Genomic DNA, 72,089 nt, shown 5'->3' with positions numbered 1-72,089 from the left:
GAAAGGAAAGAAAGGCCCTAAGAAGTTCAACAAGCAAGGCAAGAAGAAATGGTTTAAGCCAAGTTTTTTCTCCAAAGAAGATAGCTCCCCATCCAATTAAGATAGTGATAATTAAGAAGAAATAAATATAAGTGTTTTGTTTATGGCCAAACACAATAAGCAAGAGGCATCTCACGAAGAAGGAGATGAAGAAGAAGTGATGATTGAGGTTTAATTTCAAAATGAAGTGATCAGGGTTATCAAAGAGATCAAGTCCGAGAAGAATCACGTCAATACTCTTGAAGACGAATTAAAGACAGAAAGGGAACAGGTCCTAAATCTTAAAGTCAATGTTGAAGAATAAAAACGAATTGAAGAATTGCTCAGGAAATAATTAAAGGAAAGCAGCAAGGAAAGAGAGGCATTGGAAGTTGAAATAGTCCCTCTACGAAAGGAAGTAAAAGATGCAAAAAACTCTTCAAACCTACGCCAACGGCTCAAAGGCATTAGAATAACTCATTAGAAATCAGTGATCATGTAGTGACAAGAGTGGTATTGGTTACAAAGAAAAATCTGAAAAGGAGTCAAGTCCTTCTATGAAAACAAAAGAAGATGGATATGAAAAATCTACCAAGCAGGTAGATCTCTCAACTAAATCAAGAGATCAAGACTCATAGGAAGAACCATGGAAAACAATTCCTTGAAGAAGATTTCCTCCGAGGTATCAAACTATCTTTTATGGTCATTGTTATTCATGTGGAAGGTTTGGACATAGAGCTGTAGAATGTCGCATGTATGTTTGGAATGAATATAGTTCCAGGAGATCTTTTAGAAATAGATATTCCAGAACTCAGCAGAATATCAACAAATTTGATCATTTGAGAGATGATGTTGAATGTTACAAATGTAACAATTTTGGACATCTGGCTAAGGATTGCAAACTTGGAAGCTCTTCAAAGGAAATCTCGCAAAATCATAATGAACAAGTATGGAAAAAGAAGACTGAAAAATGTGCTATCACTCTCAAGGCTCAAAGCAACAAAAACATTTGGTATGTTTACAGTGGTTTTTCAATGCATATGAATGGAGATAAAAATAAGTTCATATCCTTGAAGGAAAAGAAGGATGGAACAATGTCTTTTGGAAATGACGGGTCTTCAAACGTCATAGAAGCAAGTACAATCATACTTGGAAGAAAGGATACATTAGTGAAGGATGTGTTATTAGTTGAAAATATGAATCACAATCTACTCATTGTTGGACAGATGTGCGATCAAGGACATGCGATGCTATTCAACTCTAAGAAATGTGAAATTAGGAAAGGAAATTTTGGAAAAATTGTGGCTATAGCAAGCAGAGCTCCAAATGACATATACATTTTGGATGAGACACTTAAAGGGTGCTTTTTGGAAAAATAATATGAAAGTTGGTTATGGCTCAAATGAATGGGACATATAAATTTCGACAATTTTGAGTATCATCTCTGACATATGTTTTTTCAAGATAGCATAAGTATATTGTTTTTTATTTGTTTTGGTCTTGATTGTTAATGCATGTGCAAGAAGGATGGAACTTTAGAACAACTCAGACACATACTAGAAGGACATCCAGTGCCAAGTACCATTACCTAAAGCGAGCACAATAGTACCTCAGCAGCTGCAAGTGATCCAAGAAGAAATGTCGTGTCAAGTGTCAGGACTTGTCAAAAATTCAGTGTTTTAAACGAGTCATCATTGTAAATTTGTAAAAGAGTCATCATTGTAAATTTACAATGATGGCTCTTGTGATTTTGAAGGTTTTTCTTTGTGTATTTTGATTTTCCTAGCTATGTGAACATTGCTCGCACTCACACACAAAGTTGTAAGCACTATCGTGCAAGTGTCGTCATAATCGTCCAAAGGTCTATTCCAAGTGTCGCACTTGTCACTTAAGCTCTAGACAGCCCCACTGAGGATCATGCTTTATTATGTTTTCTAGGTTGTCAATGTTGTCATGTTGTAGAAGTATGCTTAGTGTGTAATGACAATGTCAAGTCATCATAAGTTCACTTGTCTCTCACACTTAGCCATTTTCCTGAAAATCTCTCGATGAAACAACTCCACTTCACTGGACCCTGACTGAGATGCTCTGTGTAGTCTCAGCCCTCAATGGTGCTACTCTACTTCCTGGAACTACACAGTGCTTGAGGCTATCCTTTGGGTCAGTTGCACTACTCAATCCTAGAGGTGAGCAGCCTCTCTTCCTTCCCATAACTGCGCAAAAACCACCTCAAATCCCCACCTAAACTATGTACTTTGCAAGATCAGTTATCAAGCCTCCTTATTGCTTGCTAGAAACCTGCATTGTGCAGATACATGAGCCTACACTGCTCATCTAAAATTCATAGAGGTGTCCTCCCAGTGACCTCCCTCAGCCGAGACTAACTACTCTCAAAAACTGTGCAGAATTATCTTTAGGTCCCTCTGTTATCCTGCCTTGTCTTCCCTCAGGAAACTATGGAAAGGTGCCCCTTAGAGTCACACCTTGCAGTTGCCACTGGTGTCCTCAACTACGCAATCCTACCTCCTAGTGGCCTCTATGCAATTTTACCCGACAGTGGAGTCTATGCCCCGGAGTTCCTCATCCAAGACTGATCTGTGCTTTGCGCAGTCTTAGTGACCAATCTCCCTCCCTATCACCAGGAACTATGTAGTTACTTGGCCCTCTTCCCAACCTATCATTTGTCCTTGGCCAAGACCATGGAAAACAATGCAACATGATAGAGTATGAGGTTTTGGATTTGATGTCGTCCCTTCATGAGTGAATTGGAGGAACATTTACTTTGATAAATAATGGCGAAGAAGACGAACATGATGAAGAAGGAGCACACATGCTAGAATAAAAAATTGCAATTGGAAGGTCGAAAGAAGGCCATCAAATAGCAAGTGAAAGGAACATGTTCATGTAACCATCTTGCAAGACCAAGACCATTGAAGACCCCGTAGCATCAAGCCATGAAGAGGAGAAGAAAAAGCACACCCGAGAGTACATCCATCACTTAGCGGCACAACAAATTGACATCGCCACCACAGCCAGCCAGTCCATGTTAGTAGTGTCATATCAAGTTGTGTCATGAGTTATCAAGGCCACATCACCACTATGGGCCATATCTGTTCTAACTGAATGTAATTTAAGGTGAAAGTCAAATGGACACACACATGAAGTTGATGAGTCATGTCAGTTGAAAAGTCATAGGAATTTGAATGGTCATGAGGGTAATCCAACAGTCACAAGGGTCAAGCATTACCTTTGGCTATATATATCCCTCCCATTGTATGATAAAGAAATTTTCACCTTGGCTCCTCCCACATAGCCTTGAGAGTTTTCAGTCTATTCTTTGAGGAGTGTGGAGTGGCTCCAATATCCCACTACTAGGACTAGTGATGTATGGTGTACATATGTAACTTGGAAATTTTTCTTAATTTAAAACCTTGTTAAGGCCAACACGTTTTCACACATGTTTTGTAGATGTTTGTAAGACTACTCTTTAAACATTTTTAATGCATGTTTTCTTAACCTATACTAAGATAGTTGAACTACTTTGGTTGTTTTAGTACTTACATTGTTGAGAATGTGTTGTATTTCTTATCATTGTTGTCTCATCCTTGTGGACTACTCTATAGGACATTAGAAAAACCTATCTTCTTTACTAGTTATAACGACTGTCACATCTGTGTGGACTACTCCACTGGATGGTGCACGTGTTTTCCCTTGCATTTCATTTTTAACAACTGACGTATCCACTGTGGACTAATATGTTGGATGCCAGATAGACCCTTTCTGGTTCATGTGTGTCTCTTCTTGGGTGGTACTACTATCTCTCACCTAGAGGATCACTTTACTCTCCCCCTTTGTAGTAAGAGAACCTAGACACAAGTTACATTACGCACTCAACAAGCATACTCACCTCTCTTTTTGAAGATACAAGAATAATACTCTCATGTACTAAACAATAAGAGCTAAGGAAAATCTCTAAGAGAATGGAAACCGGGCCATTGTACCGGATGGGACTCCTACACCAAATGGTGCGAGGTCTAGGTGGGACTTGATACCCAAGAGATCCCCTAAATGTTGGCGGGTTGAGCACCGTCAACAATTTTAAAACCTCTTTGAGGCATCCCAAGAGAAAAAAATAAATAAATAAAAAAAAAGATCCCTAGGTGAAAACCTCCTCTAAGGCACCTAGGGCAGGAATATAGGCTGAAAAATTCTGCAAATGTTGTCTGCATGTCTCAAAAAAAAATGAAAAAACACAAGGAAGGAGTTCTTACACCAATTTTGCTAACATATCTTTTTTGTAGGACTCTAGAGAGTCAAAAAAACCATGCCTACAAAACAGATTCTACAAATTCATTCCTCCATTTTTTTAGCCACCCATTGCATTTTCACCCTCTTCACTCTCCTCCCTACCTCTCTCAATCATCTAGCGAGAAATAGAATCATCTTTTTCTTCCTCTCTAAAGTGTTATAGAATTGTCCTCGAATGCTATAGGAGCAGCCTGAAATGCTATAGGAGGCAGATCCGGTTAGAGAAAGGGGCCAAGATTTCATGTCTTCTCTAAGAAATGTTGAGGGTGGTCCACCTATATCACCTTCATCACTCATCCACTCCATCTAGCCAAGAGTCATTTTCAAATTCTACTCTACCCTACATAAAAAAATAGAAAAGACTTTGTCATCAACTTTTCCATGCCTACACCACCTCTTGATGATTTTAACCCTTCCCTTATACCTCCTATGACTTGCCATCAATTCTACATGCAATAATGAGGTTTTGAAGAGGAATTAAATAACTTCTACAGGAAGAGGATTCCTCTTGTAGCAGCCTGTACAGTTACAATATAACTCAACATCAAATTCTTTCCACCCTCAGAGCAGAAGATCCAGCCACCTTGAGCATCATGAAGCCATTTTTGAAGTTGAGAAGGGACACATCCTCCTTAAGAAGCATTTCATCCACTTCACCAGTAGCAGATGGGACACTAAGAAGTAACCTGCACACATAACAATTTTATCGGTCAAAGGATCATCAAGATAAGAGGAATTGTGTGGAAGCAAGCAAAGGAAACCAACACCTTAAATATCATCGTGTTATGAAATCCAACTCCAACATGCAAGTATATCCAACAAATTGACTTCACAAGTAGGCTCAAATATGACAACCCTCACCTCTTCCATATGCATATAATGATAAAATGTGTAATGATTGAGAAATGAATTTTTTTTATGGGCTGGAGGTGGCTAGTAAACTTGGCCACCTTTGATTAGTATACTAAAATTCATTCAGTCACACATGAATGTGGAAAATTCAACTCAAGTGAAGGGCTGATTACGAGGAGTTAGGTGATGATTGTGAGGAGCAGGGTGATGATTGCAAAGAGTGGGCACAATGGTTGAAAAAGGGAAGTTTGTTCTAGAACCATGTCACCAAAGCAATCTAAGCCTTTACTGCAAAAAGGAATATTAAGTAAAAGTCTCAACTTTATTTTTATACTTGCTCATTTCTAGAAAACAGTTAGAGAAGGATGAGCTAGTGCTATCATAGACTACCTAGGTTCCACTGAGCTACTTCGAAGAGTATTTAAAAGTGCTACAGAAGAAGCTATAGTAGGCCTGAAAGGAAGCTACAGGAGAGAATTGAAGGGAGAAAGGAAGCCAAAACTACCCAAAGTTGTTCTCAAAACCCTCATGAACATGATAGAGTTATCTTGAAAGGATTAAGTATCTTTCTCCCTCTTTTTTTTCAATACCTCTGCATGGGGAATTCTTCTTGAATTAAGTGTCATGTGGTAAAAAATTGTGCAATAGCTCCCTTTGGAAATTGTTATATGTGAAGGCAGATAGGGTTAGAGGAAATTTTATTTTGATAAAAGATTTATTAGCATCCATCTCCCCCTCTAATAAAAAGGAAAACTTGACATTGTCTCTACAACCAAGACTTCTCGAAGGCTAAAATTTGAAATACACTTAAATAACCTAGAGAAGGAGAAGTAGGAGGAATGGGTGCAGGTTTCAACAGAAGAGAACCCACGAACACAAAAAGAATTCATCAACATATTCCTATGGAAAAAATTTGTGTAAGACATCAATGGATGGGCTTCTTTGAACAGTTTAAGGGGTCTAATGATGGCATAACTCAAGAATTTTCCATGGCACTAAACCCTAAGGGGGGAGATAATGCCAATACTATTGTTAGGGGACTTTCCATCTCTTTAAATGTTCAACTAATAAGAAAAGTGACTACATTACCCTTAGGAATACGATGGAGCAAGGAGGATAAGGTATGGATTGTTACACGAGGAAGAACTTCTTCATTTAGAAAGAAAAGTTTGTAGAAGACAAAAATGGAGTGAGAAGAGAAAACTTACCTTACCCCTTGCATGAAGTGGACTGTCATATCTTAAAATACATATCCTTTGATGCGAGGTTGAGCATTGTGTATGCCTATCATTTTAGGCTTCTCCATGAGCTATGATTCAAAGTATTATTACCTATTCCACAGAGACTCAGTGTTCCCCATTTCCTCCTACAATCTATCATTGAAATGAGCAAAAAAGTGAGGGAAGGGAAGCACCAACATATTTCCCACCATGGTCTCATTAAGTTGATTATTATGGATGCTCTGAGTCACCCAAGGAACATTGTGCTATGGACTAATTGTGTAGACATGGACAGGGAAATTTTTATTGAAACCCAAGACACCACACATGAATAAACACAACCTCTAGCATTGGAGGTAGGGAAGGAAAGAAGGAAGAAGAGGAGGTAGCAGGAACATAAGAAGAAGAAACAAAAACTAAGGAAGGAGAAGGAGAAAAATGTGAACAAAGAAAGAAAACCCTGAGGGGGCATCCAATCCTCAAGATATAGGATAACAAGGACAAAAAGCAAGTCTCTTTCTAGGGAACACCGAGTAAGAAGTGGTTGCAACACTGTCCACATTGGACACACTTGTCAAGCCCAAAAGAAGGCAATCAAGGCAAGGTCCCTTATACTTCAAAATAAGGAAGTGCACCAAGATAAGGCAATTTAAGCCTTATCCTCCTTCTAAAATACCTATCGCTATTGACAAGTCAGTAAAAAAGAAGGAATAAGTGGGACCTAGTGAGGGAAAAATTGAAGAAGTCACCTATGCTAAGGCCAAAACCAAGCAACCTATGCTACCTATGGGAAGGCCCACCACTAGGGAAGTCACCTTTAAGAGACTCAAGACACAATTTGTCATGTTACAAGAAGAAACATAAGAGATACAATAGTAAACATAGCAGCTACAAGAGACACAGGGGTTGCTACAGGAGAAACAGGGGTTGTTGCGAGAGTAGCAGGAGGTGTTACAGGAAGGGGAAGCCACCCAAAAAGAATATGAGAAATGCCTCCAAGGGCTCCAATATCTTGATCCACAACCCGATTTGGAATCCTATTATAAATTTGTTGAGTGAGGTAGGATTAAACATGAGAAATTCGCCATCCCACTCCTCTTTGAGTTAGAGAAGGAAAGAGGCAGAACACATAGATGGATGCAAAATGAAAAATCCAAAAGTGTAGAAGATGTGGGCCTCATCGAGGATAAATTCAATGAGATGGGGAAATAATTGAATGATCTAAAACTAAGGTAGTCAATCATAAGAGGCAACTACAGGTAGAGAACACAAAGGCTGAGAGAGCAACTGCAAGAAAAAGAGACACAACTTGCTACTATGGCATTTAGTAATTTGCATGTGGTTTTGGGGTTACATAATTATTTGTTTGTACATGGCATCATATGATGTTTCAAATGAGAAGGCTTATTGGATCATGGAACTATGGGAGAATGTGTGTCTATGATTTTCTCATATGAAAAAGCCAAATACACCCTATGCCAAATGATGTTATCAATTTAGAAATCTCTATAGGGTCTTCACACTTGTATATCATGTATTCATCATTGTCTTCTTAGAATGAAGGACAATATAAGTTTTGTTTTATGTTGTACTAGGCTTGGTTAGAATCAAGTAGTCACTGGATTTTCCAAAATCCATGATTTTTCAAATATTTTGTAGATCAAATTCAAGCTCGATGGAGATGAGGTGAAGTACTCAATATGTTTATGGAAAAAGAACACTAATAATTGATTTTCCTCGTTTTATTTGCATTCAATCTTGGTAACCAATAATTGCCATTCATTAACCTTCTCAGTGGCATAGTGGCTTGGATATTGGCTCTAAATCCTTGAGCACATTGTTCAATAAACTAGGTGGAATCATTTGTCTAGGAAAGGTTAGAAGATCAAACATATCTTCTATCCATACACATTTTTCTTTAAGTTATATCTCTTGAAAATTCTACACGTGTCTTATATGGTGCCCTCTTGTTATGGGTGAACTTTTTGGATGCCTTGGAAATTAGTGATACTTGTAATGGAATGCATTAAGAAATAGAAAAGTGACAGTCACTAGCTAAGAGAAGGTTGGTGGTTGGAATTAAACAACAACTTCTAGAACTTATGATAAGATTTCAATCAGCTTTTAAAAAGAAAAATCTCCATGAAAATTGACAATAATCATTGGAAATAAGTGATTGATGTAGTTATCAATGACATTTTTTTCTCTCTCTCCCAAGGCTTGGCTATGCCTAAGCTCAATCCAACCCCAATGTTAGAGGAATAATGATCTACCAAATAGTGGGATAATTTCACTCATATTGTACAAAAATTAGTTGATCCAAGATGCTTGTTAAGAAAGTGTAACCCCCATAGTTGAATGTCACCCTTAAGTCCTCCTGATAATATTTTGTACAAGAGGTGCATACAAGATAACTTCCATCAGTGCCAAACCTCTTAAATAATGTTAAAATCCACACACTACACTCAACACCTTTGAAGCCTGAGTTGCTATCATGATATTATACAAGGAATGCATACATTGAAGATAAAGAATGTCCATTAATGGGAAACCCCTAAAAATATACTCTTTTCCATACACTTAGCTCAACTCCCTAGAAGCTTGAGTGACATGCAGCTCATTTAAGTATATTATGCATGCACATCTTACTCTTGATTTCCTTGTGGATCATGATTAAAGATATTAATTTCCACACACTTAGCTCAACTCATTAGAAGCTTGAGTGACATATAATTTATTGAGATATATTATGCATGCACCTGTTACTCCTTATTTCCTTATGGATCAAGATTATTAGTATCTACTAATGCACATGCAATAAATCCTTGATGGGCTTAAAGTTATAAAGAAAATATGCAAAGAAGCCTTAATGATAAAATCATATTTATTAAAATGCTATAGTGGGATGATTTCACTAATATTATACGAAACTCAATCAAGCCTAAATTCCTTTTAAGACAACATAAGCCCTATAGTTGAATCTCACCCTTAACACGTCCACATAGGATTTTATACAAGAGATGCATACAAGATAACTTCAATCAATGAGAACCTCTAAAAAAATATTAGAATCCACACACTACACTCCTCCTTTGAAGCCTGAGTTACTAATATGATTTTATACAAGAAATACATACACTGAAGATAAAGAATTTCCATTAATGTGAAACCCCTAAAAAGATATTATTTTTGACACATCTGGCTCAACTCCCTGGAAGCTTGAGTGGCATACAAATCATTTAAGTATCTTATGCATACACCTATATTTCCTTATTTCCTTGTGGATATTAATTGTTAGTACTTATTAATACACATGCAACAAATCCTTAATGATGGGCTTAAAGTTACCAGCGTAGATCCATCTTAACCATGGATCTATTAAGCACCGAGAGGGATCAAATATCTCAAGGTGTAAACCTCTTTTTTTAGTGCAAAACTTGTGGAAAGTTTGCACCTCGAGATATTTGATCCCTCTCAATGCTTGATAGATTCGAGGTTAATATGGATCTATGTTGGATATATAATACTATATAATATCTATATTTGTCTCTTTAGTATTCCCCCTCTCTCCCCCCTTCACCTATGTGTCTATCTCCTTCCCTCTCTCCTTCTCTCTTCCCATAATTTCTCTCTCCCCCACTCTCTCTCTCCTGCAACTCTCTCTCTCTCTCTCTCTCTCTCTCTCTCTCTCTCTCTCTCTATATATATATATATATATATATAGATATATTCCCTCCCTCTTTCCTTCTCTCTCTCTCCCCTCCATTTATGTGTCTCCCTCCCTCTCTTTCCCTTCTCTCCCTACTTCTCTCCTCTCTTTTTTCTCTCTTCCTTCCTCTGCTCTCTCCCCCACTATCTCTCCATCTCTCCCTTGTCACTCCCTCTCTCACTCTACCTATATCTCTCTATCTCTTCGTTCTTTCCTCCCTATCCCTCTGCCTCCAACTCCATCTCTCTCTCCCCCTCCCTCTCTCCCCTCCTCTCTCTCTCTTCCTTCCTCTCTCCCACCTCCCTCACTATCTCTCCCCAATCACTCTCTCTTTCTCTCTCTCTCTACCCTCAATCTCTATCACTATTTGTCCCTCCACTCTCTCTCCCTTCCCCTCCCACCCCACCACTCTCTCTCTTAAATTTGATCTCATTGAATTATATTTACGAAAGTATCTAAATTGAAAAAACGCAATTAGTTGTAAAATATTAAACCTATATTTTGTGTCAATCATGTAAGGAAAATACAATAATGAAAAACTTAAAAGAATTATGTACCATCTTTTCTCTAGCATTAGGAGTCACTTTGTTTGCTCATATACCTTGGATTCTTAGTTAAAATGGATATATGCTAGCTCTTAATAATATTATTTATATTTTAGATAAATGTCTTTTGGAATAATCACATCAATAAGATTTGGTTGACGTTTCAAACCAACCTTGTCCTGAGGATGAAATTATTCCGAAAGACATTTATCTACATTATGGATCACAAAAGTCTTAGATCTAACATTATTTATATTATATAAATTTTGCATATCTATATATAAAAGCAGACTTATTTTTAATTTTATTAAAACTTTGATTTAATTTCTACGGGAATATTTTTAGTAGTTGTGAGGATAGAGGGTTTATATATATCTTAAAAGTAATTATAAACTTTTTTCTTTTAGAATTATTTTAAAAAAATGTTATAAAATTAAATTAAATTAAATTAAAATATTTTGATTGCAAAATAAGATAGGGTTTTTGGGCATGTGGTATTGATAATCCATGAAATTGGCCCAAGGTATTGTAACAAACCAGTTAATAATATCCATATTAAAGTGCAGGAAAATATCCTTAGTTAAGAATATTCTCATATTGTTAATTTTGGTTGTGAAATAATTTATGGTTTTTTGGGAATCTGGTATTGATAAGCCATGGTATTGGCCAATGATATCGTAACAAATCATATTTACAAGTTAATAATATCAATGGTAAAGTGGGGGTGAATATCCATTGTAAGTATTAAGTTTTTATGTGAGTATTAATTAAATTTCAAATGGGATCGTTATTTTAATTTATAAGGTGAAATGATTTTAATTTATAGTTACTGTTTATGTGTTATATTTTTTAACGTGATATATATATATATATATATATATATATATATATCTATATATATATATATATATATATATATATATATATATTATATTATCTAAATAATAATAAAATTCAATTTGTTATATTTTGATTTTGTTTATTTCTACTTCAATCTATAAATAACAACAAATTAATAGGAAATAAACCTTATGAAGCAAGTGACTGGCTCTGTTACAGCCTTCCATAAGTGGGCCATTCATGTGAAAACTTTATCTGCATGCCAAAATGAGTTCTGGGTTCATAAAATGGTTGAAGAGCGGCATATAGTTATTCTCTAGATAGGTGGATTGGGAACATAAATCAAAGGCAAACTTCTAAACTAAAGGTGGAGTATCGAATTTTATTATTTTTTAATTTTTTAATTTTTATTTATTACTTTTAATTTTTTTATTATCAATTAAGGAAACATTTAAATGTTTACTTTCATCTTAATTCCTTATTATTTTTATTATTTTTTAATTGAGCCCACATTTTAAAATATTGACAAACTTTTTTACATTACACCTCAACAAGAATCTCTGGTCTATTATTGATTCCAGGTCTGCTCTAAAAGCTGATAATGAGGGACAGATTGCTCAGACAAGGCAAAACAAGAAATTATCCAATCTGTTAAAAAGATCTCATGATAAAGTCAAAACCCTGATTTCTAGCAGCGTGAGTATCAATTCAGGGTTGGACAGGGCGCAGAACCTCGTTCTAAAGTGATGCAGGAGCATCCAGACACGTCAATGAAAGAAAATTAGAGGAAGAAGACAAGTGGACGATCACGTGGACAGCCAGGCCAACCACAACTGAATTCTGTTATAGGAACTAATTTTAGTTAAAAAAATCAGTTATGACTGAACGTATGTATAAAGAACTTAAAGATTCCTGAGGGAATCAAGAAGAAAAAAAGACGAGATTAGGAAAACCCTGTGTGTGTAAGAGAGAAGGCGAAATGTAGTTGATGGGGAAATCTGGATTAAGGCTGAAATGCCTTAAAACTGTAAAATGAGTTTGTAAAATAATGAAAATTCATCTCTATGAATTTGTGTCTTCGTGTGTTTTTTTCCGGTTTTCTTTTCTGCTGAAAAAGGAAGTATGAATGCCACAGAGTAGGCATGTTAGTATGCAGCATTATAGTAGATTTTTGTGATTGAAATCGAGTATGCGGGCATGGAGACAGCCGAACGGCTGTATTGAGCGACTCTGATTCAAAAGAAAGGAGATTGTATGAACGTGTGAGAAAGCGGACATCGAAGGATGATGAGATATCTCCCAAAACCCCAATACAAATTTCCCGCGAGTTGAACTTTGACGCAGATGATGAACAATGTTAACCCTCTGTTCGAAGATGATGACGTGACGAAGATTGGTTGTCCAAGGATAATGGGCAACCCAGGGTCGGGGGCAGATGGCAATACGCTGCCGACGAAGGAGACGAGCGTTCTCATGGGACAGAAAGGTGCGATTATATGATGCAAGGGCGAATTCGTTAAAGGGTCAATTCATACAGGGAGGTTCGGTTTTAGATTGCTATTTTCACAACGACGCATCGGGTTTCAGTGGAAGTGCTGACAACACTGTGAGAAGGATGATTTTAGCGCCAGAAAGGAGGATATATTGGGAAGGCACGAAGCCCCTGTTCGCTGTGTTGAGTATTCATATGCATCAGAGCAAGAGTGCGCAGAGGAAGCGTGGTGGCCACAAGACGAATTTATTAATGAAATGGGATTTTGGTTCACCCCATAATCTCGTTTTCATCAAGTGGTATCAGAGCGGGAAAGATTTCCTGTGGAAAGATGCGAAGAAAAGAGGTACAGTTTGTTTGTGAAGGTGAGAAGATTGCAGCAAACCTAGAGCAGGAGTGCTCAATTGGTTCGAGACGAGAGAACCACGGAGATGCCGAGAGGACTAAGCTCATCGGAGAAGCTTGGTAGGGCATCTGGTAGCAAGGAGGACTTGCTATGGCAGAGGTTTGGTTGCAGCTCACAGAAGGCAGTTCCACTGAAGAAGAGAAACAGTAGGTAGAATTGCTCAGGAAAAGCATATGACCAGGGGGTCATAATTTTGTACCTCGGGAGCATATGACCAGGAGGTCATAATTTTTGTACCTCGGGAGTATGATGCAGGAGCATCCAGACACGTCAATGAAAGAAAATTAGAGGAAGAAGACAAGTGGACGATCACGTGGACAGCCAGGCCAACCACAACTGAATTCTGTTATAGGAACTAATTTTAGTTAAAAAAATCAGTTATGACTGAACGTATGTATAAAGAACTTAAAGATTCCTGAGGGAATCAAGAAGAAAAAAAGACGAGATTAGGAAAACCCTGTGTGTGTAAGAGAGAAGGCGAAATGTAGTTGATGGGGAAATCTGGATTAAGGCTGAAATGCCTTAAAACTGTAAAATGAGTTTGTAAAATAATGAAAATTCATCTCTATGAATTTGTGTCTTCGTGTGTTTTTTTCCGGTTTTCTTTTCTGCTGAAAAAGGAAGTATGAATGCCACAGAGTAGGCATGTTAGTATGCAGCGTTATAGTAGATTTTTGTGATTGAAATCAAGTATGCGGGCATGGAGACAGCCGAACGGCTGTATTGAGCGACTCTGATTCAGAAGAAAGGAGATTGTATGAACGTGTGAGAAAGCGGTCATCGAAGGATGATGAGATATCTCCCAAAACCCCGATACAAATTTCCCGCGAGTTGAACTTTGACGCAGATGATGAACAATGTTAACCGTCTGTTCGAAGATGATGACGTGACGAAGATTGGTTGTCTAAGGATAATGGGCAACCCAGGGTCAGGGGCAGATGGCAATACGCTGCCGACGAAGGAGACGAGCGTTCTCATGGGACAGAAAGGTGCGATTATATGATGCAAGGGCGAATTCGTTAAAGGGTCAATTCATACAGGGAGGTTCGGTTTTAGATTGCTATTTTCACAACGACGCATCGGGTTTCAGTGGAAGTGCTGACAACACTGTGAGAAGGATGATTTCAGCGCCAGAAAGGAGGATATATTGGGAAGGCACGAAGCCCCTGTTCGCTGTGTTGAGTATTCATATGCATCAGAGCAAGAGTGCGCAGAGGAAGCGTGGTGGCCACAAGACGAATTTATTAATGAAACGGGATTTTGGTTCACCCCATAATCTCGTTTTCATCATAAAGAATGGCAGCATGAATAATATAAACGTCAATGAAAACTGTTTAAACAATAAAACGCTCAGCATGGATAATAAGCTCAGCACAGTCAACATAATAGGCAGCGTTTATAATAACAATAATTCGCACAGCGCTAATAACTGTTCTCAAAACAGCGCAAGCAATTCTTCACAAAACGGAGTTCTGAGTGATGATTCCAGATGGTATGCGTTTAACATGCTCGGCGATGGTGATTCTCTTAGCGCTGGTGACATCGACCAGTGGTTAGATAATTCAAGAGTAGACTATTATACACACAGCGCAGACTCCTATGGGAACAATCAAGTCAGCAATTTCAAGAATGTTACGCAGAATAACGCGGGTTTCAATTCAGGGCTGGACAGGGCGCAGAACCTCCTCCTAAAGAAGAGCAGCGTGAATGATATGAATGTCATTGAAAACTGTTTAAACATTAAAACGCATAGCATGGATAATAAACTCAGCACTGTCAACATAATAGGCAGCGTTTACAATAGTAATCCGCTCAGCGCAAATAATTCTTCTCAAAACAGCGCAAATAATTCTTCACAAAATAGGGTTCTGAGTGATGATTCCAGACTCGGCAATGGTAATTCTCTCAGCACAGATGACAACGATCAGCTGTTAGATAATTCAAGGGTAGATTATAATAAGCATAGCGCAGGCTCCTCTAAGAACAATCAAGTTAGCAGTTTCAAAAATGGTACGCAGAATCATGGTTTAGAAAGCGGAAATGGTAACTTTAAAGATGACCCTGGAGACAATAATCAAGGTGCAGTTAAAAGTTTACATAATGGAAAAAGTCAGTCTTCAGAAAACAGTTGTGAGTCAAAATTAAAAAGAAAAGTTGTCAATCTGTCTTCCCAAGAGTTAGACCCTGAAGTCTTTAATGTCCTCAGCAAAGGCATGGGGTTTGCCATTACTCCTAAAAACCTTCCTATTGAGAAGATGATTTGTAGCATAGAGGAGGGGATTAATAACCTACCTTTGGAAGATAAAGAAACCCTAAGACAAGAATTTTCTCTCATTATGAGGAAAGCCAAAACTCCAAAAAGCAACTTAAGTAAAGAAGAGCAAAGAGCCTTCAAATCCCTGTGGAACAATGACAAGATTGTAGTTCTTAAGGCGGATAAAGGAGGAGCAGCAGTCATCTTGGATAAAGAAGATTATGTTTGCAAAATGAATGAACACCTAAAATGTGGCAGTTATAAGAAGCTTAACAGTAATCCCATCCCCAAAATTATGAAAGATGTAAAAAAGATCATCTCAGATTCCAACCTTGATGATAAATTGAAGAAGAAATTAATCCCTTCTTGTGAAACCATCCCAAGAATTTATGGATTACCCAAGATCCATAAAGAAGGGGTTCCTCTTAGACCAATAGTTAATACTATTGGTTCCCCAACCTATGAGCTTGCTAAGTATGTTGCTAAGATTCTTAAGCCCCTTGTCGGAAATACTGATTCCTTCATCAAAGACTCCCACGACTTTGTGAATCTTATTAAAAATGAGAAGATTGAGCGCAAGGAAATTCTTGTTAGCTTTGACGTAGTATCCTTATTCACCAAGATTCCTCTTGGTGAAGCCATTCAAGTTATAAAAGATGTTACTGATTCAGGGACTGCAAAATTGGCTGAAATCTGCTTGAGGTCAACTGTGTTCACCTTCCAAGGAATATTTTATGAGAAAACATCTGGTGTGGCAATGGGATCACCCCTTTCGACAATTGTGGCCAACCTATACATGGAATACTTTGAAAAGAAAGCCCTTGAATCTTACCCTTTGAAACCAGCCTGGTGGAAGCGATTTGTCGACGATACCAACATAAAATGGACTCATGGTAAAGCTGAACTTGACAAGTTTTTCATGCACCTAAATTTTATCTCTCCTGAAATAAAATTTACTATGGAACTTGAAGAAAACATGAGCATCCCATTTTTAGATGTTCTCATCATAAGAAAAGAGGATGGCTCTTTAGGGCATAAGGTGTTCAGGAAGTCAACCCACACAGAAAGTTACCTACATGCTAATTCCCACCATCACCCGGCCCAGAAGTTTGGTGTTCTAAACACTCTTACTAAGAAAAGAAGCATTTAGTTTCAACATTTAAGAGTATAGGCTACAAAGAACAAGAGATTAAAAGAGCCATAGAGAGAGCTGAGAGAAGGTTGTCATCTCATGAACCTAAGGCTCAAGACCAACCTCAGTGTGGTAAAGTTTTTCTACCTTATATCCATGGAGTTACAGACAAAATCGCTAAAATCCTAAAGAAGAAAAACATAATCACGCATTTCTCTGCCCCTGGAACGATTAGGCAAGGTATGAGGTCTGTAAAAGATGATATTGACAAACATCAGCTTAAAGGAGTCTATAAAATAGATTGTTCATGTGGAAAAAGCTACATTGGTGAAACAGGTCGCTCCCTACACACAAGGCTCAAGGAACATGGCGCTGATATTAGGAATGAAAGGACTCGTACTTCAGCCTTGGCAGAGCACTCCTCAAAAACTAAACACCATATATGCTTGGAAAGCGCCTCAATTGTCGCAAGGGAAGAACAACATCATAGACGAAAGATCAGAGAAGCGCTTGAAATTATCAAACATCCTCAGAATCTGAACAGAGACAATGGTGTGGAGATTAGCGGGAGCTGGCTTCCCTTAATCAGGGAAATCAAGATCGCCGACACGTCCCAGGTATAGCATATCTTCTTCCTTATCTATTAAAAATTTATTCTTACCTTAAATAAATAATAACTATAATAATAAATAATCAAATAAATTTATAATAAATTAATAAATTCTTAATAAATAATAAATAAATCTTAATAACAAGTGTTGATTCTATTTATTGATATTAATAATGATATCAATTAATATAAATTATTAAATATTATCTTTATTAACATTCATTAATATTAATTAGTTTAATATATTAATTAATTTATAGAGCAATTAATTAATATATTATTTATTATTAATATTAATTAATGATTAATTATTTATTAAGTGGTTTCTAATTTAATATATTAACATTATTGATTAGGTATTATTAATATTTTTAACTCTATTATTATCTATTAGCTATAGTAATTTTGTTTTATTAACTTTTTCTTTTATATTAATTAGCTTAATATATTAACATAACTATTAATTAATATATTAATTATTATTAATATTAATTAGTGTTAATTCATTTTTAAATGTTTTATTAATCATTAATAGTTACTAACTCTATTAATTAAATATTATTAATATCTTAACCCTATTAATATCTATTAACTTTATTAGTATTGTTTATTAAACATTTATTAATATTGATTATTTAAATATATTGATTTATTAATTTATTTATTAAATTATAATAATTAATTAATATATTAATTATTATTAATATTAATATAATTTCAAATCAAATAACTTTAAATATTGATACAATTTTCTTATTTCTCTAAAAAAAATTTAAAATTCTATTATATATTAATATAAATAAATATAAATAAACATTTCCCAACTACAATCTTAAGTAAATTAATGAATAAATAAATAATTGATTAAATAAAAATAAAAATTAAATAACACAAAATAAAATAAAATAAAAATTTTATTATATTATTATCATATATTAAATAACTATTATTTTACCATTTAGGTGTTGTTTTTAAAGTAATTTTCTTACTCTCCTCTAAAAATAAAAATCAATATATAATACTCAAAAATATAAATATAAATAAATAAACGAATGAATTATTAATTAATTAATAAATCAATAATAAAAATATTCAGCCGACATTCTGCTGATCTTAAAAATTTATTTCCTCATTATTATTTATTTCCTCCTAAGCGGCTCTTCTTTTATCATCATTCATAAGCCCTGATGATGCATCCCAGTTGGGATTTGAAACATTGGCATAAAAATGTTCATACTGTGGATTCTCCGGTAACTGACTCAATAAAATCATATATATAATTTTAAATATTAACTTTTTCTATTAATTTAGTTTAACTTAAACAATTTCTAATTCTAATATTAATTTTATTTATTAATTTTTTCTTTAATTCAAATTTTCCGTAAATAATAATAATAATCTATCTAATTATTATTATTATTACAATTTGTGGTTTCATTTAATTTTTTCCTATTTAACTTAACCACTCTTAATTACCTAAATTAAATTTATTTAATTAAGTTTTGACTCTTAACAAATCATTGAATTATTATTAATTTACCAGTTGACTTGAATTTATTGTTTTTTGTTTCAACTCCTATTATTCGCCCAGAGGCGCTCTACAGCCAATTATAGGGTAGATGTGTATGTGTAATGTAAGTATGTAAACAATTTTAAATGTCCACTCAATAAAAAAATAATTAAAAGTTAAAAGTGATATGGGAGGAGATGAGTGTAAACATTTGAATGTTGGCTCGATTAATAAAAAGTTAAAAGTAATAAACAAAATGTTATGAGTGTAAATGTTTAAAGGTTGCCTCAATTAATAAAATGTTAAAAGTAATGAGAAAAAGGTTAAAAGATACATAAAACGTTAAATCCCACTATGGAGGATGGGTGTAAATATTTAAATGTTGGATCAATTAATAATCAAAATTTAAAGACTCAAACAAGTGAGCTATCCCTTGGGGATTTATTCCCACAGAAATTAAATCAAGTTTTTAATAAAATTAAAAATGAGAATACTTTTATATATAAACATGTGAAATTTATATAATATAAATAATAATTATTAAAAACTTATATCATATAAATAATATTATTAAGAACCAACATAGATCCATCTTAACTAAGCATCCAAGTAATTAGAGTAAGCAAGGTGACTAACAGTATTAGAGGAAAGATAGTGCATGATTCTGTTAAGTTTTTCATTATTGTATTTTCTTTGACATGACTGATCCAAAATATAACTTTAACATTTTACAACCAATTGAGTTTTTCTAATTTAGTTACTTTCTTAAACAAAATACAATGGGATCACATTTAAGAGAGAGAAAGCGGGTGGGGCTGAGGGAGGCTAGTTGAGAGTGACTGAGTTGGAGGGTGGAGAGAGAGACAAAGCCTGAGAAAGAGAGTGATGGGGGGAGAGAGAGAGAGGGGAACAGAGGAAAGAAGAGAGAGAGGAGGGGGAGAGAGAAGGAGAGAGGGAGGTGAGAGAGAGGAAGGAAGAGAGAGACGAGGGGAGAGAGAGGAGAGAGGGAGAGAGAGATATGGACTTGGAGGGGGATAAAGTGGGAGGAAATACGAAGACATAGAGAGATAGAGGTGAAGAGAGAGAGGGAGAGAAGGGGAAGAGAGAGGGGGAGACACAAAGATGGAGGGGAAAAAGAAAAGGAGAGAGGGCGGGAGATAGTGACAGATTTGGTAGGAAGAAAGGGAGAGAGTGATGGGGGAAGGGGGAGAGATAGAGCGAGGTGGGAGAGAAAGCGAGAGAGAGAGAGAGGAGAGAAAGAGAGGGAGAAATATGGAGTTGGAGGGGGGGGAGAGAGGGAGTAAAGAAGAAAAACACAGAGGGACAAAGGTGGAGAGAGAGAGGGAGTGACAAGAGAGAGATGGAGAGAGAGTGAGGGAGAGAGGATAGCGGGAGGGAAGAGGGAGAGGGAGAGAGAGATAGATAGATATGGAGAGAGAGTGTGTATGTTTGGGGTGAGATAGGGAGAGGGAATAAGAAAGAGACACATAGATACAAATATAGATATTATATAACCAACCTATATCCATCTTAACCCCGAATCTATGAAGCGTGGGGAGGGATCAAATATCTCGAGGTGCAAACCTTTCCTCAAGTTTTCCACTCAAAAAAAGGTTTTCATCTCGAGAGATTTGATCCCTCCCGACACTTGATAGATTCGTGGTTAAGATGGATCTAGGCTGGTTTATAATCAACGGTGTCTTCATCTTTGTCCTCCCTAACAACTATATTTTAATTCCTCCTATATTTAATTCAAGCCAACGCTCTTCTCATCATAAGAAAATTTAATGTCCTTGAAAATAGGTGAAGTATTCTTCCAAAATATTAGACATACCAATGATAACATATAACAGCCCAAAAAATTTCATCTGCATCATGTTAATAGTTATAGAAATATACATTCTAAAATCAAAGTTATTAAAACAACTTAAAGAACTAAGAAAATTAAAAATTAATACAACATTCTCATAAATTTAAAAAAATAGAAAATAAAAAATAAAAATAAAATAATAATAATAAACATATTTAAATATAAATCATTTAATTTTTATTTTACTAATATAATTAGGACCTAGAATAAAAAGGAAAAAAATTTAAATTTACTCAATTTTTATGTAGTTTTGATTATAACATGATACTAATTCTGGCTAATATTCAATCAAATTAAGAATAAATAAATAAATAAAATTATCCTCGCGAAAATTTAATCAAATAAAAATAAATAAATAAAATATCCTCGAAAAAGAGGTTATCCAAAATTTCATTTAAACTTTTGTTTAAAAATCTAACGAAAGCTATATATTTCGAAAATAGCGAGAGTTTCGTTCATGACAAAACGTTTACTTGAAAGTTATCGGCATCTTTGAAAGCTCTCAGAAAAAAAATTAGGGAATTGTTAAGCACTTCAATTCGTTAACATCGTCAATGCTTTGTGATTGAACGTGATTGTCTCCCTAGGTACTCCTTTCACAATATCTTCCTCATACTTCGCTAGGTACTCCTTTTGGATTCTAATACAGCGAAATTTTCGAAAATAATGATGGGTCAGTGTTAAGTGGAAAATTATTTTATTTATTTTTAATAAAAGATAAAAAATAAATATTAAACGATATCTCTAAAAAAAAATCATAAAATTGGATATTTTTTTAAATCTTCACTAATATTAATAACAAATCTCCTTTTTCAAAAAAGTGAGGCTCCTTTTTCAAAAGATGGGGTATAAAGTTAGTCCTTGTGATTCCTTTCTTATAAAATGATAAAAAGTCAATGGAAAAAAAAATATTGATTTAAAAAATAATAATTATGAAAATATATAATTTTTTTTATTTTCTTAAATAATGAATATAAATTATTTAAATTATTTTATAAATATTTTATAGATGTTTACTTTGGGCTTAGAGTATGTTTTTAAAAAAATTGTTTCGCTAAGAGTTCATCTTTTAGTATATAAGGAAATTGCTTAAGACTTAAAATTTGGAAGGAGTGAAAGTCTCCGTCCTTACGAACTATTAGTCGGTTATTCTAGGTGATGTAGTTTGCCTTGAATAAGGGTGATGAGTCAACCTACATGCCCCCTTACAGAATAACTGTGATGAGGGTTAGCTGATAGTAGCGAGAGATAGTTGTCCTCATTACTGATTTGACAACTAAATTATAATAAATTTTCACCCAATTTGAATAACTGTGATGCGCGTTCGCTATAGTAGCTAGAGATAGTTGTCCTCACTACTGATTTGACAACTAAATTATGATAATTTTCCACCCAATAAAAAAATATAGATTTCTATCCATATATATTAATTTAGATAATTTCAACCATTGAAAAAGAAAATCATTGAAAATTACAATAGATAGCATGTCACCCACTCTAATTTTATAGTTGGTATCCCAATTGGATTGAACAAAAGTTGTTTGGGCCGTGTGGGTCTCTTTCCTCTGCCGTATGTTGGGGGTTATGTACAACATGAGAAAAAAAGTGTGATTTGATTCCCACTGAAATCTCACATGGTCGATAAAATCAAAGTAAACGTGGTCCACAATTTATTTATTTTCCAAAGTGGGGTACTATGTGAATCATTAATGATCACAGTTTTCTTCTCTCCAAAATCCTATATGACATTCCATTCTTCCACACAAATGAAATCATACACACACAACTTTTCTGCAATCAGAATTTTGTAGAGAGGATTTCAGAATGGCGAATGTCAGAAGATTTCGATTTGTATTTGTATGCATCTGCCTCATCTTGGTTGCTGCAATTCATGTGGAAGCAGACAAATGTGGGGATGAGGTCCAAGGTTTAGCGAACAATTGCAGTTCGATACTGTTAGGAAAATCTCCTTCTGCTGCGTGTTGTGGTCTCATAAGAAGTGCAGACCTGGGGTGCGTTTGTCCCAAGGTTACTCCTGAAATTGCAAAGCTCATCAACGTATCCAAGGTGGTTAGCCTCGTTGAAAGCTGTGGCAGAAGCGTTCCTCATCACACTCAATGTGGGAGTATGTATTTCACACAAAAATTCGTTATTAATTTATAACAATTATCGTTTGTGAGAGATTTTTCGACAAAAATCACATGGAATACCATTTGTCGACGCGTTTCGAGCCAACAAGTGTGGCTCATAATTTGGAGATTTTTGTAATGAAGATTTTGATTGTTAAATCAGAAATAATCACAATATTTATTTTTGTTTTCGATTTTTTTTATCAATAACATAATTCATTATTCAGAAAAACTTGTTTTATAGTTTTTCCCGATAATGAGTCATGATATTGACTAAAAACATCACAATGATTACTATAATTACTCTGAAATCTAATAATCAAAATAAATAATTGTATTGTTTTACTTATTTTCAATCCTTTAAACGCGATAGTTATTCATATGTTCTTCAATTCAACCGTTTTGCAGGCATTACAACGCCCTAGTGTTCGTGATCAACTTGGGCTTATCTCGATTTCGGATTCAATAATCAATTGGAATGGAACAAAGTTAATTGCGGTTGACTTTGCAGAATCTGCAATCTAGATAAATTGCTATGGTCTATAATTCTGCTCAGGAATAAATGTTATTACGTAGTTTTTTCTATTGATGAAAGTGATACAATACGTATTGCTTTATATTCTATTTCTCCCGAACCATGAGAGTTCATGGAAGATTTTATCTTCTGCCGAGGGCTTTTTCTTGCTAATATCTGCTTGTAAACGAAGAATTAGAGAGGGAACCATTTCAATAATTCCGCTGAAATTGAGCCTTTTATGTTTATCTTTCTTTTTCTATATCTTAAATATTTGAATGCTATTTATTAATTTAATGTTTATTTTTGTTTTCAATACCATGTTTATATAGTGTGAATGGGTCTAATAATTAAGAGTATGTGCTTTTTCTTAAGAAATTATAAGTTCAAAATTAATGGAATAGAGTATGTATGTCTTTATAAATTTAATAGTCAAAATCACTACACAGAAATAAGTCTTCTGTCTCACAAACAAAAAAAACCTAATACACCAATTTGATATCTAACTTGACCAAAACTTTAAAACAAATAATAATAATAATATATATAAAATATTACCATGTCTATTTCTCCTTTATTTTCTAATATTCACATAAACATATTATAATGTCTATTTCCCCTTTATTTACGGAAACAGTTCTATGGTATATTTGTGCGTTTATATGAAGTGAATACACTAAAATGAATGGTGTCGTCCAAACGCCCTCCCAAAAAATTAATTTAAATGAATAAATAAAAGTGATATAAAATTGTTGGATAGAAAATTTTTAAATAAAAATCGAATAAATATAAAATTAAAATATATTTAATTATATAATAAAATCAATAAGAAATTCACGTATACGTTTTTTGGCTTTTTATTGTTAAATATTTTTATTTATAAAAAACCCATAAATGAAAAATGATAAACAATTTCATCTATTTCACTTAAAATTAAGGTTTTCATATTTTTTCTTTTTCATTTCTTAAGTATATGAAAAATAATGTATTTGATTTTTTTAACATTTGAATACTTTATAGTTATTTGAGTTTTGATTATATAAAAATATATATAAATTTTGATTCGAAAAAAGGTTTGGTTTTTTTTTTTAATATGTGTAATGTTGTGATATAGTGTTTGAAAATAAATTAAAACATATTTTAATAAAACATGTAAATATCAATTAAATATAAAAGATATTACATTAAAATTTAATAATAAAACATAATATTAACTCAATTAAAAGTAATAAAAATAATAATTTGTTTAATTCAATTTGTTATATTGTAATTTAGTTTTTATTAATAAAATTATAAACAATTTTTTTTGAAGACCAGATACGACTATAGATTACAAACTCCCTATAGATTACACCAGACAACCATATCATAAATGCTACAACGTATGAGTTACATCATGTCCCTAGAGACTTGAACCCATGTACCTAGAAAACAAATTATTCACCAAATCATTCATACTTAAATTTAATTGATTAACATATAAAAATTCATTATTTACAATAAACTTTTTTTTTCTAAATTATACAAGTATCTATCTATGTATATCATCAATGCTATGCATATCACATTAAAATGTTAAATTATAAAAATTAAAAATCATGTAATTATATGTAAAAATATGTGAAATTTACATAAATTTAAATAATATTATTAAGAAACAACATAGATCGATCTTAACCTGTGATCTACTAAATTTCTCTAGATGCAACCCTTTCCTCAAGTTTTGTACTCAAAAAGAGGTTTGCATCTTGAGAGATTTTGCACTCAAAAAGAGGCTTGACTTGAGAGATTTTTCACTCAAAAAGAGACTTGAATCTTGAGAGATTTGATCATTCTGGTCAATTGATATATTCAAAGTTAAAATGGATCTATCCTAGTCATAAATAAATGGATATATTAAATAATGTAATTTTATAGCAATTTTAGAGAAACAAAATAATTATAAAAAAGTTTAGTGATTTTCTTATGAGCGCTTAATATGGAGGCAGAGGCATCTTGACATTGAGATAGTGGTTTAACATTGAGATAATAGTTTAACATGCAGTTACACCCAAAGATATTATATTAAATGATCTGGTGACTAGTGCACATATAAGTGAATCAAGACCCACATCCATGTTCTTTTTAAAATTAAACTCACAGAGCATAGAATAATTTGTCGATGGGTGCACTATAAAGTCGTCCACTACCTAAGCTTACAAAAAAATTTATTATAGCAACACATAACATTTAAAAAAAATATTAGTAACATTTTTTTCTTTAATCTGGACTCTAAATAAAATATTTGAATTTGAATGTGTATATTGAGTAAAATATTTCAATATTAGCTTCACCTCCTCTCTCACACACATATAAAATTAAAATAATAATAATAATTTTTTTGTAAGTCTAAAAATTCTATTGATCAAACATAAAAAAATTACATTATTTGTCATCATGTCTCTTTTTTTGGCACAATTTCCCTTATACTAGTAGTATCAAAGCAGATGTGAATGGTACAAAGAATAGCAAAGTAAATTTAAAGGGACATAAGACACAACAAGAGAGGAGAATAACTCAAATTTGGGTTGATACTCAAGGTGACCTTTCTTTCCTTCCATTTTTTAAACCTTGATGTAACCTTCTGAAGGAAGTTCGATCAAAGTGATATGAAAACTATCATTGCACATTGAAAAAGATTCCCTCTCAAAGTCTAAAGAACCTAACTCATGAGCTCATATCAATATTTACAAAGGGGCATTATTATTAAATATCCTTGTGATTACCGAAGGAGCATTGTCCACACTAGGAATCAAAGGAAATGTTTGAGGCCTTCAGTCTTGGACCTTGTCCCACAGATGGATTTCATCATTAGTTTCTTCATTGTCCTTATCCAACATAGAGGCCTTTCCCTCCATAGGAGGAGGGTAATAGGGCTACCAACTTTTAGATATAGAATTGTGGATGTTCCACTTCTATTGAGAATTAAACACTCGGAAAGAGTTTTGTAAGTAACTTGTTTGATGACAAAAGTGACAATGAAAAGTAGTATTATCATAGTCCAAAGCCTAAGTCTAGTGAAAATCACCAATTTTTAAATTGATTTGGTTAGGCCACCCTTTACTGATATCAATTTCAACACAAATTCTTCCAAAGGTGTATACATCAAGCTACCCATGAGAGACATCAGTAAGATAACAGCCTACAGAATCGCCAATTCCATGAAATATTGTGTAGTTCCACAAGTGAGATAACCAATTAGGAAGCCTAACCCATATTGGCATCTTGGTAATAACAATTGTGTAAGGGTTAAAATCCGGGAACCAAGATGTTAAAAACAATCCAAAATTGCCCCAAAACCAGGGCCCTTTAGATAAAATTTGATGATAATCTTCATATTCCTCAAATAACACAATCAAGAAGCCTCTTAAGCAAAAAATAACCTTGCAATTCTTAGTCCATATGGAATGGATTCATTGGTAGAGATTGAAAATGGGGGGGGGGGAGCCATTAAAATGGTAGATTAGGGTTGCCTTTGAATACGCTTAGGGAAGAGCCCCCAGATTTGAGTGAGATATTTCTAGGGAGGAAACTTCATCATATTTTTTTACCAAAAATGACCTCAGAGTTGTCTGAGCCTGATGTAACCACCTCCTCCCACATTTACCCAAATTCACAAGCTTTCCCCGGTAAACATGAGACAAGTATCACTATGACATTACCTAACCTCCAAGTTCTAGTTAAGGAAGTGGAGCCTAAAAAATTAACACTTACTGACATCCTACAGGGACTATAGATCACTCAGGAGATGTAAAACCACCCCAAGTGATCAATCCCTGAGTTGGAACCTTTTTTTCTCTGACCTAACACCCTAAATACATGCACAACAAGGCAAGAGTGCAGTTATGAGGCCCCAACCACATGCACAATCCTACTTCCATGAGGTTATGACCTAAACTCCCAAGTTCAGTACTAATGGCTCTGAGATCTGAGCCACTTTTTCGGGCTAGCCTCCAGACCACTGCATGGAAAACATGTAAGCTACATTTCATGAATGCATATATGATCATAAACTAATAATCTTCATCTGAGAATCACCAAGGAGGCTCTAATTTTTCTATAGCTAGTTGCAATAACACTTGTTAGTCCATGCATCCATCAATCATTCAATAACTTATCAAAACATGTCAAGAGACATAGATAGAATACATCATCTAACCATAATATAGCCAACATATAACCAAAATAGAAACCATAGAACATCAGCCATAAAATCATCAACATAATCACTACAAATGCTCATATATCACAATAGAAAAATATTTTATATTAACATATAAAAAGGCCAACCAAGTCAGGGACGTCCACGTACCACCCGACCATAGATTGGGCTTAACCAAATCTCTCTTTTAACCAATCATCCCCATGCCATATTCCAAGCATGACTGTGGTATCTCATGGAATAAACAAAAATAAAAATAACCAAGGCTTCAAGAGGCCAAACCACCTCAATTGTCAACCACAATGATTCCACCTCTATGGTAAGGAAATCACTAACATCAGCCATATCAATCTCTACCCAAGTTGTTTAGGGCTCCAAGAACTAGTAACTCAACTTGCAACCTTCTAGGGCTCTAGAGAATTTGTTCCAACCGCAACTATAGGGACTAGTAACTCAACCCACAAAAGGCACTAGAGAGTTTGTCCCAACCTACAACTCCAGGAACTAGTAGCTCAACCCAAGCTACTTCAGGGCTTCGAGAGCATTTGTTCCAACCCACAGCCATAGGGAACTTGAGCACCGATCAGAGCAACAAGTGGAAAAACCCATAACACCATGGTTATCTAGGAAATGGCGAGGAAAGGCTTAAACCACTTTCAATCCAGGAAAATATCCATGATAATGATAACACATAACCAAGGAATCACATGCATATACCATGCATCCAAAAATCAGAAAGGAAATCACACAAACATCCTATTACCTACAAAGAAATCCAGTTGTTGTTACTGATCCAACTGTCTTCTTGTACTTTCTTGATTTCCTTTGTCTTCTTTATCCAAACCCAAGTGAATTCTAGAGTGCTACAAGAATTCTCTAAGTGTGCAAGAGTATAAGAGAATGAAAGAATGAATGAGAGAGAAAAAAACTCAAGTAACAAAAGTTGTGGATTATTTCCCTAAATCCTTTTTATCATTGAGGCCTCTATTTTCTTCATTTTCGTTCATTTTTCCTCTAATTTCCCTTGCATGCGAATTTGTGTCTCTTCACCTTCCTTTTCTCCTATTTTCCTTTGTTTCTCATAAATAAATGCCAATTATTACATATTTTCCTTTTCCAATGCCTTTTCTAATTTTCATAGACATTAATTAATCACAAGTGATGCCCAATAAAGTGTTTTTCTCAACATTCAACTTGGAATATGTGTCCCATAACCTTGGTCATATTTTATTTACATAGAAGATCAACCAGGGGTTGTTACAACTCCCTCCCCCTTGGGGGAACACCATCTTCAGTTTTCAATGGCGCTTGTAACTAGCAAAACATGTTTCCCATCGAGTTTTGTAACACAACTCAATGCAACATTTACAACATACCAAACTATTGAAACCATGAATACCATACTACATATTGGATCTTTATAACACAACTCGATGTAATATTTACATCATACTGCTTATTGGATCTTTATAACACAACTCAATGTAGTATATAAAATACACATATGCATTTATAAATATAAACCAAAACACATACATTAAAAACATCTTCTCAACCAGCAAATAAAGAAGGAAACAAAGCCCGCATTTGATCAACCATCTCTCATGTAGCTTCATCGGGACAAAAGTGCTTCCACTGCACTTTAACTTGCTCTATTGCTTGGTTCCGAAGCATGAGTTATTTCCGCTACAAAAATCACTTAGGTTCTGGATGGAATTCTACCTCTAGCTCCACCTACAATACAAACCAATCAATCACATGATCAACATCCTAGACATATCTCTTAAGAAATGAAACATGGAATTTTCACTGTTGGCAATAATGCAAGTCAGTAGGTCACTGGTCCAATCTTATCAAGGATCTTAAAAGGCCCACAATACCGAGGTGTCAACTTGACACATGATTCAATCCTCAAGGAGCTCCTTTTGTGCTTGATGCACATGTATACATGCTCCCCAACCTGAAACTCCTTGAATGTTCTATGTCGATATGCATAACTCTTGTGCCTATCATGTGCTTCCTTTAGATTCATCTTGATAACCTTCACTTCCTACTCCATCTCAGCCAACATATCTGGTCTAATTAGTACCTTGTTCACTGGATCACTCCAACCGATAGGAGTATTACAATTCCACCCATAAAGAGTCTTAGATGGACTCATCTTCAAGGAATCATGATACCCATTATTATAAGAAAAATCTACTAGTGGAAGATACTCCTCCCATTTCTATTGTTGATGCATAACGTACATCCTCAACATATCATCAAGAATCATGTTAATCCTCTTTGTTTTTCCATTTATTTGTGGATGAAAAGTTTTACTGAAAACTAACTCTTTCCCCAATCCTGAAAATAACTGCTTCCAAAACCTGGAAGTGAACTTGGCCTCTCTATCTGATATGATCTTATTGGGAACACCATGAAACCTCACTATCTCCTCGATGAATATCTAAGCTACCTCACTAGATGAATTAGTAGACTTCACTGCAATGAAGTGAGCTACCTTACTTAACCTGTCAACCACAACCATGATGGAATCATGTTGCTTTGATGTACTAGAAAAACATGTAATGAAGTCCATGGAAATGACCTCCCATTTCCACTTTGGAATTGGAATCGGCTGCAACATACAAGCTCAATTCTTACACTCTGCCTTCACCCGATGGCAATCAAAACATCTAACAACAAAATCAACCACCTCTTTCTTCAAATTCATCCAATGATATAACTTGTTAAATAATTTCAAAGTCTTCTGGTATCCCAGGTGACCTGAATATGGCTTGACATGAAACTTCCTCAAGATAACCTTTTTGAGCTCACTGTTTTCTGACACATAAATCTTGTTCTTGCATCTGACCAAGCCATTTTTCGTGAGGTGATAATCCTCATTCCTCTCACCTTCACCCTACTGTTGTAATATCTGCTTCAACTACTGGTACTTGTCATCATTTTTCCTTGCCTGCAATATCCTATCCGGCAAATTTGTCCCATAAGAACTTAATGTTGCAATATGATTCACTTGCGCTCTCTTACTAAGAGCATCAGCAACCTTGTTCTCCTTTCCCTTAATGTATCTGATCTCATATTCAAACTCACTGAGAGTAGCCAACTATCTAATTTGCTTGACATTCATATTAGGTTGTTCAAATAAGTACCTCAACCCACTATGATCACTCATCAAGGTGGACCTCATGCCAAGAAGATAATGTCTCCACATATTCAATGCATGAATGATAGGTTCCAACTCATGATCATGAGTCACATAGATTTTCTCGTGCTCATTCAACGTCCTTGACTCATAGCATACCACATGTCCTTCCTACATTAGGGATCCACCAAGTCCTCTCTTGCAAGCATTTGTACATACAATGAACTCTTTATCAAGATTTGAAATCTTAAGGCTGGAGCATTTGTAAGAAAATACTTCAAGTGCTCATACTAGTTGCACACTCCCCAGTCCATTCAAACTTCTTTCCTTTTCTCTATAAAGATGTAATAGGATAGGAAATATGTGAAAAGCTCCTAATGAACCACTTGTAATAACCTGTTAGTCCCATGAACGATCTAACCTCATCCACATTCCTAAGAGTTGGCCACTCCGTGATAGCTTTAATCTTTTCCAGGTCCACTGGTATGCCTTTCTTGGAAACAGCATGTCTCAAGTAATGAGCTTTAGTCTGAAATAAACTACACTTTCTAAGCCTGGCATACAATTGATGCTCTCTCAATAATATTAAAATTGTTGCAAATTTCTCTGCATGCTCTTCCCCTTTCTTAGAATATATAAATATATCATCAATATACATTATCACAAACTTTTCTAGATAAGGGAGCAACACATTGTTCATGAAACACGTGAAAGTAGTTGGAGCATTAGTAAGACTAAACAAAACCACCACAAACTCATAATGCCCATACCTGGTACGGAATGTGGTCTTGTGAATATATTCTTCTTTGTTGTGCACCTGTTGATATGCTAATCTCAAATCAATCTTTAAGAACATTGTTACTCCCTTCAACTGATTAAACAAGTCATCAATCCTCATCAAAGGATACTTACTCTTTATAGTCACTTTATTTAGTTGTCTGTATTCAATGCACAATCTGAGAGTACTATCCTTCTTCACAAACAACACTAGTGCACCCAAGGTGAAACACTTGACCTAATGTATCCCTTATCAAGCATGTCCTTAATTTGAAACTTCAATTCCACCAACTCTGGAGTTCTCATCCTGTATGGTACCTTTGATGTTGGTGTTTCTCCTAGTACCAACTTCATAGAGAAATCCACTTCCCTATGAGGAGGAAGCTCTGAAATCTCTGTAAGAAACACATCCTAAAAATGGTGCAAAATTGGATACTTTTTCAGGACTTCATCATCCTCAACATCTTTCCCTTTGTCACTGGAAATATGAACTGCAAACAATACACACCCCTTTCTGCAACTTCGATTTTCCTACATAGCTGTAGTCGTTCTCACTAATGTAGACTTCTTCTTTCCCTGTAAAACTCTTCATTACTCGTCATCATCTAGGCACTCAATAGCCTTATCGTAACATACTACCTTAGTCCTATGAATGTACAACCAATCCATGTCGAAAATCATATTTTATGAACCCAAAGGAAGCACATTTAGTGGTACTAATGTAGGCATACCATTTAGTTCAAATGCACAAGATCTCACTCAATGATGAACTCTTCACTTGGTCCCGGTAGCTAATTGCACTAACTAATATTTTGCATGTGCTTCTTTATTCAAGTAACACTTATCCACCAGGTCAAGACTAATATAACTATAGTTAGATACAGGTTCAATCAAAATAGAAATAGCTTGATCACAAAATTTACCTTCAAACTCAATAATGGATGTCTAATAAACAATCTACCTATTATCCACCGTTGCATAAATCCAAAAATACTATGCATAACATCTCCAACTATTTGTGCCTCCTGAGCAATACAAACCTGAGGTCTTCCACCCTAATGATGTGGAAAATCTCTCCTGTCATGATCTCCACCACAAGTCCAACACTGCAAAGGCTTCCTTCCTTCACCTTTGTTCTAATCCTCAGGTTAAGGCCCATGTCCTCTGTCGGCTGCATTGCACTTCTTGTATTATGCTATGTTCTCCTTGTCACCTGCATCCTAAGGTCTTCCTCGCTTCTTAACCCACTTTCCTTTAGTCTTGTCATTCTCTTTCCAATTGCACTCAGGCTCAGACTTACGCTTAGACTGCTCATAACAATGTTTCAAATTCCCAATGACTAGGGCTCATCATATGCAATCCAATATTTAAATGCTAAAGGCAATCCATTGATGAACCTTTGAACCTTAATCTTCTCATCCTTAAGATATGGAAAATACCTAAACAATTCTAGAATCTTGGTCGTATTGTTGGCAAAAAATGACATTAGGGAAAGACCCTGGGTTTAGGCAAGGGGCCGACAATGGTTTTTTTAGTCTAGAACAATGCCAACATTTTCACCTTACCTCGAGGAACAAGGAGTCTCACCCGAGGCATGCCACTACCAAAACTAAGTTTTTAGTACAATGTCATGGATATCTTAACCGTTACTCTATATACGACCCAAGGCATATATTCAATCTAACAACATATCAACATGATGATCAATCTAACATGAGAATAGACTCGCAATATATAAAACTTTTAGTGGGTCCATGAATCATAACCAAATACACAAATGATACCAAGTAACCAGTCTAATTTCACATTTATATTAATCCAACAAAAGGTTCAATACACTATACAATCGGCCTCAGCCATAGATAAATATATAAAATATCGGTCTTATAGAACATCGTGAATCCTAATAGACCTCAACTCTGACTTTCCTGCTACTGCTTTGGCCTTCAGGTTGGATACTCTGGTAGCTCACACCCTCCTCGCTACTCATCCTTAACCAAAACTATTGAACCCTTATCTCCTTGCAGTCTCCTCCTTTTGTATGTTTCTCGATCATTTTCACTACCAGTTCTATTCGGTTGTATATTTCCTCAGCTACCTCTCATCCACCTTGTCCACTCGGCTGCCCATACTTTCTGGTGACACCTTTCCGCAACCGTCCCGCAATTTCCTGTTCTTGTTTCCCTTCCTAGCTATCTTCTCTGCAACATGATCATTGTTGCCGCCACATGTTTTCCTTTCTTTGTATCCTCAAAAAATTTCAAAATTCAAAATGAAGGCCCCAACATGTATACTCTTCATTTTTCATAGATCCCATCTTAAACTCATAGAACTCCTTATATTTTCCATCGTAATATCTCTCGAACAAGTTCTTCTTTCTTAAGAGTATTTTAAACTCATGCCAACTCAAATCCTTTGTCTTGATTCCTCTGACACACTTCATATCATCCCACCAGATATCTATTTTTCACTTGAGAATGAAAATAACTATTATGGCTTTCATATTATCCATATAATCATAAAATTCGAAGAACTTCTTCATCCTAAGTAGTCATTCTTTTGTATCTTTTGTTTTCTTCATCTCTCCATAAAATGTAGGAGGCTTGGATTTCTTGAACTCATCTCGAAAGTATTGCTTCTCACTCCTCCTATAAGGATGATGGCAGTAATCACCATGATATATCTTGAACCATAACTAGAATAGAACTCATAAGAATTACCTCTCCTATCAGGTTTATCCAACCATCTGCCACCTTTGACTGTGTCATCCTTGTCCAACTCATGCCCCAATCGAGACCTATTACCATATGCCCCATTAGTCCTTTCCTCCTATCCATGATTGATTCTTGGTTGTCCCTATCTATGCAAATATGATAAGCTCTAAAGGATCATTGCATTAACCTCGACTTTCTTTTCTTGAGCTCTAGAAAGTATTTCCTGTGACTGAATTATCCAGTCATTATCTTCCTTGCAACTTCTGATTTTGGCCTTCAACCTTCTATCTGCAATATAAGGAGAGCACTAATTTCCTTGTTGCTCTATTGAACTATAAGGAGAGTCACATGAACTGTAATCCACCATTTTTCGCGTCATATATGATCTTTTAACTCCTACAAACATGTCATGTTAGATAAACCAAATATAGACATAATCAAAATCAATTTGAACTTCACGGGACACTACCTCAATCAATCTAGATTAGCACAATAAATGTATATATATAATTACATGAACATATCAATTATCTCAACATCAACATCATGATGACACAAAACTACAACAATGGCCATCACAATGAATGTATAGAAAACATGTCGAGAACTAACATGCATGCATAACAATCATATATGTCCCATTCAATCCAAGTGTTTGAACCTAAAAGATATGATACCACCTTCTAACTACCTCCTCCCACATTTACCGAAATTCAGAAGCTTACTCAAGTAAACATGAGACGAGTGTCACTATGAAATGACCCTAACTCTAAGTTCCAATTAAGGAAGTGGTGGCTACAACTGAAAACTTATTGACATCTTACATGGACTACAGATCACTCGGGAGTTGAACAATCACCCCAAGTGATCGATCCTTGAGCTGGGACCTTTTTTCTCTCACATAACACCCCAAAGGCACACACAACAAGGCAAGAGTAGAGTTATGAGGTTCCAACCACATGCACGATCCTGCTTCCATGTGGTTATGACCTAAACTCCCAAGTTCAATGACAGCAGTTTTGAGATCTGAGCCACTTTTTCACACTAGGTTCTAGACTGTAGAAACTTTGAATAATAAACACTTATTCACAGAGATTATCCCGATTATACACTATTGTGGAATACATGCACAATACGTAATCTCCTCTACATTGATTATCAATTTAGTAGCATCAAAAACAATGAAACATCAAAAATTCACCATCCCACTCCTCTTTGAGTTAGAGAAGGAAAGGGGCAGAACACATAGATGGATGCAAATTGCAAAATCCAAAAGTGTGTAATACGTGGGCCTCATCGAGGAGAAAGTCAATGATATGGTAAAATAATTGAATGATCTAAAACTAATGGATTCAATCATGAGAGGCAACTACAGGCAAAAAACACAAAGGCTAAGAGAGCAGTTGCAAAAAAAAGAGACACAACTTGCTACTATGGCATTTAGTAATTTGCATTTGGTTGTGGGGCTACATAATTATTTGTTTGGACATGGCATCATATGATGTTTCAAATGAGAAGGCTTATTGGCTCATGGAACTAGGGGAGAATGTGCGTCTATGATTTTCTCATATGAAAAAGCCAAATACACCTGATGCCAAATGATGTTATCAATTTATAAATATCTATAGGGTCTTCACACTTGTATATCATGTATTCCTTATTGTCTTCTTAGAATGATGGACAATATAAGTTGTGTTTTATGTTGTACTAGGCTTGGTTAGAATCAAGTAGTCACTAGATTTTCCAAACTCTATGATTTTTCAAATATTTTGTAGATCAAATTCAAGCTCGATGGGGATGAGGTGAAGTACTCAATATGTTTATGGAAAAATAACGCTAATAATTGATTGCTTCATTTTATTTGCATTCAATCTTGGTAACCAAATAATCACCATTCATTAACCTTCTCAGTGGCATAGTGGCTTGGAGATTGGCTCTAAATCCTTGAGCACATTGTTCAATAAACTAGGTGGAATCATTTATCTAGGAAAGGTTAGAAGATCAAACATATCTTCTATTCGTACACATTTTTATTTAAGTTATATCTCTTGAAAATTCTACATATTCCTTAGATGGTGCCCTCTTGTCTTGATACTTGCAATGGAATGCATTAAGAAATAGAAAAGTGACAATCACTAGATGAGAGAAGGTTGGCAATTGGAATTAAACAACTTCTAGGATTTATGATAAGATTTCAATCAACTTTTAAAAAGAAAAATGTCCATGCAAATTGACAATAATCATTGGAAATAAGTGATTAATGTAGTTATCAATGAAATTTTTCTCTCTCTGTCAAGGCTTGGCTATGCCTAAGCTCGATCCAACCCCAATGTTAGAGGAATAATGATCTACCCAATAGTGAGATAATTTCATTTGTATTGTACAAAAATCAGTTGATCCTAGATGCTTGTTAAGAAAGTGTAACCCCCATAGTTGAATGGCACCCTTAACTCCTCCTGATAATATTTTGTACAAGAGATGCATACAAGATAACTTCCATCAATGCCAAACCTCTTAAAAATTGTTAAAATCCATACACGACACTGAACACCTTTCGAGCCTGAGTTGCTAACATGATATTATACAAGAAATGCATACATTGAAGATAAAGAATGTCCATTAATGGGAAACCCCCAAAAAGATACTCTTTTCCACACACTTAGCTCAACTCCCTAGAAGCTTGAGTGGCATGCAACTCATTTAAGTATATTATGCATACACCTCTTACTCCTGATTTCCTTGTGGATCATGATTTAAGATATTAATTTCCACACACTTAACTCAACTCATTAGAAGCTTGAGTGACATATAATTCATTTAGGTATATTATGCATGTGCCTCTTACTCCTTATTTCCTAATGGATCATGATTATTAGTATCTACTAATGCACACGCAACAAATCCTTGATGGGCTTAAAGTTATAAAGAAAATATGAAAAGAAGCCTTAATGATAAAATCATATTTATTAAAACGCTATAGTGGGATGATTTCACTAGTATTATACGAAACTCAGTCAAGCCTAAATTCCTTTTAAGACAACATACCCCTATAGTTTAATCTCACCCTTAACACCTCCACATAGGATTTTATACAAGAGATGCATACAAGATAACTTCAATCAATGAGAACCTCTAAAAAAATATTAGAATCCACACACTACACTCAACTCCTTTAAAGCCTGAGTTACTAATATGATTTTATACAAGAAATGCATATACTGAAGATAAAGAATTTACATTAATGTGAAACCCCTAAAAAGATATTATTTTGGACACACGTAGTTCAACTCCTTGGAAGCTTGAGTGGCATACAACTCATTTAAGTATCTTATGCATTCACCTATATTTCCTTATTTCATTGTGGATATTGATTGTTAGTAATTATTAATACACATGCAACAAATCCTTAATAATGAGCTTAAAGTTACCAACGTAGATCCATATTAACCACGTATCTATTAAGAATCGAGAGGGATCAAATATCTCGAGGTGAAAACCTCTTTTTTTAGTGCAAAACTTGTGGAAAGGTTTGCATCTCGAGAGATTTCATCCCTCTCAACGGCTAATAGATCTGGGGTTAATATGGATCTATGTTGGTTATATAATACTATATAATATCTATATTTGTCTCTTTAGTATTCCCCCTCTCTCCCCCTTCACCTCTGTGTCTATCTCCTTCCCTCTCTCCTTCTCTCTCTCCCCAATTTCTCTCTCCCCCACTCTCTCTCTCCTGCAACTCTCTCTCTCTCCACCTATCTCTCTCCTTCTCTCTCTCCCCCTCCCTCTCACCCCAATCTCTCTCTCTCTCTCTCTCTCTCTCTCTCTCTCTCTCTCTCTCTCTATATATATATATATATATATATATATATATATATATATATATATATATATATAGATATATATATGTATATATATAGATAGATAGATATATATATATATATATATATATATATATATTCCTCTTCTCTCCCTCATTCTCTCTCCATCGCTCCCTTGTCACTCCCCCTCTCATTCCACCTTTATCTCTTTGTCTTTCTTCTTCCCTACCTTTCTCTCCCTCTCTCTTTTTCTCATTCTCTCTCTCTTCCTTCCTCTCTCTCCCTTTCTCTACCTCCTCCCTCTATCTCTATGCCCCCATCACACACACTCTTTATCTCTCTCTTTATCTGTCTTCCCTCCAACTCTTTCACTATCTCCCTCCCTCTCTCCTTCTCTCTCTCGCCTCCATCTATGTGTCTCCCTCTCTCCCTTCCCCTTTTGTCCCTACTTCTCTCTTCTCTTTTTCTCTCTCTTCCTTCCTCTCCTCTCTCCCTCACTATCTCTCCATATCTCCCTTGCCACTCCCTCTCTCACTCTACCTATATCTCTCCATGTCTTTGTTCTTTCCTCCCTATCTCTATGTGTCCAACTCCATCTCTCTCTCCCTCACCCTCTCTCCCCTCCTCTCTCTCTTCCTTCCTCTCTCCCACCTCCCTCTCTCTATCTCTCCTAATCACTCTCTCTTTCTCTCTCTCTCTCTCTCTCTTTGCCCTCGATCTCTGTCACTATTTGTCCCCCCACTCTCTTTGACCTCCCCTACCACTCCCCACTCTCTCTCTTAAATTTGATCCCATTGAATTATATTTACGAAAGTATCTAAATTGAAAAGACGCAATTAATTGTAAAATATTAAACCTATATTTTGTATCAATCATGTCAAGGAAAATACAATAATGAAAAACTTAAAAGAATCATGACATTAGGAGTCACTTTTCTTGCTCTTATCCCTTGGATTCTTAATTAAAATGGATATATTCTAGCTCTTAATCATATTATTTATTTTTAGATAAATGGCTTTCGAAATAATCACATCGTTAAGATTTTGTTGACGTTTCAAACCAACCTTGTTCTGAGGATGAACCACATTAGTTGGTTTAAAACATCCACTAAATCCTAATGTTGTGATTATTCCCAAAGAAATTTATCTACATTATGGATCACAAAAGTCTTAGATCTAACATTATTTATAATATACAAACTTTTCATATCTATATACAAAAGGAGTCCCTTTTTTAATTTTATTAAAACCTGATTTAATTTCTATGGGAATATTTTTAGTAGTTGTGAGGGTAGAGGGTTTATATATATCTCAAAAGCAATTATAAACTCTTTTCTTTTTTATTTAATTAAAAATAATGTTATTAAAATAAAATATTTATAAAATATTTTGATTGTGAAATGAAATAGGGTTTTTGGGCATGTGGTATTGATAATCCATGTCATTGGCCCAAGGTATTGTAACAAAGCAGTTAATAATATCCATATTAAAGTTGGGGTTAATATCCTTGGTTAAGAATATTCTCATATTATTAGTTTTGGTTGTGAAATAATTTATTGTTTTTTTGGGCATGTGGTATTGATAAGCCATGGTATTGGCCCATGATATTGTAACAAACCATGTTTACAAGTTAATAATATCAATGGTAAACTAGGGGTGAATATCCATTGTAAGTATTAAGTTTTTATGTGAGTATTAATTAAATTTAAATATGGTTATGGGATCGTTATTTTTAATTTATAAGGTGAAATGGATCTTAATTTATAGTCACTACTTATGTGTTATTTTTTTATGTGATATCTATATATATATATATATATATATATATATATATATATATATAATGATTTTATTTTATCTAAAAAATATTAAAATTCATTTTGTCATGGAGTCGTCTACCGAGGCGGAGGAATTGCCCGGACAACCAAAAGTGGTCTGAATCCGGGCAAAAAAAATTAAAAAACTCTTGTAGAGGCAGTGTTTGAATCGTGTTTTTGATGGTGAAAATGGATTCAGCACCATCAAAAACGTTTAGGACACCTAAAATTTTGAAGTTTAACAACTATAACTTGGATTTACAAAAATCCTTGCCGATTGCCGATTTTCTCTAAATATGACAGAAATTTCCATAACTTTCTAGACAATTCCTCCAACTAATTAGACTAAATAACACCTTCTTGATTTTGTTTATTTCCACTTCAATCTATAAATAACAACAAATTAATAGGAAATAAACCTTATAAATTATGTTCCCGCCTTCCATCCAAAGAAGAGTGGGTCATTCATGTTAAAGCTTTATCTGCATGCCACCCTGGAATTAGTTTTGGGTTCATAAAATGGTTGAAGAGCGGCATATGGTTATCCTCTGGATAGGTGGAGTATTCAACCAATGTCATACTAAAGATGGAGTACCGGATTTTCTATTTTTAAATTTTTATTTATTATTTTTAATTTTTTTTATTATCAATTAACCCAATATTTAAATGTTTATTTTTATCTTAATTCCATATTACTTTTAATTTTTTAATTGAATCCACATTAATATTGCTAAATTTTTTCACATTACACCTACACATATATGCAAATAAATCCTTTTATTTATATATATATATATATAATTTTAAATATTAATGTTTTCTATTAATTTAGTTTAACTTAAACAATTTCTAATTTTAATATTAATTTTGTTTATTAATTTTTTCTTTAATTCATGCCCTAAATAATAATAATAATCTATCTAATTATTATTATTACAATATTTTGTGATTTCATTTAAGTTTTTCTTATTTAACTTAACCATCCTTAACTACTTAAATTAAATTTATTTAATTAAGTTTTGACTCTTAACAAATCATTGAATTATTATTAATTTACCAATTGACTTGAATTCGTTGTTTTTTGTTTCAACTTATATTATTCTGCAAAGAGGCACTCTACCGCCCAATATAGGTAGATGTGTAGGTGTAATGTAAGTATGTAAACAATTTTAAATGTAATATGGAGGATGGGTGTAAACATTTAAATGTTGGATCAATTAATAATAAAAATTTAAAGTAATAAAAAAAATAAATTCAATTTGCTATATTTTTATTTTGTTATTAACTCATGAATAGGCACATGCATATTCACCCCCACTTCCATTGATATTATGAAATTGTGAATAAGATTTGTTACAATACCACTAAAAATATTCCCATAAGTGAAATCAACCCCCAAACTAGGCCTAGCCCCAAAGGTGTCAAGGAGATTTGACCCCGTGACCTCCCGATTGGCAAGTTACTTAACAATAGGAACTTGGCCAAGTGAACTATCCCTTTGGGCTTTATTCCCATAGAAATTAATTCAAGGTTTTAATAAAATTAAAAATGAGAATACTTTTATATATAAACATGTGAACTTTATATAATATAAATAATAATTGTTAAGAACTTGTATAATATAAATAATATTATTAAAACCCAGCATAGATCCATCTTAACTATACATCCAAGTAATTAGAGTAAGCAAAGTGATTAACAATAATAGAGGAAAGATAGTGCATGATTCTTTTAAGTTTTTCATTATTGTATTTTCTTTGACGGGATTGATCCAAAATATAGCTTTAATATTTTACAACCAATTGAGTTTTTCTAATTTAGATACTTTCTTAAACACAATACAAGGGGAACAAATTCAAGAGAGAGAGAGAAAAAGGGCAGGGGGGGCGAATGGGAGGAAATAACAAAGACATAGAGAGATAGAGGTGGAGAGAGAGAGGGAGTGACAAGGGAGACATGGAGAGAAAGTGAGGGAGAGAGGAGAGTAGGGAAGAGAAAGAAGAGGAGATGAGAGATATAGGGAGAGAAGGGGAAGAGAGAGGGGGGGAGACACATAGATGGAGGGGAAAGATAAAAGGAGAGAGTGGAGACATAGTGACAGAGTTGGTAGGAAGAGAGGGAGAGAGTGATGGGGAAGGGGGGGAGACAGAGCAAGGTGGGACTGAAAGGGAGAGAGAGAGGAGAGAAAGAGAGGGATAAAGATTGAGTTGGAGTGGGAGAGAGAGGGAGGAAAGAAGAAAAACATAGAGGGACAAAGGTGGAGAGAGAGAGAGAGAGGGAGTGGCAAGGGAGACAAGGAGAGAGAGTGAGGGAAAGAGGAGAGCAGGAGGGAAGAGAGAGGGGGAGAGAGAAAGAGATAGATATATATGGAGAGAGATTGTGTATGTTTGGGGGTGAGATAAAGAGAGGAAATAAGAAAGAGACACATATATACAAATATAGATATTATATAACCAACCTAGATCCATCTTAACCCCGAATCTATCAAGTGCGAAGAGCGATCAAATATCTCGAGGTGCAAACCTTTCCTCAAGTTTTGCACTCAAAAAAAAGGTTTTTATCTCGAGATATTTGATCCCTCCTGGCGCTTGATAGATTCGTGGTTAAGATGGATCTAGGCTGGTTTATAATCAACCGTCTCTTCATATTTGTCCTCCCTAACAACTATATTTTAATTCCTCCTATATTTAATTCGAGCTGGCGCTCTTCTCATCATAAGAAAATGTAATGTCCTTGAAGATGGGTGAAGTGTTCTCCCAAAATGTCAGACATACCAATAATAACACATAACATTCCAAAAAATTTCATGGTTATAGAAATATGCATTCTAAAATCAAAGTTATTTAAACAACTTTAAAAACTAATAAAATTAAAAATTATTGCAACATTCTCATAAATTAAAAATTAATAAATAAATAAATAAACATATTTAAATGTAAATCATTTAATTTTTATTTTACTAATATAATTAGGACATGGAATAAAAAAATAATTTTTTAAAATTCAATCAAGTTTTATGTAGCTTTAATCATAACATAATTTATGTATAAATCATTTTTCTATAATACTAATTCTCGTGAAAATTCAATCACATTAAGAATAAATAAATAATAAATCCTCTTCAATACCTCTTGATGATTTTAACCCTACCTTTATACCCCCTATGACTTGCCATCAATCCCACATGCAATAATGAGGTATTGAAGAGGAATTAAATAATTGCTACAGGAAGAGGATTCCTCCTATAGGAGCATGTACAATTACAATATAACTCAACATCAATTTATTTCCACCCTCAGAGCAGAAGATCCAGCCACCTTGAGCATAATGAAGCCATTTTTGAAGTTTAGAAGGGATACATCCTCCTTAAGAAGCATTTCAGCCACTTCACCAGTAGCAGATGGGACACTGAGAAGTAACCTACACACCTAGCAATTTTATCAGTCAAAAGGTCATCAAGATAAGAGTAATTGTGTAGAAGCAAGCAAAGGAAACCAACACCTTAAATATCATTGTGTTATGAAATCCAACTCCAACATGCAAGTATATCCAACAAATTAACATCATAGGTAGGCTCAGATATGACAACCCTCACCTCTTCCGTATGCACATAATGATAAAATGTGTAATGATTGAGAAATTAATTTTGTTTATGGGCTGGAGGTGGCTAGTAAACTTTGCCACCTTTGATTAGTATATTAAAATTCATTCAGTCAAACATGAATGTGGAAAATTAAACTCAAGCGAAGGGGTGATTACGAGGAGTCAGGTGATGATCGCAAGGATTAAGGTGATGATTGCAAGGAGTGGGCACAATGGTTAAAAAAGGGAAGTTCATACTAGAGCCATGTCACCAAAGCACTCTGAGCCTTTACTGTAAAAAGGAATATTAAGTACAAGGCTCAACTTTATTTTTATACTTGCTCATTTCTAGAAAACAGTTAGAGAAGGACGAGCTAGTGCTATCAAAAACTACCTAGGTTCCATTGATCTACTTCAAAGAGTATTTGCAGGTGCTACAGAAGGAGATATAGGAGGCTCTAAAATGCTAGAAGAGGCCCGAAAGGAAGCTACAGGAGAGAATTGGAGGGAGAAAGGGAGCCAAAACTACCCAAAGTTTTTCTCAAAACCCTCATGAACATGACAAAGTTATCTTGAAAGGAATAAGTATATTTCTCCCTCTTTTTTTCCATACCTCTGCATGGGGAATTCTGCTTGAATTAAGTGTCATGTGGTAAATAATTGTGCGATAGATCCCTTTGGAAATTGTTATATGTGAAGTCAGATAGGGTTAGAGTAAAGTGTATTTTGATAAAAGAGTTATTAGCATCCTTCTTTCCCTCTGATAACAAGGAAAACTTGACACTGTCTCTACAACCAAGACTACTCCAAGGCCAAAATTTGAAATACACTTAAGTAACCTAGAGAAGGAGAAGTAGGAGAAATGGACGGAGGTTTCAACATAAGAGAACCCAAAAACACAAAAAGAACTCATCAACATACTCCTATGGAAAATATTTGTCTAAGACATCAATGGATGGGCTTCTTTGAATAGTTGAAGGGTTCTAATGATGGCATAACTCAAGAATTTTCCATGGCACTAAACACTAAGGGAGAATATAATGCCACTACTATTGTTAGGGGACTTTCCATATCTTTAAATGTTGAACTCATAAGCAGAGTGACTACATTACCCTTAGGAATATGATAGAGCAAGGAGGATAAGGTAGGGAGTGTTACAACGAGGAAGAACTTCTTCATTCAGAAAGAAAAGTCTATAGAAGACAAGAATGGAGTGAGAATAGAAAACTTACCTTACCCCTTGGATGTAGTGGCCCATCATATCCTCAAATACATATCCTTTGATGCGAGATTGAGCATTGTGTATGCCTATCATTTTAGGCTTCTCCATGAGCTAACATTCAAAGTATTATTACCTATTCCACAGAGACTTAGTGTTCCCCATTTCCTCCTATAATCTATCATTGAAATGAGCCAAAAAGTGAGGGAAGGGAAGCACCAACATATTTCCCACCATGGTCTCATGAAGCTTATTATTAAGGATGATCTGAGTCACCTAAGGAACATTGTCCTATGGACTAATTGTGTAGACATGGATAGGGAAATTTTCATTGAAACCCAAGCCATCACACATGAAGAAACACCAACCTCTAGAATTGGAGGAAAGAACGAAGAACAGGGGGTAGTAGGAACATAAGAATAAGAAACAAAAACAGAGGAAGGAGAAGGAGAAAACCAAGGAACAAAGGAAGAGAACCCTAAGGGGACACCCAAGCCTCAAGATATAGGAAAACAAGGACAAAAGACAAGTCTCTCTCTAGGGAACATCGAGCAAGAAGTAATTGCAACATTGGCCACATTGGACACACTTGTTAAGCCCAAAAGAAGACAGTCAAGGCAAGGTCCCTTGTACTTCAAAATAAGGAAGAGCACCAAGATAAGGCAAGGTAAGCCTCAACCTCCTGCTAAAATCCCTATCACTATTGACAAGTTAGTAATCAAGAAGGAATAAGTGGGACCTAGTGAGGGAAAAATTGAAGAAGTCACCAATGCTAAGGCCAAAACCAAGCAACTTGTGCTACCTATGGGAAGGCCCACCACTAGGGAAGTCACCTTTAAGAGACTCAAGACACAAGTTGTCATGTTACAAGAAGAAACATAAGAGATACAAGAGTAAACATAGCAGCTACAGGAGAAACAAGGGTTGCTACAGGAGAAACAAGGGTTATTGCAAGAGCAGCAGGAGGTGTTACAGGAAGGGGTAGCCACCCCAAAAGAATATGAACAATTCCTCCAAGGGCTCCAAGATCTTGATCCACAACCAAATTTGGAATCCTATTATAAAGTTGTTGAGGGAGGTACGATTATACCTGAGAAATTCACCACCCCAATCCTCTTTGAGTTAGAGAAGGAAAGGGGCAGAACACATAGATGGATGCAAATTGCAAAATCAAAAAGTGTATAATATGTGGGCCACATCGAGGAGAAATTCAATGAGATGGGAAAATAATTGAATGATCTAAAACTAAGGGATTCAATCATCAGAGGCAACTACAGGCAGAAAACACAAAGGCTAAGAGAGCAGTTGCAAGAAAAGGAGACACAACTTGCTACTATGGCATTTAGTAATTTTCATTTGGTTGTGGGGTTACATAATTATTTGTTTGGACATGGCATCATATGATGTTTCAAATGAGAAGGCTTATTGGCTCATGGAACTAGGGGAGAATGTGCGTCTATGATTTCTTCATATGAAAAAGCCAAATACACCCGATGCCAAATGATGTTATCAATTTAGAAATATCTATAGGGTATTCACACTTGTATATCATGTATTCCTCATTGTCTTCTTAGAATGATGGACAATATAAGTTGTGTTTTATGTTGTACTGGGCTTGGTTAGAATCAAGTAGTCACTAGATTTTCCAAACTCTGTGATTTTTCAAATATTTTGTAGATCAAATTCAAGCTCAATGGAGATGAGGTGAAGTACTCAATATGTTTATGGAAAAATAACATTAATAATTGATTGCTTTGTTTTATTTGCATTCAATCTTGGTAACTAAATAATCGCCATTTTCCCTCTCTCTCTCTCTCTCTCTCTCACTCTCTCTCTCTCTCTCTATTTTCCCCTCTCTCTCCCCCTGTCATCCATATCTATATCTCCCTTCATCTCTTCTGTATCTCTCTATCTCACCTCCCCAAACACACAAGCTCTCTCTCTCTCTCTCTCTCTCTCTCTCTCTCTCTCTATATATATATATATATATATATATATATATATATATATATATATATATATTCCCCTTCTCTCCCTTTCTCCCCTTCTCTCCCTCATTCTCTCTCCATCCCTCCCTTGTCACTCCCCCTCTCATTCCACCTTTATCTCTTTGTCTTTCTTCTTCCCTACCTTTCTCTCCCTCTCTCTTTTTCTCATTCTCTCTCTCTTCCTTCCTCTCTCTCCCTTTCTCTACCTCCTCCCTCTATCTCTATGTCCCCATCACACACACTCTTACTCTCTCTCTTTCTCTGTCTTCCCTCCAACTCTTTTACTATCTCCCTCCCTCTCTCCTTCTCTCTCTCCCCTCAATCTATGTGTCTCCCTCTCTCCCTTCCCCTTCTCTCCCTACTTCTCTCCTCCTTTTCTCTCTCTTCCTTCCTCTCCTCTCTCCCTCACTATCTCTCCATATCTCCCTTGCCACTCCCTCTCTCACTCGACCTATACCTCTCTATGTCTTTGTTCTTTCCTCCATATCTCTATGCGTCCAACTCCATCTCTCTCTCCCTCACCCTCTCTCCCCTTCTCTCTATCTTCTTTCCTCTCTCCCACCTCCCTCTCTCTATCTCCCCTGATCACTCTCTCTTTCTCTCTCTCTCTCTGCCCTCGATCTCTGTCACTATTTGTCCCCCCACTCTCTCTGCCCTCCCCTCCCACTCCCCACTCTCTCTCTTAAATTTGATCTCATTGAATTATATTTACAAAAGTATCTAAATTGAAAAAACGCAATTAGTTGTAAAATATTAAACCTATATTTTGTATCAATCATGTCAAGGAAAATACAATAATGAAAAACTTAAAAGAATTATGCACTATCTTTTCTCTATCATTAAGAGCCACTTTGCTTGCTCTTATGCCTTGGATTCTTAGTTAAAATGGATATGTTCTAGCTCTTAATAATATCATTTATTTTTAGATAAATGAATTTCGGAATAATCACATCATTAAGATTTCGTTGACGTTTCAAACCAACCTTGTTTTGAGGATGAACCACATTAGTTGGTTTGAAACGTCCACTAAATCCTAATGGTGTGATTATTCCCAAAAAATTTATCTACATTATGGATTACAAAAGTCTTAGATCTAACATTATTTATAATACATAAACTTTTCATATCTATATACAAAAGGAGTCCCTTTTTTAATTTTATTAAAACCTTGATTTAATTTCTATGGGAATATTTTTAGTAGTTGTGAGGATAGAGGGTTTATATATATCTCAAAAGTAATTATAAACTCATTTCTTTTTTTATTTAATTAAAAATAATGTTATTAAAATAAAATATTTTGATTGTGAAATAAGATAGGGTTTTTGGGCATGTGGTATTGATAATCTATGTCATTGGCCCAAGGTATTGTAACAAAGCAGTTAATAATATCCATATTAAAGTTGGGGTGAATATCCTTGGTTAAGATTATTATCATATTATTAATTTTGGTTGTGAAATAATTTATGGTTTTTTTGGGCATATGGTATTGATAAGTCATGGTATTGGCCTATGATATTGTAACAAAACATATTTACAAGTTAATAATATCAAAGGTAAACTAGGGGTGAATATCCATTGTAAGTATTAAGATTTTATGTGAGTATTAATTAAATTTAAATATGGTTATGGGATCGTTATTTTAATTTATAAGGTGAAATGGATCTTAATTTATAGTCACTACTTATGTGTGTGTGTGTGTGTGTGTGTGTGTGTCTTAATTTATAGTCACTACTTGTGTGTGTGTGTGTGTGTGTGTGTATATAATGACTTTATTTTATCTAAAAAATATTAAAATTCATTTTGTTATGAAGTCGTTTACCGAGGCGGAGGAATTTCCCGGACAACCAAAAGTGGTTTGAATCCGGGCAAAAAAATTTCAAAAAATCTTGTAGAGGCAGTGTTTGAATCGTGTTTTTGATGGTGAAAATGGATTTAGCACCATCAAAACGTTTCGGACACCTAAAATTTTGAAGTTTAACAACTATAACTTGGATTTACAAAAATCCTTGCCGATTTTATCTAAATATGACAGAAATTTCCATAACTTTCTAGACAATTCCCCCAGCTAATTAGACTAAATAACAACTTCTTGATTTTGTTTATTTCCAGTTCAATCTATAAATAACAAAAAATTAATAGGAAATAAACCTTATGAAGTCTGTTTTTTTTTTTTAATCTAGGACAATCGGTAACTGGTGAGAGTTATCCTGAATAGACCCACGATCAAATCTAACTGGCTGCCACTATAAACCTAGGCTATGTGCAACTGCCTGCAAGCCACACACAAGTTATCCTAAATAGACCCAGGATCAAATCTAACTGGCTGCCACTATAAACCTAGGCTTTGTTTATTTCCAGTTCAATCTATAAATAACAACAAATTAATAGGAAATAAACCTTATGAAGTCTCTATTTTTTTTTAATCTAGGACAATGGGTAACTGGTGAGAGTTATCCTGAATAGACCCAGGATCAAATCTAACTAGTTGCCACTAGAAACCTAGGCTACGTGCAACTGCCTACAAGCCACACATGAGTTATCCTGAATAGACCCAGGATCAAATCTAACTGGTTGCCACTATAAACCTAGGCTATGTGCAACTGCAAGCCACACAATAGCATGAAACTTATGCCTCAACAACCACACACGAGGTATCCTGAATAGACCCAGGATCAAATCTAACTGGCTGCCACTATAAACCTAGGCTATGTGCAACTGCCTACAAGCCACACAATAGCAGGAAACTTATGCCTCAACAAGAGGCGAGACGTCCGCTCTGGGGTCGCCTACTCTTCTAGCCAGGACACAATAGGTCATATATATACTCAATGAGATTTGAACCCTCATCTCGGGAGTTACACCCGGGAAAGTTACTGTTGAACCTCATATCACTGTATAACCTTATGAAGTCTGTTTCCGCCTTCCATCCAAAGAAGAGTGGGTCATTCATGTTAAATCTTTATCTACATGCCACCCTGGAATTAGTTTTGGGTTCATAAAATGGTTGAAGAGCGGCATATAGTTATCCTCTAGATAGGTGGAGTATTCAACCAATGTCATACTAAAGATGGAGTACCGGATTTTCTATTTTTAAATTTTTATTTATTATTTTTAATTATTTTTATTATCAATCAACCCAATATTTAAATGTTTATTTTCATTTTAATTCCATATTACTTTTAATTTTTTAATTGAATCCACATTAATATTGACAAATTTTTTTACATTACACCTACACATATATGCAAATAAATCCTTTTATATATATATAATTTTAAATATTAACTTTTCCTATTAATTTAGTTTAACTTAAACAATTTCTAATTTTAATATTAATTTTGTTTATTAATTTTTCTTTAATTTAAACTTGCTCTAAATAATAATAATAATCTATCTAATTATGATTATTATAATATTTTTTGATTTCATTTAAGTTTTTCCTATTTAACTTAACCATTCTTAACTACTTAAATTAAATTTATTTAATTAAGTTTTGACTCTTAACAAATTATTGAATTATTATTAATTTACCAATTGACTTGAATTCATTGTTTTTTGTTTCAACTCATATTATTCTGCGAGAGGCGCTCTACAGCCCAATATAGGTAGATGTGTAGGTGTAATATATGTATATAAACAATTTTAAATGTCGACTCAATAAAAAAATAATTAAAAGTTAAAAGTGATATGGGAGATGAGTGTTAACATTTGAAAGTTGGCTCGAGTTATAAAAGTTAAAGTAATAAACAAAAGGTTAAAAGATACATAAAAAGTTAAACCCCAATATGGAGGATGGGTGTAAACATTTAAATGTTGGATCAATTAATAATAAAAATTTAAAGTAATAAAAAAAAAATTCAATTTGCTATATTTTTATTTTGTTATTAACTCATGAATAGGCTTTGTTACAATACCATGGGCCAATACCATGGCTTATGATTACCACATGCATATTCACCCCCACTTTTCCATTGATATTATGAAATTGTGAATAAGATTTGTTACAATACCACTAAAAATATTCTCATAGAATTTTTTTATTAACCCGAAAGAATATACCCAAACAAACAGTGAAATCAACCCCCAAACTAGGCCTAGCCCCAAAGGACCCTGTGACCTCCCCATTGGCAAGGTACTTAACAACACAAAACTGAACTATCCCTTGGGGCTTTATTCCCATAGAAATTAAATCAAGGTTTTAATAAAATTAAAAATAAGAATAATTTTATATATAAACATGTGAAATTTATATAATATAAATAATAATTGTTAAGAACTTATATAATATAAATAATATTATTAAAACCCAACACAGATCCATCTTAACTAAGCATCCAAGTAATTAGAGTAAGCAAAATGACTAACAATAATAGAGGAAAGATAGTGCATGATTCTTTTTTCATTATTGTATTTTCTTTTACAGGATTGATCCAAAATATAGCTTTAATATTTTACAACCAATTGAGTTTTTCTAATTTAGATATTTCTTAAACACAATACAAGGGGAACAAATTTAAGAGAGAGAGAAAAAGGGGCGCGGGGGGGGGGGAGTGGGAGGAAATAACAAAGACATAGAGAGATAGAGGTGGAGAGAGAGAGGGAGTGACAAGGGAGACATGGAGAGAAAGTGAGGGAGAGAGGAGAGTAGGGAAGAGAGAGAAGAGGAGATGAGAGAGATAGGGAGAGAAGGGGAAGAGAGATAGGGGGAGACACATAGATGGAGGGGAAAGAGAAAAGGAGAGAGTGCGAGAGATAGTGACAGAGTTGGTAGGAAGAGAGGGAGAGAGTGATGGGGAAGGGGGGGAGACAGAGCAAGGTGGGAGAGAAAGGGAGAGAGAGAGGAGAGAAAGAGAGGAAGAAAGATTGAGTTGGAGTGGGAGAGAGAGGGAGGAAAGAAGAAAAACATAGAGGGACAAAGGTGGAGAGAGAGAGAGGGAGTGACAAGGGAGACAAGGACAGAGAGTGAGGGAGAGAGGAGAGCAAGAGGGAAGAGAGAGGGGGGGAGAGAAAGAGATAGATATATATGGAGAGAGATTGTGTATGTTTGGGGGTGAGATAAAGAGAGGAAATAAGAAAGAGACACATATATACAAAAGGTTTTTATCTCGAGAGATTTGATCCCTCCCGACGCTTGATAGATTCGTGGTTAAGATGGATCTAGGCTGGTTTATAATCAACCATCTCTTCATCTTCGTCCTCCCTAACAACTATATTTTAATTCCTCCTATATTTAATTCGAGTCGGAGCTCTTCTCATCATAAGAAAATGTAATGTCCTAGAAGATGGGTGAAATGTTCTCCCAAAATGTTAGACATACCAATAATAACTCATAACATTCCAAAAAATTTCATGGTTATAAAAATACACATTCTAAAACCAAAGTTATTAAGAAAATTAAAAATTATTGCAACATTCTCATAAATTAAAAATTAATAAATAAAGAAATAAACATATTTAAATGTAAATCATTTAATTTTTATTTTACTAATATAATTAGGACATGAAATAAAAAAATAATTTTTTTAAATTTAATCAAATTTTATGTAGCTTTAATCATAACATAATTTATGTGTAAATCATTTTTCTATAATACTAATTCTCGTGAAAATTCAATCACATTAAAAATAAATAAATAAACAAAATTATGCTCGCAAAAATTCAATCAAATTAAAAATAAATAAATAAATAAAATTATCCTCCAAGAAGAGATCATCGAAAATTTCGTTTAAAAATCTAACGAAAGCTATATATTTCGAAAATAGCGAGAGTTTCGTTAATAACAAAACTTTTGCTTGAAAGTTATCGGCATCTTTGAAAAATCTCTGAAAAATTAGGGAATTGTTGACCACTTCAATGCTTTGTGATGGAACGTGATTGTCTCCTTAGATACTCCTGTTGCAATCTCTTCCTCATTTTTATTTTTTTTATTTTTTTTTCCGAAGGTGGCAAAACCTATCAAACTCAGGTGTCAAACCAACAGTGAGGACAGCGATCTCTGGCTGCTATCCGCGAATGTCGGTTTGACTCATCACCGTTATCAAGGAAAACCACGCCACCTGTAATAACCCGCTGGTGGTCCGTAAGGGAGCAGGCTTTCACTCCTGCCAGATGCCTCTGGGTCTTGGGCCGTTAACCTGTTTCCTTAAGTCCAAGGAAGACGAACTCTTAGCCAAGCAGAAGCAGTTTTACGGCATACAATCTCTTCCTCATACTTAGCTAGGTACTCCTTTTAGATTCTAATACACCGAAATTTTCGAAGTGTTTATTCTCTAGAAAGCTCCTATCGTAAGTTCTATGGGAGGGCCAATCTAATTTATCTTTAAAAGGATAAATAATGATGGGTCAGTGAGTGTTAAGTGGAAAATTATTTTATTTATTTTTAATAAAATATAAAAAATAAATATTAAACGATATCTTTACAAAAAAAATCATAAAATCGATATTTTTTTTCCTCACTAATATTAATAACAAATTTCTTTTTCAAAAGAGTGAGGCTCCTTTTTCAAAAGATGGGTATAAAGCTAATTCTTGTGACTCCTTTTTCATAAAATGATAAAAAGTCAATTTGAAAAAAAAAAAACTTTGATTTAAAAAATAATAACTATAAAAAATATATAGTTTTTTATTTTTTTAAAGAATGAATATAAATTATTTAAATTATTTTATAAATATAATATAGATTTTTATTTTGGACTTGGAGTATGTTCTAAAAAAATTGTTTGGCTAAGAGTTTATTTTTCTAGTGTATAAGGAAATGGAGTTGTCTATAATGAGACTTTTTGGAGATTCGGATGATGAAATCCGGCCGAAAAAATTGAAGTTAATTCTTGATTTGTTGTAGTTAAAATGGTTTTTTAACTGCATATTTGGATTCAGCACCCTGGAAAACCCCTGGGACGCTTTGATTGTGCAGAAAATAGCTATCAAACTTGCGATTCCAATAAGTTGCTACCAGATTTTGACTGGAAAAACCCACCAGAAAGGCTTCCAAAAAGTCGCATTATAAACAACTGCTAAGGGAATTAACCAAGACTTAGAATCTCGAAGGAGTGAAAGCCTACTTCCTTACGGATTACTAGTCAATTATTCCAGGTGGGATCATTTTCCTTGAATAAGGGTGATGAATCAACATGCATGCCCCCTTAGAGACCACCTGGATCCTTGAATCACTGTGATGAGTCAACGTGTGTTAGCTGTAGCCAGAGATAGTTGTCTTCACTACTGATTTGACCACTAACTATGAGATAGTTATCCTCACTACTGATTTGACAAGTAAATTATAATAAATTTTCCAGTAATAAAAAAATATAAATTTCTATCTATATATATTCGTTTAGATAATTTCAACCATTGAAAAAGAAAATCATTGAAAATTACAACACATAGCATGTCAACAATTCTAATTTTATAGTTGGTATCCCAATCGGATTCAACAAAAGTTGTTTGGCCGTGTGGGTCTCGTTCCTCTGCCGTATGTTGGGGGTTATGTCCAAGTCAAGTCAGCCACAGCCACAACATGAGAAAAATAGTGTGATTTGATTCCCACTGAAATCTCATGGTCGATAAAATCAAAGTAAGCGTCGTCCACAAGTTATGTTTTTTTCCAAAGTGGAGTACTATGTGAATCATTAATGATCATAGTTTATTCTCTCCAAAATTCTATATAATATTCCATTCCTCCACACAAATGAAATCATACAGACACAACTTTTCTGCAATCAGAATTTTGTAGAGAGGATTTCAGAATGGCGAATTTCAGAAGATTTCGATTTGTATTTGTATGCATCTGCCTCATCTTGGCTGCTGCAATTTATGTGGAAGCAGACAAATGTGGGGATGAGGTCCAAGGTTTAGTGAACAATTGCAGTTCGATACTGGTAGGAAAATCTCCTTCTGCTGCGTGTTGTGGTCTCATAAGAAGTGCAGACATGGGGTGCGTGTGTCCCAAGGTTACTCCTGAAATTGCAAAGCTCATCAACGTATCCAAGGTGGTTAGCCTCGTTGAAAGCTGTGGCAGAAGCGTTCCTCATCACACTCAATGCGGGAGTATATATTTCAGACTGCAACTCATTAATTTATAATAATCATGGTATTGCTTTGGTTATTTTCAACCCTTAAATGCTGTAATTATTCATATGTTCTTGATTTCAATTCTTATGCAGGCATTACAACACCCTAGTGTATAAGTTCCAGCCCCTGGAGATGAAAAGTTGCCCTCCTTTGCAATGGCGTCCATCTATCACATATTCTACAGATTTAGCTTAAGGATAAATACTATTTATGCAAGTGTTACAGTAGATATTTCTTTAAATCATATGTCTGAATCCATGAGAGTTCATGGAAGATTCCATGTTTCTGCCCAGGACTTTTCTTGGTAATGGCGACTTGTAAGCCAATAAATAAAGATGGACCTGAAATTCAACAATTCCACTTGAAATTGCGTCTTTCACATTTCTTTTCCTTCTTGAATATCGCAAATATAAAGAAAAGAATATGATCTTTGATTGAGTATTTGAATTGTTTGGAATCTGAACTCTCTATGCTCAGGTTCGAACTTTCAACAGAGTTTTCATGGATATCGACTGTTTATTTTTAGATATTTCAGATATTTCGATGTATATTCTTTCATTGTAATCTTCGTGAAGAGTTAAATTTTTTAATGGAAAAGATATATTTGTGTTTATTTTTGAAGAAGTTTGCAGATAAATTATATAAGTATTTTTTGATTAGTTATTCGAGAATCCACAGTATTAACCATTTTATGTCAACGTTTTAAAACTTTATGAATGATGATGAGAGTTAATTTTTCGAATTTGTCAATAAGATTTATTATCAAAATCAAAATAAAAAACTAATCTACCAATAAGATTAAATAATTTCTTATCAATACGATTAAATAATAAAGAAATGCATAAAATTCCAAAACTAATAATTAAATAATAATATTATTTTATTTTTATACTAATAAATTTATGCTTATATTATATATACCAATTAAAACTAACAACATAAATATATAAAATTCCAAAACAAACCGTTAAATAATATTATTATTTTATTTTTATACTAATATATTTATATTATATATCAATTAAAACTAACCACATAAATATGAAAAATCTGATTAAATATTATTAAATAAATACATAGAACTCCAAGGTTTCAGACTTCGTCTATGCAACCCTTGCCTCCAACCTTCGTCTATGCAATCCTGGCCTTCAACCCTTCATCAGTATCACAACTTCTCTTTGTTATGTGAGGCAGTCATGTTTGGTCTTCCAAAGTCCAATTTCTTTCACCATCCCCTCTCACTTGGCTATATTTCTTCTTCACTCGGGACAATGGTTCATAGAGGCTCCAACCATGGAAAATGTAAAGATTGCACTCAATCACCAACCGTAGTAGCTAGAATGGGGATTGAATCCTCTGCCTAGGCCTGTTTTCGGTAAATTTCAGCTGCAACTTAATAGGAAATAAGCCTCCTAAGTCTCTAAGGAGGAGGAACACTTGGAATAAGGTTTCATTCTAGATGAGGAGGTTGATGTAGAACTTAGAAGATTGTACACCAAATATTGGAAATACAAAGAGTCACATTACTGAAGATTAGACTATGAACTTATATGGGAAATTAAGACTTTAATGAAAGGGTTGTGATGGAAAGGCATGAGGTACACTAGGAAATTTTCACTTTAGTGAGACAAAATACAACTCTAGATAAAGGAAGTTGACCACAAGGTTATTTTTCTAGCTAAAAAAAGTGGTAAATTTGGAGTTTGCAACACCTAAACATCACTCTGGGAGATACCTATTGACGTTGATGCCTCACCTTTAGCATGATTATCTTTATAGATAAATGTGTGACATACGCTCTTTTGATTTTTAGCAGGAAAAGTATGATTTATAATGAGTTAGTGGACAATAGTTTTATATTGGTTTGTTATTGTTATTATTATAAGTTTATGCCAATTAATATGACACAAACATTATGAACTAAATTTATCACTTTCTAGTGAGAAAGTGAGAAATCAATAGCAATAGAATAGGTATAATTTATGTTTTTATTAATACAAATTAATAATTAATTTATAAAAAATATTTTAAAAAATTATAATAATATAATTATTTTTGCTTTAAAATAAAACTATATTTATAATTTTTTAATTTTCTTTGATTATAAATATATAATATTTTAGCAATTTCATATTATTATAGAAATATATAAAGTTTATAACTTTTGTTTTATTTAAGAAATTAAATATTTATTATATTTTTTCCTTGGTTTTATTTATTTATATATATATTCTGGAGTTCTAGAAGTCTTAGTGGGATGCCTTTAAGGGAATGGTGTGGAGGAACATTCGCTATGGAGTCATTATTTCGATAAACAACATAGGGCTCTGACTTATTTATGAAACTGAAATGACCAAGAAATTGACTCAAATTTGACATTGAAATAACTCAAAAACTAACTTTACAGACTGAAACCAAACTGAAATAAAAATGGTATTTACAATGACAGTGGAAGCAGTGTTATTCAATCAGCAATGGTACGGCTTGAGCAATGTTGAAAAGTGTGCAACAAGAAATGCTTGTTGAGAATACAACAAGATGATGGAGCTTAGTGAAAAGAGTCGCCTTCACTAAGTGGGCCCGCAGGCTATTTTTGGCGCAAGTCTATTTTTAGACTATGTCTATTTTTAGACATATGGATCATGTCTATGGATTGCAGGTTGCTGTTTATGGATGATTGGTCAAGTTGGGAAAAATAGATGGACTTCTATTTTTGATCAAAATGTGAATGATCACAGTGTGAGTGATCAAAGTCTATTTTTAGACTGGCTGTCAAAAATAGAAAAGTCAAATATTATTGTCTCATAATAATATTTGGACTATAAACTTGATCTTATTCTCTTGGAGCACTTCAGTTTGAGCTACAGAGGTGGCACATGCAGCTGTCAGAAGGAAATACGCTTTTCTTGTGAGTCAGTTGAGTTTTTGTATGCATGACTTCAGTTAGAACTCAAGTGAGTTGAGTTTAGTGGACTGGAGGTGCAGTTGATGGAGTTGTGTTCAGTTTAGCTTTGTTAAACTGGTTGTATTTAGTCTAACTGATCAATAGACTAGAGATGAGTTGGGTGAATTAGTTATTAATTGATTCACAAGTTATTAACTCATAATACAACTAAAGAATACATCAGTTAACTCAGTTGCATGTCAGTGCATGTTCAGTTCAACAGGGACAAGTGGTAGAGAATCAGATTGCTATCAGTTGTGACTATAGTTGTGCATCAGATCTTGCACAATCAAGGGATTGAGTATGCCAATGAGTTTACTCACGTATTTGGCCCACATTTTAGCCTTTGCTCACGTCCACAAAGAGTGAGTGACTATTTTGCAGGTGAAATACGAGTTTGGGAAGTCATTCTCATCAGTTCTTGAGCAGGTATTGAGCAGTGGAGGCAGGCAAGCAGTGGAATAGATTTGGAGATCAGATCTGAGCTGTATTGTGTGTAACAGGTGGAGCTGGTACTGGATTGCTTGTGATAAGCATTGTACTTTGTAATGTTACATGATTCAATCAATATAATATACAGATAGTGTGGGGTTTTTAGCGAGATGCTTTCCCCGGGATACATACTGTGTTAATGAGTTTGATTGATGCTTCTATGTGCGCCTGTGAATGTTTCTGCTTCTGTAAATTGATGATCAACGTAGAGGAGATTATGTATTATACATGTTCCGCTTATAATTGTATGATCAGGATAATCTCTGTGAATATGTGTTAAATTATTCAAAAATTCTACATGGTATCAGAGCTAGATGATTTGTAGAAAAAGTTTCTACATGGTATCGGAGCTGCTTGATTTGTAGAAGAGATTTTTACAGGATATCAAGCGAGGATTGATCATATGATCTACTATTCAGGAAGTGTTTACATTTTATTTCTTCAGGCAGAGTCTGTAATCGGGCCAGGTAGCCTCCGGATTCATCCTTCTTTTGGAAGATGAGATATCCGGTGAATGCCCATGCAGTAGATCTCTGTACAAGAAATACTTTGTTCTCACGAATTCTAGATCGGAAGCAGTTGAGTTTTGAGCTGGTGGAATTCGTTTAATTCCAAAGCAAGAGATAAACTCAGAAACATTCAGTGTGAGAATGGAGACAATATGCCCAGGTAACTCACGAAGTTCACTCAATGTCGGGATGAGCTGGGAAGTGTGGGGGTGACTGTCGGATGAGGATGGTGAGTCTAGGACTCCTTGACCTTCCTAAGAGTTGGCATAGCTACCAGGACTCGGTGAATGGAAGGGAGAAACTACCAAATTGGGAACGACTATGGTTGGATTTGATGCAGGAGGAGATTAGACGGCGCACCAGAGACAGTTCTTCATCCATGCAGGATGAGGAGAACTGTGCCTTAGCGAGTAAGGCGAAGAAGGGGAAGGAGAAGGTTTCTCTTTTAGAATCTTGTTCTTCCAGTGATGGGAAGAAGGTTGACAAGTCGAAGGTGAGATGCTTTCGTTGTCATGAGATTGGTTCATGGGTTAGGAACCTGTATGCTCTTGAGGTTCAAGATGCATGCAAAGCCTTGAGCAGCGAGGCAACTGATGGAGACTTGGTGGTTGAGAGGGAGCGTATATTACCTCCAAACATGCAAAGCCAGAAGAAGTCTCAGACGATTGTGGAGGAGCCACGATTGGTGCAGCAGCTTCAGGAGGTTGTGGAGGAGCCACAACAGGGGAAGCTGAGAGGAGATAGAGTAGAGACATATACTCATCCAGAGACCTCCAGTAGGGGGAAACTTCGAGCCAGGTGGGCTGAAGGATCGCATGCAGGCATACCTCCAGGTAGGAGGTGGGGTGATGTGAATTGATTGTCCCAAGGAGGAGGGGCAATATCCTTGAGGTACCCAACCTCTTGGATGAGAACTTGCTACGGGAGCCCCGATGTGTAGTAGCAGGAACTGACTGATTGGGTAGAGACAGATGCGGATGGAGCGGCAGAGAGAGCGACAGTGCAGGGAATCCCAGGACAGCGCATAGCTAGCAGGCTGTAGCAATGCGAGAGGCACAAGTGTTTTGCACAGTGCTAGGTGGCACAGAGAGGTGTGCAATGGTGCGAGATGCATGGAGATGTTGCAGTAGCGCAGATGTCAGAGAGGGAGCACTTGTCAGCAGCAGGTAGAGCTTCAGCATCAGAGGGTGTTTCTATCCCAACAGGGAGGTTAGTTGGGAGGTGCAGTGCGGATGCAATGCTGGGAGATAGAACCAGCAGCAGCACGGATGCAGTCAGAGATCAAAGTGACAGAGGCTAGAGTAGTCAGATACTGAAGAGCACAGAGATGCAGAGTTTCAGTCGACAGAGGCAATAGCAGTCAGAGACTTTGATGACAGAGCAAGTGGACCAGCCAGATGTGTTGCATGGAGAGCATTCCAGAGTTACAGGATCGAGTTTGAGAGGAAGCCTTTCTTGTTGAGAGGGAGTGTTGAAAAGTGTGCAACAAGAAATGCTTGTTGAGAATAAAACAAGATGATGGAGCTTAGTGAAAAGAGTCGCCTTCACTAAGTGGGCCCGCAGGCTATTTTTGGCGCAAGTCTATTTTTAGACTATGTCTATTTTTAGACATATGGATCATGTCTATGGATTGCAGGTTGCTGTTTATGGATGATTGGTCAAGTTGGGAAAAATAGATGGACTTCTATTTTTGATCAAAATGTGAATGATCACAGTGTGAGTGATCAAAGTTTATTTTTAGACTGGCTGTCAAAAATAGAAAAGTCAAATATTATTGTCTCATAATAATATTTGGACTATAAACTTGATCTTATTCTCTTGGAGCACTTCAGTTTGAGCTACAGAGGTGGCACATGCAGCTGTCAGAAGGAAATACGCTTTTCTTGTGAGTCAGTTGAGTTTTTGCATGCATGACTTCAGTTAGAACTCAAGTGAGTTGAGTTTAGTGGACTGGAGGTGCAGTTGATGGAGTTGTGTTCAGTTTAGCTTTGTTAAACTGGTTGTATTTAGTCTAACTGATCAATAGACTAGAGATGAGTTGGGTGAATTAGTTATTAATTAATTCACAAGTTATTAACTCATAATACAACTAAAGAATACATCAGTTAACTCAGTTGCATGTCAGTGCATGTTCAGTTCAACAGGGACAAGTGGTAGAGAATCAGATTGCTATCAGTTGTGACTATAGTTGTGCATCAGATCTTGCACAATCAAGGGATTGAGTATGCCAATGAGTTTGCTCACGTATTTGGCCCACATTTTAGCCTTTGCTCACGTCCACAAAGAGTGAGTGACTATTTTGCAGGTGAAATACGAGTTTGGGAAGTCATTCTCATCAGTTCTTGAGCAGGTATTGAGCAGCAGAGGCAGGCAAGCAGTGGAAGAGATTTGGAGATCAAATCTGAGCTGTATTGTGTGTAACAGGTGGAGATACTTGTGAGAAGTATTATGCTTTGTATTGTTACATGATTCAATCAATATAATATACAGATAGTGTGGGGTTTTTAGCGAGATGCTTTCCCCGGGATACATACTGTGTTTATGAGTTTGATTGATGCTTCTATGTACGCCTGTGAATGTTTCTGCTTCTGTAAATTGATGATCAACGTAGAGGAGATTATGTATTATACATGTTCCGCTTATAATTGTATGATCAGGATAATCTCTGTGAATATGTGTTAAATTATTCAAAAATTCTACAAGCAACCAACCATTGATCGGCCCTCCAGGACAATCTTCCCTGCTTATTTCCTTCATAAGAAAGGCATTATGACCCCTATATGTTGCAATCTTGAAAGGACCTTTCCAAAGGTTTTCAAACTTTCCGTGCTTACCTTTCTCTTCATTCCTTGCATCCCACTTCAGCACCACATCATCCAACTGAAATTTATCTGCCTTTGTTTTTCTGTCATAGATTTTCTTTATCTTCTCCTGCAACTTGGATGTGTTTTTGAAAACCTCTTCTCTTGTTTGCTGCAAGTGGATCATTCGATTCAACCTTCTCTGCATGGGATCCTCTTCACTACCAGCCTCCTGAAGAAGTCTGACTACCGGGGCAGCAAGAGAGGCAGGAAATACTGTGTCAACTCCATAAACAAGCTCAAACGGTGACATACCAATGGACTTTTTCTGACTGATCCGATCTGCCCAAAGCGCATGGACTAACTTCTTATTCCAGCTCTTTTTATTTATTTCCAGCAGCTTCTTGATGATGTAGACCAATGATTTATTCGAAGATTCCGGCAATCCATTGCCTTGCAGATGATAGGCAGTCGAATGACCCAAAATGATATGATACTTATGACAAAATTCTACCATCCTTTTCGATTTGAAAGCTGCTGCATTATCGGCAATTAATTTGTTTGGACAACCAAAGCGAGACAAGATGTTATTTTTTAGAAATGAAATTATTACTGTATCTGTAGCTTGTCTGGTGGGAGCTGCCTCAATCCATTTTGTGAAATAGTCTGTCACTATAAGGATCCATCTATGTTGTCTGGAAGAGGCGAGATGAATTTCCCCAATGAAGTCCGACCCCCATTGTTGGAAAGGAGCGCTCACTTCAATAGGCTTAAGTGGCAAAGGCTGTAATTTCTGTTTTCCTTCGAAAATCTGACATTTATGACAGCGCTTGACCATCTTATACACATCAGCAAACAAAGTAGGCCAGTAGTACCCTGCTCTCAAAATTTTGTTCACTGTTGACTTCCAAAAAAGGTGACCACCACACTCTCCTCCGTGGAAATCCTCCATGACTTTCTTTGCCTCCTCTTCCACCAAACAATTTAATAAAATGCCACCGGGATCTTTCCAATATAATGTAGAATTCAAAATACAAAACTTGGCAGCCTTCAATTTGAGTGTTCTCGCTTTGTTTCTAGTCATGTCGGGCAGTGGTGACAGATTTTTCAGCACATATATTATACCTGAATACCATGGGGACAAAGCAAACATTTCAAATACCTGAATTGACATTCCTTCCTCATTCTCATCGGACATGGCAGCGATCAGATTTATGTCCAAGGCATGCAAGTTTCATTCAGCCATTAGCTTCGCCAACCCCTGTCCTTTGACCAGCTTTGTGGGCTTTATTTCCACATCATATTCCAACAGGGCTGCAATCCATTTGCCTCTTCTTCCTTCTGGATCGGTCTACACTAAAACATCTTTTACAGCAGTATCAGGAACATAGGCCAGAATGTGAGAATGTAGGATATATACCCGGAAATCCTTCAATGCCTTCACCAATGCCAGGGCTTGCTTCTCAATAATGTTGTACTTTAAAGTTGCATCCCTTATAGCCCTGCTAAAGAATGAAATGGGTCTTTCATGATCACCTCTCTTCTGTAGTAATACCGCTGCCATAGTGTGCTCAGAAGCAAATGAAAACAATATGAAATCCTGAGTGTAGTCCGGGCTGACTAGAACTGGAGCTGAAGAAAGAGCCAATTTGACCAAGTTGAAAGATTTTACAGCCTCCTCTGTCCATTTCACTTGGCTGTCCTTCTTGAGCATGTTAGTCATCTCTCTCAAATGTTCAGCAAGATTAGACACAAAGCAACGCAGAAAATTCATCTTACCATTGAATGATTGTATCTCTTTTTTGTTCCTGGGCAGATCGATTTGTTGAATTGCTTGCACATGTGCTGGGTCTATATGAATGCCATCCTTTGAAATGATGTGTCCAATTAATTTTCCTTCCTCCATGGCGAACAAGATCTTCTTAGGATTCAGCGATATACCATATTTCCTGCACTTTTGAAAGACAATTTTTAGGTGATGCATGTGCTCTTCATCAGATTTGGAAAATACCGTCAAATCATCTAGGTACACCACCAAAAACACATCCTTCTCATTTGCAAAAGCCAAGTCCATGCCCGCTGAAATGTGCACCTGCATTCTTTAAACCGAAGGGAATTTTGGCATAGTGAAAGGTTCCCCATGGAGTGGTGAATGCTATCTTGTCTCTATCATCTTCATGGACAGAAATTTGGTTATATCCGGAATAACCATCAAGCAGTGACATATGAGATGCCCCCACTACTCGCTGAAGTATATGGTCCATCTTGGGCAGTGGATAGTTGTCCTTAAATGAGACTTTATTTAGATTTCTGAAATCAATGCATAGGCGGATCTCACCGGTCTTCTTGCGTACAGGCACTAAGTTAGATATCCAATCTGAAAATCTGATGGGCACAATGATACCTGACTTGTACAACCTGTTTACCTTCTTTTCGATAGATGGCAGCAACTTCGGATTTATCCTTCTCAGCTTCTGTCTAAATGGTTTTTGATTGGGCTTGATGGGTATCGTGTGCTGAATAATATTTGTATCATAGGTCTTCAAATCAAAATAGTCCCAAGCAAATACATCTGCAAATGAAGCCATCAAACTAATGTATTTGTCCTTGATCTTTGGTGGCAATGCTTTAGACAATTTTACCAACTTTGGATGGGCAGATGTACCGATGTTGACCTCTTCTACACCCTTCTCTGTTGGCTGCAATGTTGGCTTGCGGGCTACATCACCCTGATCAAAAAGTTCCTCTAGAGGTATCAAGACTTTAGGAATGATGTTATTCTTTAGCTGCAATACGTCCATTTCATTGATCTCCACTTCATCTGTACCATTCCCTTTGCCCTCATCGTTTTCTACATCAATTGAGGTTTCTTTCAACTTTCCTTTGTTTAGCAGAAAATCCTTAATCTCCTCATCATCTTGAAACACTTGCCAATATTGCTGATTGTTTGGAATGGTTGGACGATGCTTGACATGGATTTCAAATTTATTGCTGGAGTTCATGGGGATCTTCAAACTGCTTGTTTCCTTGGCAAGAGCATCAGCAATACTATTTTGTATACAAGGCACACATGTCAAGGTGTATTTTGAAAATAACTTCAAGATGTCTAAAACTGCATTACGATAGGCCCGCATCCTAGGATGTTTTGCTTGATACTCACCTCTGACCTGCTTTATTACCAATTCGGAGTCGCCATATACCAAAATCCTTTTTGCGTTCAGCTTTCTAAGAATCTTCAAGCCATCAATCAAAGCTTCATACTTAGCTTCATTGTTTGAACACTCAAAGGCCAGCTTGTAAGAGCAAACCCTCACGCTGCTAGGCACTTTGTTTGGGGCGGAGAAAGGACTGCATACCCAAATTCCAATTCCAGCGCCATCATTTCCTACTACTCCATCGAAATCCATGGTCCACAAGCCTTCTTCCTCCTCTTGTAAGTGTTAGAAATGTGTTTTCCATGCCTTGTCTGCTTGTTGTCCATTACTTTCAGCGGATTGCCCAACATTTTGCTGCTTTTCTTGTCCTTCTTTCTTCAAAATTTCTCTGAAATTTTCTGTTATCTCCGGAATGTCATCTGCTTCTACTATCTGACTATCTATATCATTTAAACTATCTGAAAATAAAACAAAAGACTCTAAATATGTATGTACATAGTTAATAGGATTATTTATAGGTTTATCCTTGCTGATGATCATATATTTCATTTTTTGTTCCCGATATAACTTCCTCATTTGTCCAAACACCAGGATTGTTGCATAGGAGAAATCCAGCTGTAGTGTCCCTTTCAATTTCACTACCCAAGACCTGGAAAGAAGCATGCAAAATCTTGGAGGAATATCTGCTACCACCACATCCATCAAGACATTTTTCATAGGAAGCTGATCCAAACTCACTACCAAGTCTTTGATGAGTCCTATACATCTTACTCTGCTGGAATCGAATGAATAGAGATCATGATATTGCTGGGTGATGTCCAGACCAAGCTTGTCCATGATAGCCTTGGGCATGAGATTGTGAGAAGCTCTGGAATCGAACATGGCATTGTGTAACACAAAATCATGCAATCGTAAACTGATATAGAAGGGTGGCACATCGCTATCAGGAGACTCACCATTGGATGCTGGTCCAAAAATCATTTCGGGCTGATCATCTTCTACATTTACCATGTCGGACATTGGGTCCAAATTCAACATTTTAGAAATCTGTCCTTTATAACTGTTGTTCTTCATTATTTCAGTCAAGGGGATGGATACCTTTAACTTAGAAATCTCATTCTCTAAGCTAAAAGCGGGAGTCCTTTCTACCTCTTTGACTGGGATCTCTTTCTTTTCCTTTTCCTTGGATATAGCTTGATGTTGTGATTGTTCTGCTGATTTTGATTTGCTGCTCTCCGGACCAATCGCCTCCTTTCCTTTTCTTTGTGTAGCTGATGAATCATTTTTTACTGTTTCAACCTCCTTCTTTTTCTGAATTGGTTTGGTCGGCACATCTCTGTTTCCAAGTGAATATCGTTTTTTTTGTGCGGAAAAAGCATTCATATATCCCCTTTGATATTCTTCTTATTCCTTTTCCAACACAGTGTCGCTAGCTAGAATAAAATCAGTGTCTTGGTGTGTAGCTGAACTCACTGCACATTCTTCTTCTTCGGTAATGTAAGTAGGCAGCTCATCTGGAGTAAAGAGGTGGTTTTCTTTGCCTATTACATTGCCATCCTCATCTGACTCCGGTCCATGCACAAAATTCTGCTGCAAAGGTGTTTGTACCGGCTGTTGTGCTGTCTACTCTTGAGTTCGCTGATCTCTCTGTCTTATTCTATATTGTGGCTATTGCTGGCCACGGAAGTTAGGATTCCTAACTTGTGGCTCAGGCTTGTCAAGTTTTACCCTTTCAAGCATCTGCTCTACCTTTTTGAGAAGTTGATCCATTGAAGAAGATTCTTCTTTAATAGTGGTTTCTTTTCTACTTTCGCTCTAGCTCTTTTGGACAGCAGATTTGCTTCAACCCTGACTGCGATTTTCTGCATATCTTCCATTGTGGCCGGTTTTCTCTCTCTTAATTGGTATGCCATGTTAGCATCAAAACCATCTGGAAACTTCATCATTGCTAGTCCCACAGGTGGCTTTAGATGATCTGGAATTTCGTTATAGACCGCATTAAATCTAACACAATAATCTTGGACAGACTCACGGCATTCCATTTGATTTGTTCATATTCGGCCAGAATTTGAAGGGGATTCTTTTTCACTTCCCACTAGTTCAAAAATTATCTTTGTAGTTCAGCCAAGGTAGTGATACTTGCTGCCGTCAAACCTATGAACCATTTCCTCACACCACCTGCAAATGTATGTACAAAGAGCCTCATTGCCATGTTCTCTGCATCAATCTCATGAAGTTCATAGAAGTCTGCCATTTTGTCTACATGTTGCTGAGCAGTAATGTTGTTAGGAGTGCCATCAAAAAACGAGATTTTACTTTGATAATCCGTTGGCATGTCATCTAGAACTTGGGGCAGAACAAGGGGTGCAAAATGGGCAGCCATCATTCTCAGTGGATTTGGCCTTGGAGGTGTTGGAGGAGTGTGCATAGTTTGCAAGGGGCTTGCAATTGGAGTTTGGGGTTGTGTTGCAATGTAATTATCGATTAACCTATTAGCTCTTTCTGTTTCGAGGTCTACAAGAAATTGCGGATTAGGGACAGTATAATCAATAGCCCTTTCGGATTTAGACTCAAACAATGATATCCCAAAACATTCGTCAAACTCAAGCTCTTCAAGATACTCAAAAATATCGGGACATGAATTGGATTTGAACACGGGAGTTATGGTGCTTTCTTGATGAAGGAGCCTTGGAATCAAATTGGGGTTTTCGTAAATATGAGGAGGATCCGGGTCTGGATTGGCTCTGGTATATTGTCTCGAAGCCAGCGTGCTATTGAGAAAAGTCACAGGACACAACCAACTTACTCAGCCTTTCCAATCCTAAGCTCGTCATCCGGAAGCTTAGAATTACTATGAAACTAGGGGATTTGATTTTCAGTTCGTCCCCAGCAGAGTCGCCACTATGTTAGCACCTAAATCTGCCTTAGGTTGAAGGAAGGCAAAAATTAGGGTAACCACAAACCACGCTCAGTCTGGTAGCTAGCCCTACCAGAACAGGAGAGGGCTCTCTCCGAGTCACGCTCAGTGAATAGATGATCGAAAACAGTCTGAGATGACTTACAATACAATATTTACCTTAGGCTAGTAAGTGAATAGGGATTCTGGAAACAATTTTCATGAATGACCGAGCTTCTGGGATGTTATGGGACTGGCGCTCAGCAAAGAACAAAGAGTTTAATACAAAGGCACAGATTATTCTGTGAGGCAAGGTAGGTGGAAAATGTAACAATTTAGTTTGAGGTACCACGGCGTGAATAAATTGCTGAAGAAAGTGAAAAGGGCATAGTGACATGAATCCTTTTCAACAGAAGAATAACACTAAACATGAAATTTTCCCACAGGCAGAGCAATAAAATTGAATTCTACCTAATCTCACTCAGAAATTTTCACTGGAAATGAGCATGAATTGAATTATGAAACATAATGAAATACATATGAAGACATAAGAAACACATTTGCTACACTCACAACCACAGAATCTCATGAAACAGAGCCGCTACCTTTCATTAATTCTCTGTCAAAAATACACAGTGAAGAAACAAAGTTTCTTTCCCACAGTCTCCCAGAAGTTACAAACCAACCAACCCTTTGCAAATAACTTGCATACAATATATAGAATGTGTGAGGAAGAGATAGAACGCCCAAGGGTTGGGGAGTTACTCGAATCATTGCAAAATGGAGATGGAGAGCCAACCATCAGCTACAGGTGCAACGCTGCAAACATGACATTTGGCTTGGGGTGACCATTTGCCTTCCTTCGCCACTTGGATAGAAGCCAATATGGAGAAAAAACTCTTTAAATGCCACCTTTGGTGCCAAAAAACTGAATTGTAGATGAGCGGGCCCACTTGGAGAAGTCGCGAACCAAAATTTCGCAAAACGGAAGCAAATTGGCAATTTTTTCCTCTGTGCGCCGCACCATTTTCTCTGTGCGTCGCGCTACTTTGGGGCCTGTTTTGGGGAACTTGCAAGTGTCCAAAATGTGCCCAAGTGGGCTTGCTAGAAATCCTGTCCTATCTACTTCCTAACCCAACTAGAATTTTCAAATTTGGTGCTCATTTGCCCCTCCAATTCTCCATTCTCCCAAGACTGCTTTCTGTGTGTCAAAAAAGTGGCAGAGAGGCCATTTTTGGGTGTTTTTTGACCTTTAGGAGACCCAGATTTTGCCCAAATCTCTTGCCTGGACACCAGTAGTCATAATTTTCCATGATGAATCCAAATCTGCAAGCCATTCCTCATTTGGAGCCCTAGAATTTTAGCGTCGCGCCAGTGGCGCGGCGCACAGGGAGAAAATCCCTGTTTTTTACCCAAAAAATTACCAAGTGACCAAAATTTCCCCAAATTTTTTGAAATTTGGGTTGGATGTTCCCTATGAAGTGCTATTCTATGCCAAGGAGGCCTCGGGCAAGATTCGAAGACGATCTTTCTATTTTGCCTCTTTTGTTGCTTTGCTCAATTTTGCCTTTAGGCTCCTGATTCTTGCTTTGGAGCTCATGTTTCGGGCCATGTAATGGTGAGTCATGCACCTCAGCATGTCTTTTTCCCTATTATCCTTATCCAACCGCTGCTCCAAGTGGACGTTCACTTTCTCTAGAACATACTCCCGGTCCTCATCTCTTTGCTCCATAGGTCTGCCTTGTGCTGCCATGATGTGTTGCTAGTTTTCCTTGATCAGTTGCAACTCTATCTCAGCTAGCCGATCCTCAAGTTGTTTGTTCCTCTGCTCCAGATACTTCATGTTCCACTTGGCCCTCTCCAAGTCAAGGGATAAGTTCTCAATCACTGATTGCTGCTCCTGGATGATCTCTCCAAGCTCTGCATTTGTAGGTTCTGCATCTGTCTCATCATCCTGAAGGAGAACGAATTTTGTCTCTTGTTCACTTGATGGCTCACCTGAAGGCCCCTCATCATGCACTGGCTCCTCACCTCTGCCCTAGTCTTGTGATTCTGATGTCGGAAGTGAGGTCCCTTCCACCCCGGATGGAGATAACACTCGCTTTGCTGCTGCAAACAAAGGTCTACTGCCTTTCTGATAGGTGATGTATATTGGCATGGTAGCAGTCTCATGGCGCTCATACTGATGTGAAGGACCACCTACCTCATGCTCTGCCTCTGATACTACCTGTGGAGTGCTGAAGAAGTCATGGGAAATGAAGTCCTCCCAAGCAATACCCTGCAATCCCAACTGATGGTCCACCAAAATCCGGATAAGAGCAAAGTGATAAACACTATTGAGCTGCTGTCGAGGGGTCTTGTGCTGCATGAAATTTCTCATCCTCTCTATGTTCCTACAGATGAAAAATGGGAGGTTCATCATTCGCACCCTGGTAAAGTGCATGAACAACCTAATGTGGTAGGCATAAAGGCGAGAAAACCTCCCCACACAACTAAAGTACTTCATGATCAATTTCATGAGCGGGGCATACTCATCTCTCAAAAATCTGAATGGAAAAACTCTCGTGAGGTGGCTCAAACAACTGTCCTTGATGTAAGGCTCATAATGATGCCTCTCTACCTTCTTTTTCTTATGCCACTGCTCTCCAATGTTTGGTATGCCTGTTGCCACTGATATGGTTTTGGGTGTCAATGTGAAAGTGACCCCAGCCAAGATAGACTATCCTCCATGTAGGTGAAGTGCAAAAAGACGGGCCAACTCATGATGGACTCTGACATTTTCCACCCTCTGACAAAATTCAAAACATGCTAAGTGTTGGAAACAAGACATAGCAAGAGGGCATGCCTGCAACTCAGTGAGGGTGTCTGGCTCATCTCGAAGATGTCTGCCACTCCGGTGATGTCTCCTATGGGCCCTTTCTCCTAAAGCTGTGTCACTGTGGGTCTCCTCCTCATATTCTAATGAAACTTCGGATGCCATTACTGCTGTTTGTACCCTGAGTTTTATACTGCCCTTTGATTCCAATGAAGCTGGTAGTTGCTCTGTCAATCTGCCACCAAGGGGACAATAAAACAGGGAATATTAGGAATGGGAATAGGGGTTAAAGGGAGAGATTTATCAGGGACATGGGAGGAGCTTGGGTATAGTTTTGATGGGGTAGGGTTTGAATCACCTTGGCAACACTGTCACTGTAGCACAAACCCTAGGATCATGTTTTCTTTGTGTCTTCTTTTGTTGGCTTTATAAAAAATTTTGCATTTGATTTATAATCCTAAAACCATGCTATTCCTTTCAATTTTGATGCAAGAGTGGAGGTAGGTTACCTACCTTTCAAATTTGATGAGCATCCACAAAACTTTTAGGCAAATTATTTGGTTTTCTGGGCTTTATATCTCTATGTGTCGCGCGCAATGCCTAGTGCATCGCGCGCTCTGAGTGCACCGCGCTAGTGGCGGATTTACACAGTGGACGGGCTCTGTGTGTGCCACGCCCAGTGAGTGCGCCGTGCTCCTGGGTATGTGCGCCGCACCCTCTAAAACCTGCTCCCACTCACCCAAATGCTCCAATCTCACACTCACACCTTTGCAATGTCTTCTCCAAGTCTTGTAGTAGCACAATTCCTTTGATTTGGGTAAAAACATGTATATATAGCCTTGGAAGAGATGGGTTTAATTTTTGCTTCTTTGAAAACCCATTTTTCTTATGTTGTGTTTTACACTTTTTCACTAACTTTAAAACACACTGATTTTCACTTTCCCTTTGAGATTTTGGCTCAAATGATGAAATTTTCGGCACATCTTTGCAGGGACTGTATGACAGAGCATTTGGCCATAGAAGCCATGACTGCATCTAAAAAGTCAACTGGTGATTTTTTTTTTTGGAAAATTTTGTCATAAATGACCTTGTTTGACTTTTCTTCAAAATAGAGTTTTGAAGAAGAGTCGAAGTCTATCCATGTGACGATGAAGCTCTCTGAACCATAGCTATGTAAGGGCCTCACTCTGGCTTGCCTGGCTTTACTGGACATGTTTCAAAGACCAAATTGATGAATTCCTAGACCCAAACCTAGAAAATGACTTTGTCCTATAAAGGACCAGACCTTGACTGTCATGGACTTTGGTGATTATTGGCAAAAGACCTGAGCCAGCAGGAGCCAGACATGAGGGGAAATGATTAGCATGACTTTCTCCATCAGATCATGGCATGCCCCTAGCGAAATGCAGCTGAGTGAATGGAGCGGGACACCTAAAATTGAAATGCACAAAGAGTTTTGATCTCTAACGGAGGGCTGACCAGACCGACTCTAACAGGATGGTGGGGGGAGAAACTTAAATATGGTGGTCTATGATGGAGGTTGGGTCTAGAGTGATGTCAAGGAGCTGACCTCCCTACCACTAGTATCCAAGCTCGACTCCTATGCTAAAAACATTGTGCTTTGTTTGGGATTTGACAAGCGGTGGAGAGTGTTAAAAGTCTGTCAAGGTGGTGGGTATTTGTAGAAAGAGATGGAATTTTCTAAAAACATTTGGTCGACATCCTTCCATATCAA

The 72,089-nt window shown here is 36.0% G+C and overlaps 2 protein-coding genes across 2 annotated transcripts; both read left to right on the top strand.

Moving 5' to 3' along the window:
• The first annotated feature begins 22,543 nt into the window (after positions 1–22,543).
• LOC149224484 (non-specific lipid-transfer protein-like) lies at positions 22,544–23,588 on the top strand. Its single transcript, XM_089383567.1, has 2 exons — positions 22,544–22,891; positions 23,304–23,588. Exons 1-2 carry the CDS (start codon positions 22,591–22,593, stop codon positions 23,318–23,320), a joined length of 318 nt encoding a protein of 105 aa, XP_089239693.1. The 5' UTR covers positions 22,544–22,590; the 3' UTR covers positions 23,321–23,588.
• Positions 23,589–54,357: 30,769 nt separating this feature from the next.
• Positions 54,358–55,097, top strand: LOC149224483 (non-specific lipid-transfer protein-like). Its single transcript, XM_089383566.1, has 2 exons — positions 54,358–54,718; positions 54,835–55,097. The coding sequence occupies exons 1-2, from the start codon at positions 54,418–54,420 to the stop codon at positions 54,849–54,851; spliced, it is 318 nt and encodes a 105-aa protein (XP_089239692.1). The 5' UTR covers positions 54,358–54,417; the 3' UTR covers positions 54,852–55,097.
• Positions 55,098–72,089: the final 16,992 nt, after the last annotated feature.

The sequence above is a fragment of the Pinus tabuliformis genome, chromosome Q, assembly GCF_031772625.1.
Source record: "Pinus tabuliformis cultivar Carrire ecotype Pingquan chromosome Q, CPIR1, whole genome shotgun sequence".
Taxonomy (NCBI): domain Eukaryota; kingdom Viridiplantae; phylum Streptophyta; class Pinopsida; order Pinales; family Pinaceae; genus Pinus; species Pinus tabuliformis.
Note: the sequence above shows the minus strand (reverse complement) of the source record. Positions and strands in the feature narration are given on the sequence as shown.

Excerpts from the sequence above, each read along its gene's own strand:
- LOC149224483 (XM_089383566.1), top strand. The coding sequence starts at position 54,418 with ATGGCGAATTTCAGAAGATTTCGATTTGTATTTGTATGCATCTGCCTC.
- LOC149224484 (XM_089383567.1), top strand. The coding sequence starts at position 22,591 with ATGGCGAATGTCAGAAGATTTCGATTTGTATTTGTATGCATCTGCCTC.